This window comes from Panicum virgatum, chromosome 4N (assembly GCF_016808335.1).
Source record: "Panicum virgatum strain AP13 chromosome 4N, P.virgatum_v5, whole genome shotgun sequence".
Lineage (NCBI taxonomy): Eukaryota > Viridiplantae > Streptophyta > Magnoliopsida > Poales > Poaceae > Panicum > Panicum virgatum.
Window position 1 is genome coordinate 355,236 of NC_053148.1, and position 64,296 is coordinate 419,531.

General features: G+C 51.0%; 4 protein-coding genes across 6 annotated transcripts; 2 read left to right on the forward strand and 2 right to left on the reverse strand.

Annotated features, from left to right (window-relative positions):
- The first annotated feature begins 9,882 nt into the window (after positions 1 to 9,882).
- Positions 9,883 to 10,335, forward strand: LOC120670320. The gene has a single exon (XM_039950407.1). The coding sequence runs from the start codon at positions 9,883 to 9,885 to the stop codon at positions 10,333 to 10,335; it is 453 nt and encodes a 150-aa protein (XP_039806341.1).
- A 9,262-nt stretch (positions 10,336 to 19,597) lies between these two features.
- Positions 19,598 to 24,189, reverse strand: LOC120670397 (monocopper oxidase-like protein SKU5). The gene is made up of 9 exons (XM_039950482.1): positions 23,854 to 24,189; positions 23,158 to 23,267; positions 22,783 to 23,053; positions 22,541 to 22,679; positions 21,805 to 22,171; positions 20,750 to 21,115; positions 20,586 to 20,664; positions 20,182 to 20,384; positions 19,598 to 20,090 (listed from the first exon to the last, which is right to left on the reverse strand). Exons 1-9 carry the CDS (start codon positions 23,980 to 23,982, stop codon positions 19,985 to 19,987), a joined length of 1,770 nt encoding a protein of 589 aa, XP_039806416.1. The 5' UTR covers positions 23,983 to 24,189; the 3' UTR covers positions 19,598 to 19,984.
- A 6,022-nt stretch (positions 24,190 to 30,211) lies between these two features.
- LOC120669925 (rho GTPase-activating protein REN1-like) lies at positions 30,212 to 51,936 on the forward strand. 2 transcript variants are annotated; one of them, XR_005672884.1, is made up of 25 exons: positions 30,212 to 30,597; positions 30,949 to 31,075; positions 31,557 to 31,670; positions 32,076 to 32,112; positions 32,503 to 32,579; positions 33,464 to 33,534; positions 33,622 to 33,700; positions 33,976 to 34,123; positions 35,544 to 35,648; positions 35,771 to 35,848; positions 36,054 to 36,109; positions 36,208 to 36,277; positions 36,457 to 36,541; positions 36,760 to 37,003; positions 37,110 to 37,328; positions 43,213 to 43,240; positions 43,347 to 43,543; positions 43,613 to 43,662; positions 49,499 to 49,559; positions 49,651 to 49,734; positions 50,352 to 50,468; positions 50,549 to 50,700; positions 50,784 to 50,844; positions 50,912 to 51,186; positions 51,271 to 51,936. XR_005672884.1 is itself a non-coding variant. In XM_039949830.1 (25 exons), the coding sequence occupies exons 2-25, from the start codon at positions 31,040 to 31,042 to the stop codon at positions 51,475 to 51,477; spliced, it is 2,625 nt and encodes an 874-aa protein (XP_039805764.1). In that variant the 5' UTR covers positions 30,212 to 30,597; positions 30,949 to 31,039; the 3' UTR covers positions 51,478 to 51,936. The 2 variants fall into 2 exon arrangements, 1 of the variants encoding a protein (XP_039805764.1); XM_039949830.1 differs by having other exon boundaries at positions 50,938 to 51,186.
- LOC120669926 (BAG family molecular chaperone regulator 7-like) lies at positions 51,729 to 54,319 on the reverse strand. 2 transcript variants are annotated; one of them, XM_039949831.1, is made up of 4 exons: positions 54,121 to 54,319; positions 53,056 to 53,957; positions 52,463 to 52,738; positions 51,729 to 52,201 (listed from the first exon to the last, which is right to left on the reverse strand). In XM_039949831.1, the coding sequence occupies exons 2-4, from the start codon at positions 53,737 to 53,739 to the stop codon at positions 51,998 to 52,000; spliced, it is 1,164 nt and encodes a 387-aa protein (XP_039805765.1). In that variant the 5' UTR covers positions 53,740 to 53,957; positions 54,121 to 54,319; the 3' UTR covers positions 51,729 to 51,997. The 2 variants fall into 2 exon arrangements, with proteins under 2 accessions (XP_039805765.1, XP_039805766.1); XM_039949832.1 differs by having other exon boundaries at positions 51,739 to 52,201; positions 52,463 to 52,630.
- Positions 54,320 to 64,296: the final 9,977 nt, after the last annotated feature.

Consider the following 64,296-nt stretch of genomic DNA (forward strand, 5'->3'; position numbering starts at 1 on the left):
GATCGGCTACCGAGTTCTCTACTCCTTTCTTATCTCTTATTTCAATGTCAAACTCTTGGAGTAGAAGAATCCATCGGATGAGCCGAGGTTTAGCGTCTTTCTTAGTGAGGAGGTATTTGAGTGCAGCATGGTCTGTATAAACAATTACCTTTGCCCCACTAAGTAAGATCTAAACTTGTCTATTGCAAAGACCACTGCCAGCAACTCTTTCTCAGTTGTGGCGTAGTTCAGCTGTGCCCTGGTTAAAGTTTTGCTAGCGTAGGATATAGCATAATGCTTTTTATCCTTTGTTTGGCCCAAAACAGCCCCGACAGCAAAGTCGCTAGCATCGCACATGATTTCAAAGGGCAACTTCCAATCAGGCGGCTGGATGATTGGGGCTGTAATGAGTGCCTTTTTCAAGATTTGAAAGGCTTCGTGGCACTCATTGTTAAAGATGAAAGGTGCATCTTTAGCCAACAGGCTTGTCAAGGGTCTAGCAATTTGAGAAAAGTCTTTGATGAAACGCCTATAGAACCCTGCATGGCCTAAAAAGCTACGAATGCCTTTCACATTCGTGGGAGGTGGAAGTTGTTCAATGACCTCAATCTTTGCTTTGTCCACCTCTATCCCATGAGCGGACACCTTGTGTCCAAACACTATCCCTTCCTAAACCATGAAATGGCATTTCTCCCAATTCAGGACTAAGTGCTTTTATTTGCACTGTTGTAAGACTTTTTCTAAATTCTCCAGACAATCTGTGAAGGTTTTGCCATAGACGGTAAAATCGTCCATGAACACCTCCATGATTTTCTCGATCATGTCGGAGAAGATAGACATCATGCACCGTTGGAAGGAAGCTGGAGCATTGCATAATCCGAACAACATGCGTCGGTATGCGTACGTTCCATACGGGCTTGTAAATGTAGTCTTACTTTGGTCGTCGGGGTGGATCGGGATTTGATGATACCCGGAGTACCCATCAAGGAAACAAAAGAAGGAATGGTTCGCGAGGCATTCTAACATTTCGTCAATGAACGGCAATGGGAAATGATCCTTCTTAGTGGCCTTGTTGAGTTTCCAGTAATCTATACACATCCGCCACCCCGTGACAGTCCATTGAGGGATAAGTTCATTCTTTTCATTCTCAACGACTGTCATACCTCCTTTCTTTGGTACGACCTGGACCGGGCTGACCCACTCGCTATGCGGCACGGGATAGATAATCCCGGCGTGCAAGAGTTTCATGACCTCTTTCTTAACAACCTCGCGCATAGCGTTGTTAAGTCTTCTTTGTGGTTCCCTCGATGGTGAAGAATCAGGATCGATAGGGATTCTATGAGTGCAAAGAGTGGGACTAATCCCTTTGAGGTCTTGGAGCAAGTAGCCTATGGCCGCTTTGTGTCTTTCTAGGACGGCGACAAGTTTTTGGGTTTCTTCTTGGGAGAGTTTGTCGCTTATGATGACAGGGGTTTCACGGTTATCATCTAGAAAGACATATCTTGGCCGGAAGGAAGGGGTTTGAGCTCGATTGAGGGTTCTGATGGCACCTCGGTTTGATCTAGCTCAATGGGTTCTGCCAGCTCTTCTTCTTCTTCAATGAAGTTTTCAACGTCTAGAGCTGGTTCGGCCATGTTGTCTAGGTAATCCATCGTGACATTCTCCATGGGGTCTTGTTTGGGTTTAGGCTCCATTATCGCATTGTTTGAGCGTGAAAGTGGGACAGCGATAGGAGAACTTCCCAATTTCACATTCAAGAGACCTTGTTTTGGTCTTTCCTGAAAGAGTGTCCCTAAGGGTAAACCAATCAAGAGGGACATTTCCGAGATGTCATAGATATGAAAATCTAGACGATACTCAGAATCTCTTATGCGCAAAGGAATAGACCTTATGATCCCATAGCTTTCAAGAATAACTCCTGAAGGAATTTTTAAAAGCTTATGAGATGGGATCACAGACTCATTGGGGCAAAGCATTTCAGCTAGGATTTTTGGAATAATATTTATCCCAATGGTCGAACAGTAGTGAGCCTCTAAGATGGTTTCTTTAAGGACGCAAGGTAAAACATCTGATGGGGCAATGATTCAGGCTACCTCGGTGGATAACTCTGCTTCTGCCGACCATTCATGACTCATGATGGCCGAGAGTCCTTTGATATGTTCTAAAAGGAAGGGCTCATTGTGCGGACCATCATCCTAAGTCGGTGCATAGGGCACTAGAGGTCTCACTTGTACTGGTAAATTCGAGGCATTTCCAAAATCTTCAAAAAGATCTTCCTCGAATTCAAAGGGAAAAGAAGAGGGGTGAGGTTCATCATCCTCTTGAGTTTGGTGCATTCCTTTAATGGGAGGTTCATCAGCAACCGGTTCATGGGAAGGATTCAAAGGAATTTCAGAAATGGTTGCGAGCACCTCCTCTTCTTGGTCGGGACTTGACTCCACTATTTCTTTAGGGGACTCGTCATATATGTCAGTGTAAGGGGTATTTTCAAGGATTTTTTTAAGGATGGCCTTCCCCTCACTAATAGTCATGTTCTTGAACGAGCCTCTAGAAGAAATATCTAAGTAATCAGTAGCCTCTTTGCTTAGACCAAGATGGAAGTGATTCAAAAGGATGTGGTCAGGCAAAGAAAGGTTTGGGCCGGTATTTATAAGGTCTGTGAATCTAGCCCAAGCTGCTCCTAGAGTATCTTTATCTTTTTGTCGGAAGGTGATAATTTCTATACGAAGGGCACCAACTCGGGAATCGGGGAAGAAAGTGAGACAAAATTTATCTCGAAGTTCATCCCAATTTCCATTGACTCCACCAACGGTATGAGCATACCATTTCTTCGCTCTTCCCAAAAGGGAGAACGGAAACAACATCCATTTAATGGTCTCATGTTCCATACCCTCAATATGAAGGCTGGAACACAAATGCTCAAATTCCCGAAGATGGGTATAAGGATTTTCATCTTTGTGCCCAAAAAAGGATTGGTCCCGAACCATGGCTATAAAGCCAGGACGGAGTTCATAGCCAGGAGCTGTGATTGGCTTTGACGACTGTGGTGGCTCTAAGAACTCGCCCTTTGGTGCGGAGAACTGCTGAATAGGAGTGGAATCCATGTGGTGGGTGGTTGATGATTGTGGTGAAAATGGTGGTGATAAAATGGAAAAGGATACGCGGATGACTTGGTTCAATTCTAGAATAGCTACCGTCCCCCGGCAACGGCGCCAGAAAGCTTGTTGGTATTTGTTAACGCAAACAGATAAATTCGTAAGCACACGGATACCGTTGTAGCTTTCACCCAGAGTATTCCAAGCTATCGATTTCCACGGGGAACGAGAAGTGAACTAGAAAGGGGCCAAGGTCATCCAAAGATAAGGTAGAAAGAATGTTTTTGTAGGAAGAGAGGGTCTCCTAAGGTATTCCTAAGATTATCAGACGCTAAAGGGTTAGGCTCACTAAACTTCACTTACTTCGGAGCGGCGGTACCTTTCCGATCCTCGAAAAGACTGGGAAAAGGCGATCGGGGTCAGGCCGCCAACAGCCCTACGAAAACACCAACCCGAACGTGGTGGGATACAAAGGCCTAGTCGGAGCTGTCACCTCCGGGGCTTCCACAACTATCCGTGGGGTTGGACGCAAACTCAGGTAAACACTAGCCTAGACACCACGTCTATACTAGAAATTACTACTCTAACCCTGTACCTAGACTAGAGCACTCGGTCGAGCGGAGTTCCCGTAAGTGAAATAAAGCAATAACTGAATTTAGACAAATAATAATTTTAGAAATATCGAAAGATAACCTAGATGCAACTCGAGTTGAAGCAGATCCGTAGAGGTACAAAAGCTGAGGGGATTCCGACAAGCCCGGCTCCTCCTCCTCTCTTCTACGCTCACTCTCCTCCTCTTTTCTAATATACAACTAGGTGGAGAACACCTAGAGGGACACTAGTACAAGAATATGATGGAGAAATGAGGCTCAAGTGTAGGTGTGTATTGTGGTGGAGGTGTGGGTGTCCTTTTATAGCTCTTCCAAGGCAGTGCTGAAGCTAGCGAGTGCACTTCACGCAAGTAGGTCGGTTGCTTAGCTTCCATGCGAAAGATGGGCTCGAGGCATGACAAAGTGAGGCCGACCGGCCTCTCCAAGGCTGGCCGGCCTGGGATTTTCATCATTTGGCACCGACCTTTTTGTGGACGCTCCTGATCTTCTCTAGATGACGGTGGATGGTTGCGTCGGTTTGAAGTTGAAAATTGTAGGCCGGCCGACCTCTCCTAGGCCGGCCAGCCTTGGTTTGGCCCATCTCGGCCTCCCGTTTCACCGACATCTTGATCGAAGGGTGCATAAAGTCCATAGTGGTGCTTCGGGTCAAAAGATCTCGATAAGTGCTGCAAATGGGTCCTTTAATCCATGTGCTAGGCCTTTCGGTCATATCTTTGGCATTTGCTTGTATCTCCGGTGCATAGGGGTCCATTGGAGGGTCCCTAATGGTCTTGTGGCAAGGGATGATTGTAACACCCTAATTTAAATTTCAGTAATTAATAATAAATTTAATTGGCTTTATTTAATTTTCTAAGATTTAATTTGCTTAGCCTTGCATTTATAATTTATTTTTGCTTCATAAAGTAATTATAATTTTTCTTAGGACAACATGTTGTGCATTCATGCTGGTGCATAATTTTATTTGTTTGAGTGTGGTTTGAATTCAAATTCAAATTTGAATTCAAATGGGTTTAGTCTGGTTTGAATTAGAAATAGAAAAGCAAGGGAAATAGAAAAGAGAAAGGAAACCCAAACCCTCTAGCAATCCAGCCCAACCCAGAAACCAGCCCAGCCCTTACCTCTTTTCTTTCCGCGCACCCGGCCCGCACCAGCACCCAGCTTCGCGCCGGCCCAGTTCTCACCAGCCCCCGCATCGGCCCAGCCCAGCTTCCCTTTTTTCTTTTTCCCCGTATGGCCCAGCGCCCTTTCCCCGCGCACCGCGGTCCACGTCCAGCGCACGACCCACTCCCACGACTCAAGCCCCGCGCGTTGCCCGCTTCCTCTCTACCGTCCCGCTGCCACACCGGGCCCGCATGTCAGCGCCTCCCTCTGCAGCCGCGCGAGCCTCCGACCGAGTTTCCCCGGACCCACCTGCCAGCCTCTCACCGCGCTCGCCCAGCGCAGACCGCTCGCGCGTCGCCCGTTCCCCCTCTGCCTGACAGATCGACCCCACCCGTCAAGCCCTTCTTCCCCGCTTCCCCGGCCGCGCAGCAACGACCACCCGTGATTCTCGCCGTGACTCCGTCAGGCCCGCACGCCGAGATCCCCGGCATCCCTTCTTTAAATGGCGCCCCGCACCCCTGGAACCCTAATCCCCACCCTAGAGTGCCGCCCACTTGCCCCGCCTTGTCTCTGCTCGGAGAAGAGCACCCCGCCGCCGTGCTTTCACCACTCCGCTGCACCACAGCCACCACAAACCTCCACACGAGATCCGCCCGGGAACCAGGAGCATTGACGCCCCTTTTTCCCTACGCCTTGCACCACGCACGGACGGGAATTTCACCGGACCCGCCTCAGGTGGGCGCCGCCGCCCCCGTGATTCCCCGCCGTTGGCGTGTTTCTGGCCTCCCTAACCCTCTGTACGCCATCACAGAGTGACCCTGTGCTTGTCGCGGGAGTTGGACGCTCGGAGCTGCACCCCGGGCGACCCCTCCGTGATTGCCTCCGCCTCGGTGTCGCACGACCTCAACGCTGGCCTCTCTGCGCGGCATCACCAGTCAATTCCAGCCTCAGTAAGATACCTCTCGTGACCCTCCTCCTTTTGGGTGGGTTCTCGTAGCCGGTAGCCCGCTCCCGCAGTTAGAACGCCGACGTCGGCGCAGCTCCGTCGTGTCAAGGGTCAGAGGCCGTGTGCGGGTGTTTCCGCCGCGCTGTTGCCGCTTTGAACCCAGTTAGGCTCGTCGAGCATTGCTAGTGCATCCTGCCCAAGCTTAACCAGTGCTGTGTTTGGTAACGCGAGAACGTGCGCACGCCGGCGAGCACCAACGCCCAGAGCCGCCGCCGCAGCCGCTTTCGCGCCCCGAGCCCTGCCGTGCCTAGATGATGCGTCAGGTGGATCACGCATGGCGTGACGAACCTCCCTGACCCAAGCTCGGGTCGAATTAACCCCAGAGCGGTGGTCTTGGCCAAGTCCGGCGAGTTTTTCCCCACGCGCCGCCACGGGACCTCTGTCCCGGCGAGTCCCCGCCGCCGCCGGCTCCCACGAGAAACCCTGGCCGCCCGATCCGCATCCCACGCCCACAGTTAGATCGTGAAACATTTTGTTCTGAGCCACGGGATCGTGATCCAACGGATCAGATCCGCGCGTACCCCTTTGCCCTGTCGTATTTGCAAAGGAGACCCTGCGTTTCCTTGTAATCAACCCGCGGTCCAGTTAAGTTCAAACCTAATTCCAACTGTGCCCTGTTTTATTCAGTTAGACCCCTGATCTTTATAGAAATAGAATCCGTAGTCCAGAGCCGTCGATTTTGCACGTTAGCCCCTGGATCTATCCTTTAATTACATTTTAGTCCCTGGTTTTTGCAGAAAACCCCCAGAAACTCTGTTTTTCTTACAGTTAAGCCCCTGAACCTTGTTTTAGCTCTAGTTTTCACGTTCTAGCTCCGTTTTAGGTGTTCTTTATATCCACGCGATCGTTGTAACGCGTAGAATAGTTCTAGCTTAGTTTGGTTTGCTGTTTTCATGTATTGTTGTACTGTTTCTTAGTATTTTCTCTTGTTTGTATGTATGTATATGATTGTGGACTTGTTTTGGCGTTGTGAACGTGAGTAGACGTTGAGCTACCAGAGAAGCATCAGTACCAGTGCCAGGAGCCATCTTCAGAGTAGTTTGAGCAGTAGGAGAACTTTTGAGGAAGGCAAGTATAACATGAACAACACCTATCACTTTAAATACAATTTCATATTGCATTTTAATACTATATGCCTATAAGGATTTTCCTAGCCACTTTATATCCTTCATATATCCCTTGGGTTGCATTTTAGTTAGTTGTGCTAGGTGCCGCGCTATAACACACTTGGTCCTTTTTAATTAATTTGATTAATGGTATATGCAACTTAATTCTGGGAGTGGCCCGTTTGAGTGGCTCACTTCTCGTTATAAAATGGTTTTGTTAGAAACATGGTTTAGGGGGGGCCAGCACGGTGCTTACTGCTGGGTTGGCCACTCTCCATAAGGACCGGTTCATAGAGCAACAACCTGGGACAACAGTGCTACCACAAGACTAGAATGGGACGGTCTTTGCTTACTAATTAGGTCATTTTGGTTCGGGAGTAACTTACCGACGGGGCACGAGGGGGGTCGAGCTTCAATGGTCCCCAGGCTACGAGGCTTGGTCTGTGTACCCCCTCGAGGTGGGCACCATTGTTGCATTGCTTGAATCCTTAGCGGTTACCCCTTACCAACGTGGTCCTTTGTAACGGCCTCGTAGTGAGTTTGCTAGTCATCTCACCTAAGGAAGTGTGATGAACAACTAGCGTAGCTCACGACTTGTGGGTAAAGATGTGCAACCTCTGCAGAGTGTAAAACTGGTATACTAGCCATGCTCACGGTCATGAGCGGCCCAGATCCTCCTTTTGATTAGTGGGGTTATCTTCCTTTGGCGAGGCAGGTTTCCCCGGGTGGCTTGGTTTGGTTTGGTTCTCAGTAGTATCATAATTAATTTTGATTAATTACTATGTAACTGGGTTTTATGGTAATTCATCAACTTGTAGTAATTAGCTTTAATAAATTTTTGCCAAGATTAAAAGCTAATGCAGTTGAGTCAGCCAACCTTAGAGCCTCATAGTTTGTGTTCTACTTGTTGAGTACAAGTTGTGTACTCACACTTGCCTTCTCTACTCTTTTTCCTCTTGCCTTTTGGGGATACTCTACTGCTGCTCAGTTCCTGCCGACGCGAGAGAGTTCACCCGGAGCTACCAAGAGTACGAGGACTTCTAGGCGTTCGTCTCCCAGTCGACGTCCCTGTGGTGCCCAGCTTCCGAGAGGCTTCGTTTATGTTTTACGCTTCCGCATACTCTGTATCAGACATTTTGTCATTAATGTAATAAATAACTTTCGTACTCGCTTTATTATATCTTTTTACGTGATATGTGCTGTGATATACTGTTCATTCTGTTGTATATACGTGTGACTTGATCCTGGCACGTATATGATTGCTCGGTTTATGTCCTTTTATAAACCGGGTGTTACAATGATGTGCTTGGCAAAGTTGTCGGGCCGGCCGGGCGGCCTAGGTGAGGCTGGCCGGCCTGCAGCCTCTGCACAGCACTAGTCCAGAACTTGTAACTTGAATAACTTTTGCGTCCGGACTCCAAATTGGGTGAACCAAATGTCCAATTCGATCATCTCGACGAGCTCTTCAACATGGTAATGTCAAATTTGGGATTTGACAATGTTTATAATGGTGTCATCTTATATCTATGTTTCACTATCCTTGTAGATGCTCCATTTAGTGTTGATTCTTGCATATTCTGGGCATAATCCTGCAAAACATCTCAAACCACCAAAACTCGTGGAACTCATTAGATAATTAATATTTTTGTTATGATATGACATGGAATGTTGTCATTTTTGTTCACTTTGTGGTCAAATTTTATGCGATAATGACCATCAACAGCCTTCACCAAGACGATCCGCAAGGCGCCCTTCCCCCAACATTTCTGGCCACCGGCGAACGTTGTGAAGTACACCGGGGAGACAAACCCCGGCGTATGGTTGGAAGATTACCGGCTCGCATGCCAAGCCGGGTGAGCGAATGATGACCAGTTCGTCATCCAGTACCTTCCTATCTGCCTAGGAGAGAATGTCCGCGCCTGCTGGCTAGAGTTCTTGCCCGCCGACACCATCGGGAGCTGGGCGGACCTCCAGACAGTTTTCGTAGGAAACTTCCAAGACACGTACGTTCGACCAGGCAACTCATGGGACCTTAAGAGTTGCAAGTAGGAGCCCGACAAGTCCCTGCGGGACTATATCCGGCGGTTCTCCAAGCGATGCAACTCGCTCCCCGACGTCGTCGACGCTGACGTCATCAACGTGTTCCTCTGCGGAACGAGCTGCAAGTCCTTGGTTCACAAGCTGGGGTGCCAGAAGCCGCGTACCACTCACGAGCTTCTGGACATTGCCACCAACCATGCCTCCAGAGAGGAGGCAGTTGGGGCCGTCTTCGTGCGGGAGCGGCCCGCGATAAAGGCAAAGCGAGACGTCCCCGATGGGTCCTCCGCGGGCCGTGAGGGGAGGAAGAACAAGAAGAATCGCCGGCCATCTGCCGCCGGCGAAGTCGCGGCGGCCGAACACCAAGATAAGTGCCCCTCCCGCCCCTCCCCCCCCCCCCCAGGAACAGTCACTTCGACCAGCTCCTGGAGAAGCCGTGCACCAACCATGGCTATCTGGTAGGTCACAAATTGAAGGCTTGTGACGTGATGAAGCGTCTTCTCCGCAGGACCGCCAAGTCCGATGACGACAACCGCGACAAGCAGCCAGCCGGCGACCATGACAAGGAGAAGCCGGTGGAGGGATCGTTCCCTAACATGGACCAGTGCCTCGTCATCATCAGCGGTCTGGAGGACGACTACTCCAAGCGCCAGCAGAAGGTATGACTTTGTGAGGTCTGCGCTGCCGCAAGTGCCGTCCCCGGGAAGCTGAAGTGGGCATCCACGCCCATCATATTCGACCAGGACGACAACCCGATCAGCATCCCTCGACCAGGGAGCCACCCACTCGTCATCGACCCCGTCGTCAGCAACATGCGTCTGTCCAAGGTGTTGATGGACGGGGGCAACAACCTCAACATCCTGTACATCGACACTCTGGAGGCCATGGGGATCCCGCGAGCCTGCCTGCATGCCTCTCTCTACCCCTTCTAGGGCATCCTGCTGGGTATGAAGGCATACCCAGTCGGCAACCTCAACCTGCCGGTGACATTCGGCAGCAGGACCAACTACCGCACCGAGACACTCACGTTCGAGGTGGTAGATTGGAAGGGGCCATACCACGCCACCCTCGGGTGCCCCACGTACGCCAACTTCATGGTGGTGCCCAACTACACCTACCTCAAGCTCAAGTTGCCAAGTCCGAACAGAGTCATCACCATGAGTGGCTCCTTCAAGCAGGCCTACGCCAGCAGTCCAGAGCACTTCGACCTCGCCACCACGGCCGCGAACTCGGTGGAGCTCAGCCAGCTTCGCGCCACCACCGCCGAGTGTCGTCCTGACCCTGGCAAGCCGAGCCAGGCACCGACTTTCATCTCGATCGAGGAGACTAAGTCGGTCATGTTCGACGACGCCGACCTATCCAGGGCGGTGCGGGTCGGCTCCCAGCTGTCAGCCAAATAGGAACTCGCGCTCGTCGACTTCCTCCGCGCCAATAAGGATACTTTTGCCTAGAAGCCATCCGACATGCCGGGCATCCTCAGGGAGGTCGCCTAGCATGAGCTCCGCATTTTGCCGGGATCCAAGCCCGTCCAGCAACGACTACGCTGCTTCAACGATGAGAGGCGTAAGGCCATAGGAGAGGAAATAGCTAAACTGTTAGTTGCCGGCTTCATAAAAGAAGTCTACCACTCCGACTGGCTCTCTAACCCAGTCCTTGTAAAGAAGAAAACTGGTCAATGGAGGATGTGTGTTGATTACACCAGCCTGAACAAGGCGTGCCCCAAAGACCCTTTTCCTTTGCCTAGAATAGATCAGATAATCGATTCCACTTCCGGGTGCGAGATCTTATCTTTTCTAGACGCTTACTCGGGCTATCACCAGATAGCGATGAAGGAATCCGACCAGCTCGCGACATCCTTCACCACCCCATTCGGCTCGTACTTCTACGTCTCTATGCCATTCGGGCTTAAGAACGCGGGCGCAACATACCAGCGAAGCATGCAAGCCTGCTTCTCTGACCAGATTAATCCGCCGACCGACCCCAACCGAGAGGATCCACCTCGAGCAAAGGTTGCGGTCTACGTCGACGATATCGTCATCAAGACGCCGCGCGCAGATGACTTAGTTGCTACCTTGAGCACCACGTTCGCAAACCTCAAGAGGAGAAGTGCACGTTTAGGGTCCCAAGGGCAAACTCCTCGGGTACATGGTGTCAGAGCGTGGCATCGAAGCCAACCGTCACAAAATCGCGGCCATAGCCAACATGGGCCCCATCCGTGGCGTCAAGGGTGTTTAGAGGTTAACTGGATGTCTAGCAGCACTAAATCGGTTCATTGCCCGACTGGGCGAACGAGGCTTGCCGCTGTACAAACTTCTCAAGAAATTCGACACTTTCGTCTGGACAGAGAAGTACAGGCGACCCTCGACCTCCTCAAGACCCTCCTATACTCTGCTCTAGTGCTCGTCGCACCGGACCCATGCGAACCCCTTTTGCTTTACCTGGCGGCCACCAACCATGTGGTCAGCGCAGCTTTGGTGGTACAAAGGGAGGAGCCGGGACACGCCCTTAAAGTCCAACGACCCGTGTAGTTTGTCAGTGAGGTATTGACTGACACCAAGTCGCGATACCCGCAAACACAAAAACTCCTTTACGTCGTCGTCATGGCAACCAAGAAGTTGCAACACTACTTCACCGAGCATAAGGTGCCGGTCGTCACCTCATTCCCACTCGGCGAGGTGGTCCGCAACCGCGACGCCGTGGGGCGGATCTCCAAGTGGGCGGTCGAGCTGATGGGCTACGGCATCAAGTTCGTGCCACGCACGGCGATAAAGTCTCAGGCTCTGGCCGACTTCATTGCCGAGTGGACGGAAGTCCAAGGCCCGACCCCAGAAATCTCCCATGAGTACTGGACCCTCTACTTTGGTGGGTCGGTCATGGAACCAGGCGCAGGGGCCGGAGTCATCTTGATCACCCCGGAGGGAGGCAAGTTCCGATACGTAGTCCGCCTCCATTTCCCCGCGTCCAACAACATCGCCGAATACGAGGCACTGATCAGTGGCCTTCGTATAGCCATTGACATTGGGGCAACTCGCCTCTACGCCTACGGCGACTCAAAGCTAGTAGTCGACCGGGTCATGAAGAACTCTAACTATGAGAGTCCCCTCATGGACGCGTACTGCCAGGAAGTTAGTAAGCTGGAAGGGAAGTTCCGGGGCCTAGAGCTCCACCACATCCCGTGAAAACAAAACCCCGAAGCGGACACCCTTGCAAAGATGGCCACCGAATGCAATTCGGTGCCCAGCGGTGTTTTCGTCAACGACTTGAAAACGCCATCAGCGCGAGAGAAGCCGTCGGTCCCGGACAAGGCCCAAGCAGAGGAAACAGAGCGTGCGGAAAAAGCAGAGCACGCTCCCACCGACCCAGCCCCCAACCAAACACCCGGGGGCCCACAATGCCTGGCCCCGGTCAGCCCGACCAAGGCCAAGTAGACAACACGGACTGGAGAGCTGACCTACTGGCTTACCTCCTCCATGAAGTCCTACCTGAGGAACGAAACGCAGCTCGCCGGGTCACCCGACGAGCCAAAACATACACCGTGATCGACGGCGAACTCTACAAACGCAGTCCCTCAGAAATTGGCATTCTCATGAAATGCATCCCCATTGCCCAGGGCAAGGAACTTCTTCTTGAGATATACGCCGGGATCTGTGGACACCATGCTACACCACGCTCCCTGGTCGGCAAAGCCTTCCGACAAGGCTTCTATTGGCCAATGGCCCTGAGCAACGTGGAGGAAATTGTCCGCGCATGCAAGGGCTGCCAGTTCTATGCAAAACAAACCCACCTGCTAGCCCAAGCCCTTCAGATCATTCCCATAACATGGTCATTTGCCGTATGGGGCCTAGACATGGTCAGACCACTGCGAAAGGCACCAGGAGGTTTTACCCACCTACTTGTCGCAATCGACAAGTTCACCAAATGGATAGAGGCAAAACAGAACTACGATCGACTCCAAGGAGGCCGTCAAGTTCTTCCTGGACATCGTCTACAGGTTCGGCGTACCCAACTCCATCATCACCGACAATGGAACCAACTTCACAGGCCACTTCTTCCAAGATTTCGCGGAAGGATACGGGATCCGAATCGATTGGGCATCGGTCGGATACCCATGCACAAACGGGCAAGTAGAGAGAGCCAACGGCTTAATCCTCCAAGGACTCAAACCGAGAATTTTTGACATGCTCAAAAAATTTGCGAGCCGCTAGTTGGACGAACTGCCGGCAGTGCTCTAGAGCTCGCGAACCACGCTCAACTGTTCGACAGGGTTGACCCCCTTCTTCTTGACATATGGTTCCGAGGCCGTGCTCCCTTCCGACCTGGACTACGGCGCGCCGAGAGTCAAAGCGTTTGACTCAGAAACGGCAGCTGAAGCCCAAAGGGACGCCATGGAACTTCTAGAGGAAGCCCGGTTGCCAGCATTGAATAGATCGGCCCGTTACCAACAAACTTTGCACAGGTACCACGAGAGGAGGATACGGGAAAGGACACTGCAGGTTGGAGATATGGTCTTGCGATGAGTCATGTCGATGAAGGACAAGCACAAGCTCTCGCCGCCATGGGAAGGACCCTACAGCATCGCAGAGATCATATGCCTAGGCACCTACAGGCTAAAAGACTCTGACGGTAACACTTTGACCAACACTTGGAATATAGAGCAGTTACGCCGTTTCTTTCCGTAAGAGCACAACGGCTCACTTTAGCGCCCCGACCCAGCCACTCCCGGCTCGGAGCGTTGGGGGCTCAACACATGTCGATTTTTTCTCTCCGCACACCACACAGGCCTCTTCCGGCGCCCCGACCCGGTCACTCCCGGCTCGGAAGTGCTCGGGGGCCCGGCACCTGCATTCTACCTTTTTTCGCAACACACACACCTTCTGGTTTCCAGCACCCCGACCCAACTGCACTTGGCTCAGAGCGCTCGGGGGGCCAGACCATGGTCTTCAACCATCCTACTTTTTCATTGTTTTTCACCTCTATAGCCCCTCGACCTGAGCACTCTCAGGCCAAGGCGCTCGGGGGCCTCACTGGGACGGACTGTGCAGCGCACGTGCACCGTCTCCTCTTGTCACACGACGCATGCCTTTTTCTACTGCTTCGCGTTTTCCATCCCACTCAAACGTTTTTTTCCGAACTACCCGATCGATCGAATCCGTGTAACGGTCTACGGTGACTAGCAACTAACGCCTCTGGGCTAGCTCCCGGCTACACGTCGCAGCCTACGATCAGCACGCTGTTTCGAAAGAAAGGAATTCATAGGGCAAAAAGCGTTCACAACCAAGTCGAAAAGCGAACGGTGGAACTCGTTTGGAAAAACAAAATCACGCAAGATAGAAAACTAAGATCAGATAAAACCGAACGACGACAAAAAACGGGGCAAGAGCAGAAAAAGTGAATGAAACATTAACATAAACAGGGCGCCGTGCACATAGCGAGCACCCCGATTGTCCACCCAAGCCGCAGGAACGGCTTGGGGCCCAGCATTTACAACACTAATACTTAAACAAAATAAAAAAGACGGCCATCGATGGGCCTGTGCTCTGCCTCCACTCCGCCGGGCCGCTATGGCCAATCCAGACCCGGGTCTGCCCCATGCTGCAGGAGGTCATCGATGTCCATCTCCGCCGCGACAACTCTCCTGAACCTGGCGAAGTTCAGCATGGTCGCCCGACGAACCGCCTCACTAGAGGTTACCGGGAAGCCGGGGTCGATACCTCCGAGATGCATCCCGGTGTGAAACTGGACGGACGCCAACGCGGCGGAGGCACCGCGACGAATCCCCAGCCTCACCGCCGAACAAATGATGTCGGGGAGGACGTGGAGCTGGTCAACCCGCATAGGCGCCCGTGGCTCCACCATGTGGAAAACGGCGAGCGTGCTATCCTCTAGGGCCTCGCGCTGGTCCTCCACCTCACCGAGGCGGCGCTGCAAGTCCGTCACCTCACGGCAAATGGTGTCCAACTCCTCCTCCAGCACTACGAATAAAGATTGTGAAATACAGGAAAGACAGGAGATTGGAAACACGACCAAGAAAAGAACTCACCGAAGGCGCGGGCCTGGGCATCCGGGGCAGCATCCCTCGCAATGCGCGCCTCCTCCTCGACGGCGCCGCGGGCCACCTTGACCACCCGCAGGCTCTCCCGCAGATGATCGATCTCGACCGAGGCGGCCGAGAAGCGGCCGCGCGCCAAGTCGCACTCCCGCTGCAGAACCAGTTTGTCCGGATGGACCTCCGGAGAGCCAGACACCGAGGACGTGGCAGACGCCGCGGGCGAACCCGGCGCAACAGCAACTGCGATAGGCGGCGCCGCGACGAATGGCACCGGATGCGCGACGGAAGACGAAGCAGAGCCGCCGGCAGCAGCGGCGGACGCCCCGGCACCGTCCTGCGCCGGGGGCTCGCCGGATGACGAAGAAGAGCCAGGAGCGCCAGCAGCACCCGACGGTCCAATGCCACCTTGTCCCGCAATCCACGCGCTGGGACCCGACGACGCCACCCTACCACGACCGTCACACGGGAATCATCAAGATCACGGCAAGATCGAATGTGGACGCAGATGAAGGAAAGCGGCGTCAAAGAATACCTCCCCCAGAAGAGCTCGCGGCATACCTGCAGTAAACCGTGCGGCGAAGCACTGGACTCCTCGTCGCGAGGGCGCTTGCCATTGGCCATCGGAAAAGCACGACAGCAAGGAAGGCGATTAGCAATTTCCTCTTCTCTTTCCCCTCTCGCGCCTAGTACTCTCTCTCTCTCTCTCTCTCTCTCTCTCTCCTTCTACAATCTGGCAGGCAGTGGCGTCGACGAAGATGAGGTGGTAATAAGGAGGGGGTTAAATAGACGCGCATCATCACTCCACGGCGGTTCCCGAACGAAGCGACACCTCGAGACATGAGCCGGGACACGCGGACCTTTCTACGGCAACAGGCGCGACGCTTCGGCTTACGGGTGCGTTCTTCACAATTTCAATTAAATCTATCGCCATGTATTCTTTTCCAATTGCAGAGAAGGCGATGAACCGTTTCGATGCCTCAAACAAATCTTAACTGCACGATTCGATTTCAAGGTTCGAAGGCTAGTCCGCTAGGGGCTCCGCACCGCCTTGACTAAAAGAGCCAGGGAAGAAAAACCGAGACGAGCACTAAGCGGCCTAAGCCCGACCTGCCCCGGTAGCAAATGGGTCGTCTCAAATTTTCTTGTCCGATCCGGCCTCTAGCGTCCCATGGAATCCCCTCTAGCGGGAGGCCCCCGAGGGCCCCCCGAGCCGGCGGACGGCTCGGGCATCTGACTGGGATGCGGGCCGTTGAGCAGTGAAGTGCTCCCAATGGGGCTCCGTCGACCCTGTCATCCGCAACGGGGTCAGACTTCAATTGGATTGCCCTTAAATGGGCATACCCATTATTGAGCTCACCGAACCCGCCATTCGGGGGCCATCTAGGTCAAGTGGTAGGGTTTACCTCCTCCGATCACTATTGATCACAGTGGAGTTCAGTAACCGTTGAGGCACGAAAATGAAAGAAAAATGCGGTAAAATAAATGAATGAAATGAAAATGCCTCCGGGTAACTTTATTTCATTCCTCGTCTTCTCAAGACAATCGGCCAAAGGCTATTACAACAAACAAAAGCTAGCTGCCCCCAACTCCGGAGAGCAATTGGTACAATGGATCAAATCCATTTACCCCCACAAAGGGAGCAACAAAAGAGGGCTAAGGCAGCGGCTGCTACGCGTCAAGGCGGAGGACATGCCCAAAGAACGTCGCAAGACTTCTTGTAGCACCTCGCAAGCCTTCTCCTAGCATCAGCCGTGCCGAGAGACCCCTGGCGGAGGTAGAGGCAGACGACGTTGGGGAAGAGTCTTCGGAGCTGATGTTAGCCCGAACTCCTCGCCGTAGCCGCTTCTGGGTATCTTTCTCAGGCACTGGAAGACGGGCCATGATCTCCTTGACCCAGCCGCCTCGCCTTCCAGTCGCCACTCAGAAAACCGCCTGCCTCCGAACGGAGACGTGGAGACCCGTCCTGGATGCAAGACCACCCTGCCAACAGAGAGAGGAATCCATGACCATCCCCCGCTGCCACGAAGCGTAGTACTAAGATGTGCCGCCTTCCAGATGGAGCTAGAAGATGAGGCAGCGGGTCCGCAGCTCCGCGCCAACGGCACATGATGCACCCACCCGAAGTCTCGGGGGAGCGGCACCAGCAAGTGGGACGGGTAAGGGCAACCCCTGTGGTGAGATAGGTCCACCACCACCAGGTCACCAGGCCGACGCTGAGGAGAGTTCAAGGAGGCCACCAGCGAGGCTGGGAGCCCCCCACGCCGGTTGGCGAGGGAGCTGGCAGGCCAGTGGCCTGGCCTGCCGAACTCCGGCAGGAAGCCCTCGAACTCCTCGGCGCCGGTCCGCGGTAGGCGGGATGAACACGTTGATGTGTTCATGCCTGAGGAAAATCCTCTGCCGCTCGCAAGCATTTTTCTAGCACCAGAGACATAGGACATGCCCGTTCTCATCTGGAGGACAGGCGTGGGGTGTGAGGAAGAGAACTACCAGGAAGATCTCCATGATCCGTTTCTTGTATGGAACCAAGCATCCACAACACCCCTATTTATAGGCAAACGTGGGCACGAACGGACGCGGCACCCAATGAGCCAGTCAAAAGGTGGCGCACCGAAAATCCTCACCAAGCAGCGTACCCCTCTTCAATGCGTGGAGGCCGGGCCCAGCGCACCGAGTGACCGTCGTGCCACTCGGGGAACTGCCACCGTATGACCCACCAATGTGAAGTAACCCCCAGCAGGGGAGAAGCCGATGCGCCCGCAGCACGGTGACGGGACGCACCGTCAGGCCTCGAGATTCCGCGGTACCAGACCTCCAGATGGCCATTAAAACCGGCACGACTCCGTCACGCTAGCGCTGCCACCTGCCGAAAGCTGGGGGCATGAACAGGCGGATGGGACGCCCCGACCAGGGGTCGTTCGGCCGAGTCCAGTGGCTCCGCGATTACAAAAATCGCAAAGCCACTCGAGGGCATCTGACGGGGGTGTAAACCCGGGATCCCTGACGGGCCCGATTCCTATAAATAACAGGCCAACAAGCCCGCTGGGCTCGTTGCGGCGTGGCCTGCCAAACCAGCGCAGGCGACTGCCTTCCTTCAGAAGCCATCACGGCTTAAGGCCAGCTCTCAGGAGACACGTGGAGGCCTCCCGACCTAGTACCCCGGGTCAGCGCCATACCAGGCGACCCGGGCCGTGCGCTCCAAGACTGCCGCCCCACGAAACGGGCGTGCCGGTCAAACCAGGCCCCGTACAGGCTCCACGACGCTCGCTCCTCTCCTCCCGCTGCACGAACGTGGTCTACAGGGCCTCTGACAAGGGCACAGTGCCGGTCGCGCGGGCCCCGCGACACAACGGGAGAGGGCGTCAACGAACATCGCCTCCCGCGCCGTAATGATGGCCTCCCCTGCACCGCTACTCCATTACGCCAGCAGGTGTGACCGGACGGCTCCGCCTGGCCGCAGTAAGGCACCCCTCACCGGGCCTGCTGTCCTTCAGGCAGAGGCTATGCGGGTAGGATGTGCGGTAGCGCTACGGATAAGAGGCGTAGGTACAGACGGACAGGACGGTAGATGACCCCCGAGCGACCGTCCGAGTGGCGAGCGCCGTCCTGACTGACCAAGGACGGGACAGCACTTAGACAACCCGCTGCCTAAGAAAACTAGCCGAACTCAAGCCTCCCCACTCCCGACTGATCGAGTGGGCCCCGACGACTAACAAAGACAAAGGACTCCCCGGTGGAACCAAGACACAATGATAGATATATGTAAATGGGGGCTCCACCTTGAACTATAAAAGGGAAAGCCCCCCACGTAGGAAAGGATTGGACTCCTAGAGGTTCGACACTGCTTGAACAGTTTGTAAGCTCCCCTCTGAACTTTAAGCACCCGGGCTCGAGAGCAATAGAGCGAGAACACCACCCCTCATACTGGACGTAGGGCACATTCGGCCTGAATCAGTCTAAATCCTCGAGTCTTTGCGTGCTAGACCATATCCGATCAAACGCACAACAAACGAGCAATCGAGTAGTTTAGTAGTCGCCCATTCCCAGCAGCAACAGATGTTTTGCCCTCTTTGGAGTCGTAGTAGTGTGAGAATTTTGAAACTACCACGCACAATAAACTTTCATATGTTCATGCGGGAGCCGCCACACGAGTCAATAGAAAGCTAGATGTGCACCGAATCGCCCCATCTATCCTCTGCACAAAGTAGAACCAACCAACATAGTTTTGCTTATTTGAGTTCGTCAACCCTCAGCTACTAAAAAGGTTCTAAAAAATTCGACCTACAGAGCTATTGTTTGTCAGATGTCAAGCTTGCAGGTTTTCAATTCATCCGAACAGTTTCAACCTACCAACCGGTTGGTCCATTCAAATCCCTGCAAGCTTTCATACATTTATCCTGCTAATCATAGCGATCAAGCATGTTCCTATGACCACTCATCAGTCATCACTGCTTTAAGCGCTCCAGGCCGGTAAACAGCAAGAAAGCAAGTCAAGCTAAATCATGCCGCGTCGACTAACGGTCCACCACATGTACAGTTGTATCCTGTGGCAAAGTTGATCGACAAGGAAAAATTCTACCAATCCCAGTAGTAAAAAAGCACCAGTTTGAAGCCAATGAAACAAGACATGTGATGCGATGCCACTGGCTTAGGACAAGATCTTTTCAGTTCCACACACTGATCCTCAGATTCACATGGCACTAAAAATAACACACTTTGCCTGCAAAGTGGATGGCAATATCCAACACTCCACAAAGCAATTAAAACATCTCAGGCAACACAGCACTCCTTTCTTGCGGGTGCCGACTGCCGACAGGCTCAATGTAATGCAATGCAATTGTTTTGCTACTACTACACAACTCTCGTTGTTCAAGATGCACAATGCCGCCATTTCTGTTTCCACACAAATCATGAATGCAGCCTACAAATCGAGTCGAACCTACTTCAATTCTATCAAACTCAAAATCTGCAAACAGCAGCTGAGCACAAGCTGGCAATTTCTGTCAATGGCCCAATGCCAAGGCTAACAAAGGGACCAAAACCACGAGCAGATAGTTGTTCAGTTTCACTGCAGCTGCTGAACTCGATGAACCATGAGGCTTCTGAGCCCTGGGTACAAAGAAAAACAGTTAAGGCATTAGTTATACGAACAGGAATCTACTATCTACATTCTACAGTTGGGTGTGACCAAATAGCATACTTCTGCTTATCCCTGAGGAGGCCACAGTAGAGCATGTTATCTGGAGCCACCATCTCAGTAACATTATAGCCTCCATCTGGATCCACCACTCTGATGTAAGTCTCCTGACCCAGATACCATGTGTCCAGATTTTCTGTGCGCACATTCCAGAAACCTGGACTGTCAAGTGACAGCATCACAGCAGTCCATGCTCCAGGAAACACCTACAGTGCCAATGTGCGGTAGTAATATCAATAAACTGCTGCAAGCATCAACACCTTCAGCAATCATATCTACACAGGTGCATATGTCTCTTTATTGTAGTGTAGAAGTAACAGATTTTTATCCACAAGGGTATGAACATTACCACCCAGGAATACAATAGGACTCACAAAGACAAATCATACTTATCCTACAATCGTTACCTGAGTTGTGCAACGAGAAACACCATCCCACTTGTTGTAAGTCCCACGGCTATTCTCAGTCCACTCACCATAGTCCATTCTGTTGGCAATATGCAAATGACTCAGTATACAGGAGCCATGCAAATGTGTCAGCAAAGGAAATGAGTTCTGGAAGCTGTGCTCACCCTACAACCCAGAACGCATATCCATCGATATGGTAGGTCTGGACAATTGTGTCATTGTTCTGAAATACAATTTCCAAAAAGTTCTTGTATGTGGAGTTAATGACAGATGTTCTGATAACTGGTGGCCCATCAATTGGCATTGTAGGGAAGTCAAGTGTGTAGATTCCTTTCTTGTCATAGAGATCTGCCAATCTCAGAGGAGTATCAGGTGGGGAATAAGAGATACCACTCAGTGTAGTCCGTTTTTTCCCATTGATGATAACAGGTGGTTCATTCCTCAGCTTGTAAACCTGGCTCACATTGATAGAGCCATAGTGAAATGAACCCTGAGGATTCGGACGAGCAGCACCAGTGCTCACATTCATCCTGGAAGAAGAACGGTTTTTTTATAGACCAAGATATGGATGCACAGATCATCCAGAGCTATTGCATGTGCATAAAAGCTTGCGTAGACAGTGTATTGATTGGTAATGCTAGAGACAAAACTAATGGCAAAGAAGCTTAAGTCACTATTGCTATTGATAACAAACTGTGAAGTTACTAACAATGTAGCCTGCTAGAGCATGAGGACTAATATTTGTACAGAAAAATCCCCAGATGAGTACACTGCCAAAAGTTTTGAGTTGTGAAAAAAGGATGCATGCATTTTACTAAAAATGGTTTTGCCACAGAAACAGACAGTAAACCATATCTGGGCAAAATCTCTTGGAGACCAACAAACGACCAATAAATGTACTCAAGCTACATTGACAGGGGCCAAAAGGCCATCGAAAGGTGTGGAAGAGAAAAAAAAAGAGAGCACGGTTGTGTGCACTTTGCAGAGGCTGGAGATGCCTTCATTTTCTTAAAAACAAAACTATATTACTGTGCACTACATAAGGAAGTTAGATAGCAGTGGATATAGAAAAGACTTGCGAAGTAACAGCACATGATAGGTCAGATATTTCTATGGTCATCGCAAGTTAAAATAGAAACTAGGATTACGTGAGAGAAAATTAAGCCAGCGATCATTTGGACGGTCAGTAACCAAGAAGGATTGATTATTTTATACACACCTGATTGACCGTGCCTGGTTCATCGAGAAAGTTTTGTCATACTCATCATTTGGGGGATCAGGAAGAGGACCAGATGCTTTGCCCTTTGAATTTGAATATTGCAAAATTGCAACACCAGTAACTCTGGTCCAGAGGGATTCATTCACAAACCTAGCACTGGCCACAATGTAATAATCACTGCTTGCATTTTGATCCATTGTAACCAAGAAAGAGTAAGACTGGCCCACATGGATGTCAAGATTTGTGAAATTCTGCTTCATTGTGTATGAACCTTCTGTTTCAACAAGGGCCAGGTTGTGGTTCTGAATCCTGAAGTTCAAGCTTGTAGAGACACCCACATTATGGACACGGAATCGGTATGTTTTTCCTGTTGAGGAGTAGAAGAAGCTATCAAAATACAGCAATGTAACAATAGTTAACCAAGCAAACATTACTTGGCCTCGTCAGAGAGAGAGATAATGAACCATCACCTTCATTCATCGAATTTCCATGGAAAAACATGGTGTGCAATTTGGTGCTAATATTTAAAGACAGGTGATGCAACCATGGAGAGATGGCTTAGTCTTTAGGGATTCAAAAAACATGGGAAGCAAAAGCAGAGAGATAAACTTTTCGGGATTTTTTTTTCTGTTAACAATAACATGGAGCTCAGTAGAACACATAAGTGACAGAACTCATGCAGGTTTAATGCAACAACCTATTATGATGATTGATGAAAGGGGGAAAAAAGAATCACCTGGCTCAACTTTGATAGTCTCGTACTCAATGCCATCCGGGACGAGGGAGTCATTGTACCTATATGGCCCCTTGCCATTCATCAACACACCGTCTGGCATCCCCAACTCCTTTCCATCATCAAGCATCTTCCTCAGGTGCTATAGGAAAAATGGTAATGACCATGAATACCCATGATTACTGGAAAAAATAATCAAGTGATGAAGCCTGCACAGTAAAGCAAGCATGTGGTTTTCCACATACCGTGTGGTTCTTCTTGTACCAGTCCCCGATGAATAACGTGATGTCCCCATCTGGTGTGTCGAATGGGACCGAGATCACTGCACGGTTGTTGACGGTGATACCTCCGAAACCCCCAGCGGCACGCTGCATACCAAGGGATGGAAAGTAGAAGAAGCTCCCAATCTGATCCTTGACTTGGAAATTGTAGGTCCAGTTCCAACCTGGCGGTATGGGGCAGGTTGTGCCGAGAACCCCATCCTGCCAGCAATTCTTGCGGTGCTGGATCCCATCCCTGATTGAAATAAGAGAGCAATTAATATGGCACGCGTTTGGGAGTCAAGAAAATGAAACAGGCCCACAATAGGCGTAAAGATGAAAATGCACAAGGGTGGTCACCATGTGATGAGCAGTGGCTCATCCAAGCTGTTGAGCACATTGACGACGACATTGTAGTTGGTGGTGACATTCATGACAGGGCCAGGGAACTGCTTGTTGACTGCAATCACCTGAAACAAGATACGAACAGGGAGGTTTACAGGCAAGCGCTAGCGAGGAGGGAGCACATTACATCGGGAAGCATATGCGACGAGGAGGGTGGGGCACAGGAGATCTGAACGAATAAGTGCCTAAGGAAGCGTGAGTAGTTGCTAAAGAAAAATACAAATCGAAGCTATCGCCTATCGAGGTAGGAATTCGCTTGAACCGGCCCGCCAAAGGGGTTCAACCGAGAGACCGTCCATGTCTGAACTCTTCACAGATTTATTTTTTAAAAGAAAAACAAAAAAAATCCTGTTTGCGCCAGTACGTAGCAAAAGCAAGTGTTAATTCCTGACTGCAAGGAACGCATCCATGGAGGAGAAAGACGGCGTGGAAAATGGAATGCTGAAGGCAACTCTGAGGCAGGAGTCAGTGGAGATTCAGACATCCAAGAATGAATCTTTCCCCGTCCCTACAACCAGGGACGAGAATATACGAAATAAAACCGTAAGCTTTGTGCTGCCTGGGATGAGATGCGCCTCGTGCTTGTAGTACTAGGCAGGAGGGGAAAAACTGGAATGGGGGAGGGAGAGAGATGGGAAGCGAAGCGCCGACCTGCTGCGGGACGCCGAGCGGGGAGGCAGCCATGTAGGTGACGTCCCAGTCGAAGAAGGCGAAGGGGTCGGCGGCGTGCGCGGCGGCGGCCAGGAAGGCGACGGCGAGGAGCGGCGCCAGGGCCGCCATTGCTCTTGCAGCGTTGGCAATGGCTTGGGAGCTAGGGGGCGAAGAGGGAGACGGAGATCCCTCCCTCCTTTTTGGTCCCTGTGTGTACTCGGCTCCGGTGGGCTGGCTGGCTCTTAGCAGTGGGGCGGGGTGCTGCGTGCAGCGTGCTGGGGATGAAGGGAGAGGAGGGGAGGAGCAGGCGAGCAGCGCGTGCGTGACTAGTGTGAACAGGCAAGCAGGGGAGCGGGGAGGCCGGGAGGGTTTGGCTGTGTTTAGTTTCAAAAAAAAATGTGAAAAGTGTTTGTGAAAAGTATTATAGTATTTTTTATTTTTTGTTTGTAGGTGGTAAATATTGTCTTATCATAGGCTAACTAGGCTCAAAAGATTCGTCTCGCAACGTACATCAAAACAATGCAATTAGTTTTTTTATTTATCTACATTTAGTATTCTACGCATGGATCATTTGTTATATTTAATATTTCGATGTGATTTCGATGTGATAGAAAATTTGAAAAAGTTGGCCAACTAAACGCCTTTTCTTTCCTTTCCTTTCCTTTCCGTTGGGTGGCGGCTGTGCCTGAGCCTGAGGTGGGGACAGTTCACACCCAGCTGAGGGGCGGCGGGGGCCACAGACCGCACCACTAGGGGTAATATAGCTGTACTTGGGTTGTTGACTCGCTCAACTCGAGGGGAAACGGGGAAGGATAATTTTGCTCCAGGACACTCTACAATGTCGATTTTTGCCACAGGACATTACTCAATTTTGCTTTTGCTGCTGGACACGTTTTAAGCATGCATCTTTGCCACTGGACACCGCAGCGATTATAATATTCATTTTGAGAAGAATGGAGGGAGAAAAGTTTCTAAATACCCAAATTACCCCTTGTTCATAACCCTAACCTGTAGAAACCCGTGTGCCCCCCGGCGCTTTCCGCCCGCGGGACCTCAAGGGGCGCCGCCACCCGATCCCCAGGAGCGCCGCCACCGATCCCCCCCCCGCGCGCTCGGCGACGCGGCCAGCAGGCGCGCGCTCGGTGGCGCCGCGACACAATCCGCAGGGGGCTCCGCCACCGGTCCCCACCCCCCTCCCGCGCGCGCTCGGGCGACGTGGCCGTGCAGCGTCGTGACGCCGCCGCTGCCAGCAGCAGGACCCGGCCTCGCGCGCGCTCGGCGACGCAAACGCCAACGCCGCCACCCGTCCGCATCAGCCGACCCTAGCCCCATCCACACCAACAGGAGGTCCTCCCAGAAGCCTCCCGGCGCTCGATCTGCACCAACAGGACCCGGCCGCCCGGCGCTCGATCTGCACCAACAGGATCCGTCCGCCCGGCACTCAATCTGCACCATCAGGACCCGGCCACCTTCGTTCTCCCGCCATGAACTGAGCAAATCGTCATGGATTTACCCAAGAAACTCGACCTTTCATGGATTCCTGCAGGGTATGTCTTCAATCGACCAGTCATTTGCATTTTATGATTTAGGTTTAGGGATGAATGGTTATGGGTTAATTTAATTGTTTGTTTAATTTGCATTTACGAATGCGTAGGATGGATCGTAGCTCGGCTTGTCGAGTTGTGATTCAGGTTCCTGCGTATGTGAAGCAACCTGTTGAAGAGTACCATGTCACTAGCAAAAACAGTATTATTGTAGACAAGGACACTACAAATTGGATTGATTTCTCAGCTAAGCTAGATGCAATGGTCAAGCACGGTGAGCAGCAGGAGTTGCATGTATCATTCTTGGATAAAACTTGCAATGAATATGTGCGGATTACTTCTGATGCTGCACTGCTTGAGGCATTTTCTCAGTACTGGGACATAAGGAGGCTACCATTACAAGTGATAGTTCATGACGTCGAACATCTTGAAGAGGTTCTTCCTTCTACTAACCTAGAGCCATCTTCCGCTCCTACTCATAAAGAACTAGACCTAAACAAGCCAGCATCTTGGGGAGAGGAAGATGAAATTGAGTATGTTGGGGTGGATGATGAGAAGGAGAAGTATAAGAACTTGTATGGCTTATCATGTATGGCTTTTGAACCTTATTATGGCTGCTAGCATGTATGGACTTTTAGCCTTGCAATGCCTCCTAAATGTATCAATATTAGCCCTGTAATGGCTCTGAACATGTATGAATTATGAAACTATTAATGGCTATCAACGTTTAAGATTTGTTTCTTTTGTGAAATATGAATGTGAGCATTTTAGGCATGTTTAATCATTATTTTATTATGTCTTGTAGGAAAGATGCATACTTGAAAGAGTGTCCTGTGGAAAAGCCAACATTGTAGAGTGTCTAGGAGTAAAATTACCTTCGCTTGTGAGCAGCCTACCATTGCAGGGGTATTTTGGTCAGATTACTTATTTTCTCTATCCTCTCAACCAGGAAATGAATATTATAATGACTGTAGTGTCCAGTACCAAAGATACACACTTAAAGAGTGTCCAGCAGCAAAGGCAAGATTAAGTAATGTCATGTGCCAAAAATCAACATTGTAGAGTGTCCAGGAGCAAAATTACCTAACGGGGAATGGATTGGATGGAAATGGATTCGAGGTAGACGACGACAGGCCCAGCCCCAGCCCCAGCCCCAGCGAGCGATCACATGGCCATGGCTATCGACTTAGAGCAAGGGCAATAAAAGGAGCTTTAAGTCTCTTCTATGTCATCAAGAGACGTTTTTTAGAGACATATGCTACAATAATTTGTCTTTTAGATTGTCTCTTGTAGGATATAAGAATATTAAATTCATACATATAAAAACAATAAAAACTCATGAAATGCATGCACAAGAGACATGTTGGGCTCCAAAATTAACTCTTGTGCTTTGTTTCTCGTACTGGAGGCGTCTCTTAGGTAAGAGTCCATGACACTCTCTCACCTTATTTCTCTCTCATCCACGTAGGATTGTTGTTGACATGGACAGACTAATAAACTCTTATTGTACCTGCTCTCAATGCAATCTACTCCTATGAGTATGACCAATTGACCATGACTGTATGGCCATGGCTATTAAGTCTCAAGTCTAGAAAGTCTCAAGGGGGTCCTCGTCCTGTCGTCCAATGTCCATTGCGTTGCCTTTTTTTTTTCTGTTCACCAATCACCATGGCATGAGAAGGAAGAGATTTGATATGATGATGCTCTACCCAAGACGTACTACAGTTTTTATTAATTGGGCAGGGCAGCATTCCTTGCGTATACTCGGGGGGCGACCGGGACCGGGCAGGGCAGCAACCAACTCCGAATCGGCCGCCACATTTTTGGGTCCAATGTTTCTTGCTTTGCATTGCTCCGGATCTTCAGGGATGCAAACCAAACCCCCGGGGCCGCAATGCAAAGCCAATACTACTTACTGTATGTGCCTTTCTTCTCCTCTTATACTTCATCTAGATATGTGCCTTTCTTCTCCTCTTGTACGTCCTTTTAGAATTATAGTAAAGTACTCCCTTATACTTCCTCTAGATACGTGCCTTTCTTCTCCTCTCGTACGTGCTTTATAATTTTAGAATTATAGTAAAGTATAAGTACTCACTTTGTTTCAATTCAAATTGTAGATTATTTTAATAAATATATATAATTTTTTGCTACGTATCTATACATACTGTATCTCTAAATGCATAGTAAAAGTTCTAAAATAATCTATAATTTGAAATGGTCCAAGGTTCACCCCCTCGTGTACGTGTTATCCCCATGTGCACCACGACTCAATCCTAAGGGCCGCTCCTCATGCTGCAATGCAATTGCATTCAGTACGTGCAAATGCTACATTCACTCATTCACCAACAGCACTGCATTTGCATTGCATCCCAGCATGTGGATGGGTGAGGTACCATATATGATCATCCAACACCACGGATGATCTCGCTCACCGTACGCATCGATCAACAGGAATTCAGGATCGGATCGGATACTGTAGTATACTACTAACTAGTAGTACATGTCATTCACTCTTTTCGTTTGATTTGTCAGCCAACCAGACAGCGGTATTGTTCTATTAGACTAAATCAGCACCAGCCACTAGCTACCAGCCAGTCAGTAGTACTGTTCGCTCATAACAAATCAGCACCAGCCACCAGCCACAGCCAAACGAACACAGCGATTGTCATTGCCATCCAATACCTAGCTCCATCATATGCGTTCATGTGTCGTCTCAACTAATTTTCCTTTCCACATTATACTATATTACTCTCTATAGGAGTATACTTGTTACTTATATTATACAGGCAGACAAATTTATAGTACTTAGGCCAGTTTCAATAGTAGTTTCATATATTAAATTTTATACTATATCATCAATTTTTGCTAAGAAAAAAGTCTACATAACCCCCCTCACCTTTGGAGGGTTGTCTACTTCACCCCCTCACCTTCAAAACCGGTTATTTAACCCCCTCAACTTTGCAAAACCGGACAAATAACCCCCCCAAGTGGTTTTGAGCGGTGGTTTTGCTACAGTAACGCGGTTTTATCTTTTTCTTTTATTATTTATTTTCGCTGAATCTTTGAAAAATCATAGTAAATCGTAGAAAATCAAATGAGTATGAAAATTTTCAATCGTAGAAAAATTTCACTACAATTGGACCATAGAAGCTGCAGATATGAATTATTTCATTTAATTATAAAAAAGCATAGATCTAAATCTATGATAAAAATTTTATACTAAAGAATACCATATTATATGTTCATTATGTAGATCTAATCATGTGGAGTCCAACAAAATTGGATTTTCCATTTTTTGATTTTCTATGATTTTTCAAAGATTCAGCGAAAATAAATAATAAAAGAAAAAGATAAAACCGCGTTACTGTAGCAAAACCACCGTCCAAAACCACTTGGGGGGTTATTTGTCCGGTTTTGCAAAGTTGAGGGGGTTAAATAACCGGTTTTGAAGGTGAGGGGGTGAAGTAGACAACCCTCCAAAGATGAGGGGGTTATGTAGACTTTTTCCTTTTGCTAATATGACAGGACCATTATGATGAGAGAGAAAGGGGATTTCCATATTTGTGAAAGAAGTTTCGTCCCATAAAACACAATTAACACAATTATTTAGTTTTCAGCCTAGATAAATATAGAATGAAACCATACGGTAAGTATGGCTTTACAATGGCTGCCAATGCCGCAAGACAAGTAACATAACTTTGGAGACCTAGCTATCTACCTCGGGCCTATTCTATGCTTACCTCTGCTTGCTTTGTGTGCTTGCTGTGGTGGGCCTGAAGGAGGGTCCATGAACCCTGAACTTGGCCCAAACCAAACTACGGAATTCTAATTCCACACGCGAGCGTGAGGAAGCATACGAGCGCTCGATTTCCGGCCGGGTGACTCGTACTCCTGCGTGTGTCCCGACGATGATTTTTAGTATTTTTCATTCTTTTTTTTTTCACGAATCCACGTAACACTAACAGCGCTGCTATGCTGTGTGCCGTGCGGCAGCTGCGACCATGCGTCGCAACCACGACATCTTGGACGTGGGTGCCGGCGTATTCCGGGCAGCATGTTTCTATCTTTTTTATTTAAAATTTTCTATCTTAAAACTTTTGCTTGTAACATTTTATTATAATATCTTTACCCAAATATTTATGCACAATTTACTAATCTAAATTTTTTATCGTACAAATTATACATATAACTTTTGTGTCACATATTTTATGCACATAAGTTTTTGCTTTTTATACACAACTTATGAATTTAAATTATGTTGTTATACATATATATTGTATATCAGTTAGTATATAATTTTTGTTGTATAACTTTTTATAATATTTTAATTCATATATATTTTGCATATGGTTTATATTTATATAAGTTTGTGTTACATATAATTTTTTTATATTGAATGATGAAAGAGAATGAGGATGGCGGTGTTTACCCGTGGTCTCAGTGGACTGCGGGCGGAGGACTTCTTTGCGCTGCTGCACGAGGACTCCTTGCGCTGCAGCACGAGGAGCAGTGTGCGGAGGGGTGAAGGAGAAAAAAAAAGACTGGAAAAAGAAAGGTGGGAGTCGGACAGTGGGAGTGGCAGGGGCTGTCTGATCGATTGCTAGCAACCGAACTAGCGCGCGCTAATTAGAAAATCCCACCAAACTAGCTCAAATATCACCTGGCTCCCCACCTTTGCACAGCTAGCTGCCTGTTCATGGGCATGGCCCACAGATTTCTTAACCTTCCTTGCTCGAGGCTGGTGTGGTCTTGGTGTCCAGCAGCGCATTGCACCGTCCGTCCCATTGCCATTGGCACCATTGAGCAGAGCCGGGTCGTACAAGAGAAGGTCTTGGCCTGATCGATCTCCATTTGCCAAGAATAGGAAGGACTTTCGGATGGATCGAGGCGCGATGGAAGAGGAAGATGAGGGACACGGAGACGGAGAGGATCGAGTGAGGGACCTCAGCTCAACCGACCATCATCCATGTGGATCGGTAGCAAGACCGGCCGAGAGGGAAGAGCGGAGGAGACGCACTTGTTGGGGGCCGGGGGAATCCTAGCCTAGCCTAGCCTAGGATAGGACGGAGATTTTTTTTTTCTGATCGATCGATCTCGCCCCCTCTCCTGCCGCAGCATCTGAATCTATCGCCGGCCACTCGCGTCCTGTGCGACCATGACGCGCTGACGATCGACAACCTGCAGCTGTTCGATCCTTCAGGTAATTAAATTAATTAGCATCATCCGCATTATTGCCCTCCTCCCCACCACCCTCTAGCCGATTGCGATCTGGACGCAATCACAGTCACGTCTTGCTTGCAGATTAAAATTGTAACGCGCATCCAGCTATTTTGGAAAATCACCGCGTATGTAATTTGGTGTTTCAGATCACTTTTTGATAACATGCATGCATGGTTACCTGTCCCATTTAAATTTTGTACCTGGACCCTGGAGCACAAAATAAAGCTCATGCCTTTTTCTTTTTTTCTTTTTTTTGAAACCAACAGAAATTAAAGCTCATGGCTTTTATGGGCACTAACATTGTACACTGCATGCATGCATCTGTCAATAGGGAACAAGAACGGCGGCGGCACATACATTGTTGCCAGGGCACAAATTGTCCTGAGGTTCTTCGGAACCCAGAGATTTAGATCAGGCACACAATGTCAGCTTCTGAGTTCAGGATTCCGTACCAGCAGGTAAGCGGCTCGTATATATGTTTTAACAAGAATTTTCAGCTTTCGTGCTGGAGTTTGCTTATCACTGTATATATCTAAGAATCTCTCTGCTGTATTATTCAACTACTTACCTTTAGTGGAGTAAATGAGTAATAATGGGATATGACAGTTCTGAGTTTAGTAGCAATCCCATTACATATATATGCTCATCTCAGATAACATTTTAGTGAAGAATCATTCAGATTTAAGAGAGTAAATTTAGTTAAAGCGTTGAGAATGTGTTCCATGATGCATATCTAAATATGGAAGATATGCTGAAAGATCAAAAGCTCTTATCTCAATATATATGCCTTGAATTGTGGAAAAAAAACTGTCAATCTAAATGCATGCCCCTCTTCTCTCTCTTTTTACTAAAGCCAAGCTCACTAATAAATCACAGTTTAATCGTTCAACTGTGTCACTGTGCTACATGTTCACTCCACTTTGTTTCATTTTGTGATAGGTTTCTTCTTCACAGCCTGCTGAGACTGCAAATCAGTTCAAGACCTGCCGTTGTGGGGAGGGAGACACATCTGAAACTGGTGACAGCCCGCCAACTTCTTGTCCTAGTTGCCAGGTTTGTGAGATATCCTCATACCTAATTGACCTAAAGGCTTTGTGCTGCAGCAAATAAATAAAACAAAGAAAATAAACAACCTTTTCAATGCTGTAGTGTCTCCTAAAATTGGTACGCTGCTCGATACGTTGTTGGGTACTTAGCTTTATGGGCTGACTTTATACAATCCGTTGTTTCACAAGCTGCCATTGCTATGCAGAGCTGGCGCTGATGCTTATCTGCAACTTGGCTGTGCCTCAGCGTATGGTCAAAATGAAAGTTGTTTGAAACGCAATTTAGAGTTACAAACTATACTATTATTTAGGTCATGATAAATAGTAAACTTAAAAGAATGTGCCTTGTTATTTTGTCCATATCTTTGTAGGAGAATTTTCAAGGCCAATGACAATTACTATTTTAGTGCAGATCCTTAAGAGTGGGCATTTACTACTTTCATCAAAAGGTACGGTTTCCTTCAAATATGTATGATAAGGCATTGTAGGAAAGTAGGATGCGTATAATGCGGTCGATGTATTGCTTGAGCCCCTTGGGCTGATTATATAGGAGTACATGGCTTGGAGGGCAACTAGCCTCTCCTAGGGATAAGGAAAGTTATCCCGGGATTACAATCAATCCTAAACTAACCATATCCGGAGTTGCCTAATATACTCTAACAGGCATAATTTTGTGTTCTCCTTTCTCTCCTCTAATATCTTAAATAGCTTGCCATCACTTTTTTAGTGCCTAACGTTGACAGTTTGTTTAAGTTTTTCTGCCCTACTTAGTAACATTTTATATCTGATCACCTTTAATTTTGAGTTAAAATATTACATATTAAATCTGCTATATACAGGAATTGGATGGACATCATGGAAAAAGCGCTGGTTTGTTCTTACAAGGGCATCGTTAGTGTTCTTCAGAAGCGACCCTGTAAGATATATTGTGCCCATATATTGCACTATTTCCTTGGATGTTGTTCCTTTTTCTTTATGTTATACTGTTGGATACCTGTACCTTTTTGTGTTTATTTACATCATTATTCATACGTCTGCTCTCTGTGATATCCTATTCATATGTTTGAGGTAGAATCAATTTTCTTGCAATGAAAAACACTAAAGAAACTTTAGCAGTGCTAATTCGCTTCTCATGTGGAGATCCAAGTCTCCTAGTAGATACAGTCCCAAATCACTATAAAAATATAAACCTGCACTTTGTCAATGAGAATGTACTGCCTCAAGTCTTATTTATGTTACCTTGTTAGTCACTACTTATGATGACTGGAGTTGTTGTATCTGCTAGACCGACTGAGTTCTGTTTTTACTGGGTCCTCTGGATACAGTAATACCATGATCATCTATTAAAATCTACATGCAGAGCTACTTGTGATAATAGCATTTTATTGCTCAGATACCTCTATAAATATCAAATTAACATGACTCTGCTGTGTCTAGATCAGAATGCAATTAACATTCCCTACAAATTTTACGAGGGGAAACATTCTGGTGGGACTAGTGGTGAAGTGTGATAAATTTTTATCCTACTAGTCGTATACCAAAAGTTGCACGAAATAGTTTTCAAAAAAAGTTGCACGAAACAAAAGTTAAGGCTACTTTTGAATGTCACTGAGACAGTTTTCGGTTTTCCTAAAGCACAGACATGATTAAAGTATGATTGCTAAAGCTTGTATTTCTGTGATTATTTTTCAAGTTTGGTTTCTTAACATACAAAACAAAGCACATTTTAAGGAAAAAATTAAGCTGATCTGCTTAGGTGGGCACACCGTGGTTACTCCTAATAATGTGCTTTAATTTCAGAATGTGCCCCCTCCAAGAGGAGCTGAACCAATTGTCACACTTGGTGGAATCGACTTGAATAGCTCCGGAAGGTATGCATCGAAAGCCAAGACTTCAACAAAGGGTTGATGATTCTTCAACACTAACTGATAAGTTTATAATCTTGTGGAATGCTCAAGTGTTGTCGTCAAAGAAGAAAGGAAACTTCTGACAGTATTATTTCCTGATGGCCGTGATGGACGGACTTTCACTCTGAAGGTTAGTTGTCCACTTCATACAGTTTCCAGCATATCACTTTTGGTGTTCCATGTGGGGTTGGTTGTGTGTGCAGTTTGCACAACTGACTGTGGCTGGCAGTGATTGGTGAAGCAGTAGCAGTAATGGTTAGATTGAGGGGGCAGCCATGCTAGCTGCAGTTCGGTAGTCCCATAGGGGCTTGCAGGGTTCTGCCCTGTGTTTACAAAGTGGCCCATTTTTTATCCATTATGCAGGTATCATATTATGAATTGATGGTATGAATTTTCACCAAGCAGGCCGAAACCATAGAAGACCTTAATGAGTGGAGAAGTGCATTGGAAAATGCTCTAGCGCAAGCACCAAGTGTAGCAAATACAACAGGGCAAAATCCAATATTCAGCACTGATGTAGCGGCAGAACCTGCTGAAGCTCCAGCTGAACAGTGTAAGCCGTGTTGTCTATTATCATTCAATGAGCGTCTTGTATTTCATAGAAATTTGGGGTTATATAGTCCTTACGTAAGGGCCCGCCTATCCAACTTTCGGGCATTAAGATTATCATAAGAAATTCCCACCATTTGATATGTTAGAACTTTTTAATATGCCTTCATCTCTTACAAATTGTAGAATGGAACTCCTGCATTTTCTGAGACCTGATACTTTCAATTTCCTTCTTTTCATTCTTTTTGTCTCATTATTCAATGAAAGCCAGCTTGATTTCATAATATCATTCTTGTGATAAAAGGGAAAGGATTGAAAATGTCAAGATTTTCAATTATGAAATTATTAAAAGTACTTGAAAAGTGGCTCGAATACATGGCAGTGCGCCAGTGCGATGCTCTCCTTCATGCCGTTTGTCCTATGTGTATGATTTACAGTTCTATTTTTTTTTTTCTCGAACGCGCAGGAGAACTGTGCGTCGTTGTATTAATAGATAGAAAGAACGGTCCAGAATAGAATGCTGAATCCACGGCTTGGATTAGTTTTTCGTTACATTCACGCCTAAAGAGATGTAAACAACCACACACACTGTGCCTAGATTTACAGTTCTATTGAATGCTAACATAAACTTATATACGATTATACGAACTGGGCATAACTCGGTGGAAGGTGTGGGTGTACATGCCTACCACCCATATTTTAGTCTTCTTCAGCTCGAATTTGTGTGCCTATTTCTTATTTATGATGCAACCTAGTTCCTCCTAGGTTACGAGTTGTTTAATAACATAAACTCTATACTCATGCTTCAACATAGATGCACCTAGTAGAACTTAGTCTATTTAGGCCTTGTTTAGATCCCAAAATTTTACACCCAAAAACGTCATATCGAATGTTTGGACACATGCATGGAATACTAAATAAAATCTATTTGCAAAATTTTTTGTACGGATGGGTTGTAAATCGCGAGATGAATCTAATGAGCCTACTTAATTCATGATTTGCAACAGTGATGCTACAGTAACCATCCGCTAACTATGAATTAATCATGGATTAACTAGACTCATTAGATACGTCTCGCGATTTACAATCCATCTGTGCAAAAAGTTTTGTAAATAGACTTTATTTAGTGCTCCGAAATAATAAGATTCTCTTCCAAAAATTTACGCCAAAAAGATCTAAACACACCCTTATTTTGCGCATTTTGGCCGATACGCACAACATATATTTGCTTGCATATTAAATTTAGATATTTCATCCTATTTGCATCAGGAGCTTTTGTCACCCAATCTTTCTTCTTATCAGAGCTAATTTTCTTGAGTAAACAGTATCTTTCTTATCCAACTTTCTTCTCACTTGTTTTTGGGGGGAGGGATGGACTCCTTACATTTCATTATGCTAAGCAAGTTCAGTTGTTTGTCTTGCAGCGGAGGACAGTTCTGTTATTGGCAGACCTGCAGAATTTGCACTTGTCGATGCAGATGGCAGCCCGTCATTTCTGGAAAAGGCCCTGAAGTTCATTGAAGATCATGGTAATTATTTCTGCTTATTGAATTCAGTACACAATCTTGAAAAAAATTTGAATTATGGTGAGCACAAGCACGAATGCCTTGTTATCACACACACACACACACAAAAAAAACTTTATCTGTAGGGGTCAAGGTAGAAGGGATCCTACGCCAGTCTGCTGACGTTGAAGAAGTCAAACGCCGAGTTCGGGATTATGAAAAGGGTGATTTCTTTTTACTAAACCTCTTATTTTGTTATCTAGGATAACTATGTTTGGTGTGTGGCAGTGTATAGTTAAATTGATAAAATGATCTGTTTCTTTTCTCTATGTCTTCATAAAGATAGTTTATGTCGGTCGTAATAATGTGCAGGAGTTGTATTTTTGTCTGCTTTGACTTCTTTAACATATTCTTAACTTTATTTCTTAGGGAAAAACGAATTCTCCCCAGAAGAGGATTCACACGTTATTGGTGACTGTATTAAGGTATTTATTTGGAAAGTGTTGGTTATAATCTCATAGAACGCATTTTACTTTGATGGTATGCTTGTCACTAATATATGTTTGGTTGTCGTTTGATACAGTATGTTCTTCGAGAGATGCCATCATCTCCAGTTCCTGCATCATGTTGCACTGCCCTGGTTAAAGCATACCGTAAGATTAATTTGGAACTTTCTTTATGCATTCTGTCTTCTTGTATTTCTGAATTGAGGAAACCTATATATAACCTCTGCCATAAAGTAAGTACAAATAAATTAAATCAATATGTGCCCTTATCCGCAGCATTCTGATGTGTTAGAATCATATGATGATCAAGACTAGTGGTTGTACAGGAACTGACAAGACAAGAAGACTTGATGAGATAAGTAGAGTGATATATGAAGTTTTCCCAGAACCAAATCGACAGTTGCTGCAGAGGTATCTACCTTTTATTATATGCTTATATTATATTTTTCTTGTCAAAAGAACCTGGGTACTCAAAATATTAATGCTTGTGGTGTCGTATTCAGATTTTCATTCCTGGCAGAGGTTCTCACCCGCTGACATCATTATAGTATATTAACTTTGAGTTTATTATCCTTTACACCATAGCAACATCCAACGAATGGGCTCCACACTCATCAGGTTTCTTTCAGGATTCTTAAGATGATGCAAATTGTTGGGTCGCACAAAGCTGTGAATAGGATGTCTCAATCTGCTTTGGCGGCTTGCATGGCACCACTCCTTCTCCGACCTCTTCTTCTTGGTGAATGTGAAATCGACAATGACTTCAGTATGGGAGGGGATGGTTCATTCCAGCTACTTCAAGCTGCTGCAGCTGCAAATCATGCACAAGCTATTGTTATCATTATGATGGAGCAATTTGATCAGATATTTGATGTATCCTCTTTTTACTTCTCCTTTTCCTTTTGTTTAGTCAAGCTCCATTTGAAGTAATACCACACTCAGTTGTTCATGAGTTAATATTCAACTGATTATCATGCAGGACTTGGAAGAAGGTTCCTGTTCTTCAGACGCTTATACGGAGTCTGATGATGATGATGTTGATAAGGAGTATTCCACAGATAATGACATCCATGACGATGATGGTTCTTATGATTCTGGTGAAGATGACATTGAAGAAGACTTGGATGACAATAGTGAGCACTACTCTGATGGCAGTGCACATGATAGTAAAACCAACGCTAATGTCAAGGATGACAAGGTACTTCAATTGATCATTCATCATTGTATCGATTCCAAAACGTTGTAGATGAGGCATTCTCCATGCTGGTATCTGATGGTCCTTCAAGACAGATGTTACTTCTTTGTGGCCTTTCATAATATGCTTCAACTTTCACCATGCTATTTGTAGGAGGAAATGATGGCTTGTATTCCTCCAACCCTAGAAGGGTGGGTATATATAATACCTATACATGGGCATCTAGATGGGCCTCTATACACATGGGCTCAATATACTCCAACACCCCCCCCCCCTCCCCCGCAGTCTGAACTACCGGCGCAGCGGTGTTCAAGACTGGACAACAAGAAAGCTAGCACCCCCCGCAGTCTGAACTACCGACGCAGCGGTGTTCAAGACTGGACAAGAAGAGAGAACAAAGGGCAAATACCCCCCCCCCCCCCCCCCCCCGCAGCCACAACTAGCCACCGGCTACGTTGAGGCTGGATCGAAACTCCGAGAAGGTCGAGGAGGGCAGCCCCTTGGCGAAGATGTCAGCAAACTGGGAGGTAGTCGGTACATGGAGTACCCGAACATCGCCGATTGCGACTCTGTCGCGCACGAAGTGTAAGTTGATCTCCACGTGCTTCGTCCGCTGATGCTGGACGGGGTTGGTGGAGAGATACACGGCGCTGACGTTGTCGCAGTAGACGAGCGTGCTCTTGGTGAGCGGGCTGTGGAGCTCCGCCAAGAGCTGTCGTAGCCAGGAGGCCTCCGCTACGCCGTTAGCGACGGCACGGTACTCCGCATCGGCACTGGAGCGGGAGACAACCGGCTGTCGCTTGGACGACCAGGAGACCAGGTTGCCGCCCAGGAAGACGGCGTAGCCGGAGGTGGAGCGACGAGTGTCCGGGCAGCCAGCCCAGTCAGCGTCGGTGTAGACCACCAGCTCAGCAGAGGACGAGCGGTGAAGTACCAGGCCGAGGTCCATAGTGTCACGGACGTACTGGAGGAGACGCTTCAGCGCCGCAAGGTGTGACTCCCGGGGATCATGCATATGGAGACAGACCTGCTGAACAGCGTAGGTGAGATCCGGCCTGGTGAAGGTGAGGTACTGCAAAGCGCCGGCCAGACTCCGGTAGGCGGTAGGATCAGCCACCGGAGCACCCAGATCAGCAGACAGGTTCGCCTGAGTGTCGACTGGAGTGGAGCAGGGCTTGCAATCAGTCATTCCAGCCCGCTCCAGAATATCGAGGGCGTACTGCCGCTGGTGAAGGAGAAGACCAGACGGGCTAGGCTCAACAGTGACGCCCAAGAAGTGGTGGAGCTGACCGAGATCCTTCATAGCGAAGTCCTGCTGCAGAGAGGAGATGACACTCTGAAGCAACTGCGGACTGGAAGCTGTGAGCACAATGTCGTCGACATATAGCAGCAAATAGGCAGTCTCATCCCCACGGCGGTAGATGAAGAGAGACATGTCAGACTTGGCCTCGGTGAATCCCAGTGTCATCAAGAACGTGGCGAACCGAGAGTACCAAGCCCGAGGAGCCTGCTTCAGTCCATAGAGAGACTTGTTGAGCCGGCAGACCATATGTGGATGACTCGAGTCCACAAATCCCGCTGGCTGAGAGCAGTAGACAGTCTCTGTCAAAGTGCCGTGAAGAAACGCATTCTTCATGTCCAGCTGGTGCACAGGCCAAGAGCGCGAGAGCGCAAGCGAAAGGACCGTGCGCACCGTAGCGGGCTTCACGACTGGGCTGAAGGTCTCATAATAATCAACACCAGGCCGCTGAGTGAACCCCCGGAGAACCCAACGAGCCTTGTAGTGCTCCAGTGTGCCATCAGCCCGACGCTTATGCGTCCAGATCCACTTCCCAGTCACCACATTGCAACCAGACGGACGCGGCACGAGGTCCCACGTCTGGTTGGCAAGAAGAGCCGCGTACTCCTCTTCCATCGTGCGACGCCAGTGAGGATCCGCCAAGGCGTCGCGGACAGAGGAGGGTACCGGAGAGACCCGCGGCTCTCCCTCGGTGGCGGAGAGAGTCGCGGCCTGAGACGCCATCCGCCGAGTCACCATGGGATGGATATGCTGAGGATCCCGATAGACGACTGGCGGGTGGTACACCTCCGGCTCTGCTCGAGAGGGAGCCGGAGGAGGCGGCGACGGCTCCGTTGTCGGCGTCGCAGGAGCCAACGGAGCAGGAGGCGGCGCCGGAGTCGACGCGGAACGGCGCTGGTACACCTGCACCGGCTCAACGTACCGCCGCGGCGCCGAGGTCGGCGCCTTGCGACGCCGGTACACCTGCACCGGCTGAGCGTACCGCGCAGGGGCAGGGGAAGACACTGGGGCCGCGCGTGGCGCGACCGCGGGTACCGGGGCCGCGCTCGACGCAGTAGGGATCACCGGAAACGGTGCCGGTGCGCCGGGAAAACCTGCAAGAAAAGGACAGACAGGTAACGGTGGTGGAACCACCAGGTCAGTCGGAAACATAGACTCCAGCTCGGGGTCAGGAGAAGGTGTAGAGGAGGTAGAGTAGGGGAAATCCGACTCGTCGAAGACGACGTGTCGGGAGATCAAGACGCGGCGAGTGGTGAGGTCAAAGCATCGGTACCCCTTGTGGTCAGGGGAGTAACCGAGGAACACACAACGAGTCGAGCGGGGCGCCAGCTTGTGAGGAGCGGTGGCGGAGGTGTTAGGGTAACACGCACACCCGAAGACCCGAATGTGGTCGTAGCGAGGAGGGGTACCGAAAAGAGCGTGTTGTGGAGTGGGAGCAGGAGAAGCAGTGGACGGAAGACGGTTGAGCAAGTAGGTGGCGGTGTGGAGGCTCTCAGCCCAGAAGCGCACGACGTCGTTCGTCGTGCGAATCATCCACTCAGCCTTGCCGTTCTGAGGAGAGGTATACGGACAAGACATACGCAGCTGAACACCCCGAGACAGGAAGAAAGACCGGGAGGTGGAGTTATCGAACTCCCGCCTGTTGTCGCACTGGACGGCCTTAACGGTGAGGCCGAACTGAGTGGACACCCAGGCAAAGAAGTGGAGGAGGGTGGGGGAAGCTCTCAGACTTGGCACGCAAAGGAAACGTCCAAGAGTAGTGCGAGAAGTCATCGACCACCACCAGATAGTACTTGTAGCCAGAGAGGCTGAGTACAGGGGAGGTCCACAGGTCACAGTGAACAAGGTCGAATGCATGCGTCGCATGCGAGGAAGAAGAGGAAAAAGGGAGCCGAACATGACGACCGAGCTGGCACGCATGGCAGAGGGGCTGAGCAGAAGCCCTAGTACCAGGAACATCGGTACTACGACCGAGCTGAGCCAGAACGTCGCGTCCAGGGTGACCAAGACGACGGTGCCAAGTGGTGGAAGACGGCGTCGTGGCAAAAGCAGCAGACCAAGACGGCCAGGGTGAAGAAGAAGACGAGAGTGGTGCAGCGGAAGAAGAAAGGCAAAGGGTGTAAAGGGGCCCCGTGCTGTCACACCGGAGTAGCGGACGCCGGGAGGCCGAATCCTTTACAGTGAGGCCAGAAGAATCAAACTCGATGGAACAAGAATTGTCAGCTGTAAACTGACGAATGGAAAGAAGGTTATGAACCATCTGAGGAGCAACAAGGACATTGGGAAGACGAAAAGAGGAAGGAGCAGAACCCACGGCGGTGACAGGAAGACAAGACCCGTCACCAACCATGATGGAAGAAGGACAAGAGGGGTGTGGGGGTCGAACAGAAGAGAGGATACCGGCATGTGGGGTGGTGTGGAAGGAGGCACCCGAGTCGGCGATCCACTCGGTGCAGACCGGCGGCGTCCCCCCCATGGTGCTGAAGGACTGCGCCAGTGCGGCCTGGTCCCACCCCCAGGCCAGGTCGACTGCTGGCTGGGTGGAGCGGGCGGTGTCCAAAATGGCGTGAACAGGGGAGCAGCAGCGGCGAGCATGGCCGCCGGCTGGGGCTGAGGACGAGGGCCCCACCCCTGCGCGGTGGGCGCGACGGCCTGGGCCTGTGTGGCGGGCGCGGCAGCCTGCGCGGCAGCGATGGAGGCGGCGGCCCGCGTGGCCTGCGCGGCGGGCGCGACGGCTCGCACGGTGTGTGCGGCGTGCGCGACGGCCTGCGCGGCGGCGATGGAGGCGGCGGCCCGCGCGGCCTGCGCGGCGTGCGCGGCGGGCGCGGCAGGCGCGATGGCGGCCACAAAGGAGGCGGCGGCGGCCAGGTCTGCGGGCGCGACGACCTGAGCCTGCGCGGCGGCAGCGGCGCGGACGGCAGCGGCGGCGGCGGCGGGCGCAGTTGTAGCCGCGCCCACGGCCACGTCCATGGCAGCGGCAGCATACGGCGCGTCGCCGGGAGGCATACCGAAGGCTAGCCAGGACGGAGGAGGAGCAGCGGCGGCGCGCGCAGCGGTGCCCGCGGCGCGCGCGGCGTCGGCTGCTGCGGCGGCGGGCAGCTGGGCCGGCGCGGCCGGGGCCATATGGGCCGCAGGAGGGACTGGCGGCCCAGGACGGATGAGGACCAGCGGCGGCCCAAGAAGGGGCGGCACATCTGCCCCACCCGCAGAGGAGCGTCCGCCACGACCACGGCAGAGGAGCAGAGGAGCGTCCACCACGGCCTCCACAGGTGCTGGAGCCGCGGCGACCAGGAGCGCGGCCGGCGCCGGTGATGGGGCCGCAGCCCCCACATCGCACTCGCGCTTGGCGGCTAGGGCGGTGGCGCGCTCGCGCTCGGCGGCTAGGGCGGCGGCGGATCCGGGCTCCGCGCCCTGGGGCCACGCGGCGCGCTCGCGCTCAGCGGCTAGGGCGGCGGATCCGGGCTCCCCACCCTGGGGCCACCTGCGCAGAGCCGGGAAGGGTGCCCCGCCGGCACCAGAGGCCGCGCTCGCGCCCAGGACGGCAGCAGCGGCGTCCGGATCCAGAGAAGGAAGGGCGGACGCGCGCGGCACACGGTCCTGGGGCCACGCGTGCGGCGCAAGGGCACCGGCAGCGGCGCCGGCGGCTGCGCCAGCTGCACCCCTCGGGTCCCCGGCGTCATGGACGCTGGAGGCGGCGGATCCAGTGGATTCAGTAGCAGAGGAGGGAAGGAGAGGGTAAGAGGAAGGGGGAGGAGGTGCCAGCGGCTGGCGGCCAGCCATGGCGCCGGCGGCGGCGCCGGCGGCGGCGCCGGCGGCAGCACCCAGGGCAGAGGAGCCCGCGCCCAGAGCAGGGGAGGAGCTCGCGCCCAGGACAGGGAAGCTCGCGCCCAGAGCAGAGGGAAAGGAAGAGAAGGGGAGGGGAGGAGGAGAGGGAAGGGAGGGGCGGCGCCGGCGGCCAGCCGGCCATGGAGGCGGCGGCGGCGGCAACCATGAGAGCTAGGCTGATAGCAGAGGTAAACCTAGCCTGATACCATGTAGGAGGAAATGATGGCTTGTATTCCTCCAACCCTAGAAGTGTGGGTATATATAATACCTATACATGGGCCTCTAGATGGTCCTCTATACACATGGGCTCAATATACTCCAACACTATTATATATTTATTTCAATTTTCTGACTTCGCTAGATTATAGGCTAGCCAGTTCTTCTTCCTTTTAGCAAACATAGATTGGCTCCCTGGTTTATATGCTTTATTATCCATTAATATAGGTGCCTAAGTTATGTGTGTGGTCAAAATTTTCCGTATTTAAACAGTGGTATTTAAGATGGTTATATTTATAACTGCTTGTCTTTTATGGAGATTTTTAAGTGCTGCATACACCCAAACTGCTTTTGGGCCTTGCAACTATATTCTTACATGAGAAAACCTTGGTTACACTATGTTCTTGGATTATTGAAGAATAGTTTAGGTCATTGCTTCAAAGCACATATGAAGATGCAAATAATTAATCAACTCATATGGTGCAAATACAATTTTTTAAGAAATGCAGCTCTTATGCCTCTGACTTCAATTTTCTTGATTTATAGGTTAAAAACAAAATTTCAGAAGCTGCAGGTAATGACAATAACCAGTCTGTTCAAAAACAAAAATAGAAAATGGTGCATCAAGGGAAGATACTGATAAAAATTCTTCTACTGAATTAATTCATTTTCCACAAAAGTTGCGCAACCGGATGATACCTCTCAAATGAAGATCAATAGTCGATCACACCCGAAACAAGAAACATGTGGATCAAATGAATCTAAAGATCACATGGTAAAATCAAATTCTCGTTCATCATCTTCCAAAGAAAAATCTATGGAGAAATCAAGCAGCTCAGGACACAAGGGCAAAAGAACCCTATGGGGCCGTACTTCGGTAAGAGAAATTATTTTTGGTTTTTAATGTGGATAATCTTACAGGATTACTGGAATACTTGGTGTATAGGCAAGAAAAGACCTGTCAACGGAGGATATTGAATACTGCGGTGATGATGAGTAAGTAACCCTGCCCCTGATAGGCTGCTAGATGCGCTTGTATGTAACCTTGGCCTTTGGGCATATCCTATTTATTGATAGAGTTGCAAACATATATCCCTTGGAAGCACCAGAATGTTTTTTTTTTTTTTGCATTCCATAATAGACAAACTTGCCATTTGCCATTCATTGGTTCAGATTTTTGTGAAGCTCCAGTTTACATGTTGTTAGAGAGTTGTATAGGCTGGCCCATGGGCCTTTGGTTGTGCCGGCCATATTGGCCTTTAGGGTTGGGGCGCCCGCACTGTCCAGGTGCGCCCCCACTAGGATTAGATCCGGTGATTAGGATAGGCAAGGATCCCCTGATAGGATATTTCCATATACCTAGGCATCCTTACCTATATGTACTTGTACTCGTGATTTGCACCCTAATCAATCCAATCCGATTCAGCCATACCTTCCTTCATGGTATCAAGAGACCGGGTCACCCCCGACCTCGCTTCCGCTAACCCTAGCGCGCGCTGACCTGCAGCCGCCCCCCTGCTTCGGTGTTCCCCGCCGCAGCAGCCACCCCATGGCTAGATCCCACTCCGAGCCTTCCTCCCCCAAGAAGGAGGAGGAACGCAGGGCTGCCCGCGCCAAGGCTAGGGCTGATGCCCTAGCGCACGCCACCGAGGCCGAGAAGCTCGTCGACGCTGCAGCCAAGGAGCATGACGCCGCCGCCGAGCGCCTTCGCGAGGCGCTCCTCCTTGCTGCCAAGGAGCGCGCAGCGGCCGATGCCGCCGATCCACCCCCTGCCCCGCCGGCGCACGAGGACGACGACAAGTCTGTCCACGACGTCTACAGCGCCATGCTGCTTCACGAAGCGGCCACCGTTCTGAATCTGCACGCCTAGGCTGTTGCGGTTCAGAACATCCGGAGCCTCGTCCCCGTCGTCCTCGACGTCGCCGCCAGCAACTACACCAGGTGGCGTGAGCAGTTCCTGCTCATCCTCGTCAAGTTCTTGCAGGACCACGTCCTCCTCGACGACCCCCCGGCCACCTATCCTGACTGGGCGCGCATGGATTGCGTCGTCCGGCCATGGATCTATGGGACGATCTCCAACGACCTCGTCGAGACCGTCATGACGCCCGACGCCTCTGCCCACATCGTCTGGGCTGCCGTCGAGTCTCAGTTCCTCGACAACCAGGAGACGCGCGCCCTCCTCCTTGACGCCCAGTTCCGCGGCTTCAAGCAAGGTGATCTGTCTATTTCAGATTACTGCAGGCGCCTCAAGACCATGGCCGACCAGCTCGGCAACCTGGGCGAGCCCGTCTCCGACCGGACCCTCGTCTTCAACCTCGTACGTGGCCTCAACGCCAAGTACACCGCCATTGGCCGCCACATCCGTCGAGGGCGCCACTTCCCCACTTTCTTGGAGGCCAAGAACGACCTCCTACTCGAGAAGATCACCGTGGGCGCCTCCCTCCACCGCCTTCCTCGCCGCAGCCGCCGGCCAGCCCTCTGGCCCGCCCCACAGTAGCGTTCTGGCAGTTCCAGGGGCGGCAGCGGCCCCGGGGGCGGGTCTGGTGGCGCCACCTCCAAGACCAGGCGCTCCGGCAAGCGCAGCAACCGCCAGCCGAAGTCTGACGGCTCCAGCAGCGGCACCGCCACGCAGGCCGCCCCCACCGTGCCCTGGCCCACCTTCCACAATCCGTGGATCGGGGCCATCCAGATGTGGCCCGGCCCACGTCCACAGCAGGCTGCGCCTCCCCCGCAGGCCCTGCTCGCTCAGCAGGCCCAGCTCCAGCAACTACAGGCCTGGCAGGCGGCCCAGGCGCAGGCTTTCCAGGCAGCCCAGGCAGCACAGGCGCAGGCCCTCCAGGCCTTCCAGCCCGCGCCTGCTCCCGCTTCTCAGCCCGCCAGCCAGTGGGCTGGCGCTCCGGGGTCCTACAACCCCATCACCGGGTTGCCGTCGTGGGATCAGCAGTCCCTCGCCTCCACCTTCAGCACCATGACATTGAATCAGCAGCCGCAGCAAAACAAGTGGTACTTCGACTCAGGTGCTACCTCTCACATGACCTCCGACTCTCGCACCCTTTCACATATTTTTCCCCAGCGGTACCCTTTTCCTTCAGCTATTGTTGTCGGTAATGGTTCTTTGCTCCCCGTCACCTCCACTGGCACAGCACATTTGTCAGGTCCTCTGCATCTTAATAATGTTCTCATTTCCACGAAACTTATTAAGAATCTTATATCTGTGCACCAATTTACTTCTGATAACAATTGCTCAGTGGAATTTGACCCCTCTGGTTGCTCTGTGAAGGATCTCAGGACTCGGAACGTGATCGTCAGGTGCAATAGCTCCGGGCCTCTGTACCCTCTGCACCTCCTTGCTGCTGCCACTGCCTTAGCTGCCGGCTCCACTTTCCACCTTATGGCACCGCCGCCTTGGTCATCCTGGTCATGAGGCTCTAACCAAATTAGCTTCCATGCTGCCGTCATGTAATAAAGATATTAGCTCATCTCTTTGTCATGCGTGTCAACTCGGCCGCCACACCCGTCTTCCCTTTCGGGTGTCGTCGTCCCGAGCGTCAAACAAGTTTGATCTTATTCATTGTGACCTATGGACATCTCCTATTGTTAGTATTTCTGGTTACAAATATTATTTGGTTATTCTTGATGACTGCTCTCACTACTTATGGACGTTTCCCCTACGTCTCAAGTCCGACACGTATGACACTCTCGCTAATTTCTTCTCCTATGTGACTACACAGTTCGGTGCCACTGTCAAAGCTGTGCAGTGCGACAACGGGCGCGAGTTTGATAACTCCAACGCCCGGACCTTCTTCCTCACCCGCGGCACACACCTGCGCATGTCATGCCCCTACACTTCGCCTCAGAACGATCGAGCTGAGCGGATCATTCGTTCCACCAACAACATCCTCCGCTCGCTCCTGTTCCAAGCAAGTCTGCCACCCTCTTACTGGGTCGAGGCCCTGCACACCGCCACCCATCTCCTAAACCTCCTACCAACCAAGACGCTGAGCATGGCCACGCCCCACATGGCCCTGTACGGCTCGCCACCGTCCTATGCTCATCTCCGCGTCTTTGGTTGCCAGTGCTACCCCAACATGACTGCCACTGCCAGTCATAAGCTAGCACCTCGTTCTCTCCGATGTGTCTTCCTTGGATATTCAGCTCATCATAAAAGGATACCGCTGTCTTGACACCTCGTCCAACCGTGTCATCATATCTAGGCACATTGTGTTCGACGAGTCCGTTTTCCCTTTCGCTGAGCTGTCGTCCCCCCCCCCCCCTTGGCATATGATTTTTTGGAGGATTCTACTGACATTGTGCCGGCTCCAATAGGACCGTCACAAACCCTTTTCCCTACAGGACCTCCACCTCCGACGCCTACCCCCCTGGCGCCAGGATCCGTCGAGACGCCGTCCTCCGCACTGCCATGTGCGGCCCCGGGAGCACCCACCTCCACACTGCCACGTGCGGCCCCCGGAGCGCCCACCCCCGCATGGCCACGTGCGGCACCCGGAGCGCCCATCCCCGCATGGCCACGTGCGGCACCCGGAGCGCCCGCCCCCGCACAGCCACGTGCGGCCCCCGGAGTGCCCTCTCTCGCACTACCACATGCGGCCCCGACGGTCCCGCCAGGCTTTGCTCCGCTGAGCCCGGCCACCCCAGCTTGTGCTTCACCTGCACCGGGCTTGGACCCTGCCTCTCGCCAGGCAGCGTGTCCTCTCCCGACGGTGCAGCCCTACGACCGTGTCTACACGCGACGTAGCCAGGCTGCGCCGCCTCCCCCTCCAATCACCGGCACACCTCCTCTGCCGAAGGGAGCCGTGCCGGTGGTCCCCGTCGTCAACGAGCATCGCATGGTCACCCGTGCGAAGCTCGGCTTCAGGCAGCCTGCTCTCTTCACCGTGGCGCCACTGTCCCCGGTCCCGAAGACCTTCCGTAGCGCCCTCGCCGACCCCAATTGGCGGGCGGCTATTGAAGAAGAGCATGCTGCCCTCCTGAGGAATCACACCTGGGATCTGGTTCCTCGCCCGCCATGTGCCAATGTGGTCACCGGGAAGTGGATCTTCAAGCACAAGCTCAAGGCTGATGGTTCTCTGGAACGGTACAAGGCTCGCTGGGTCCTGCGCGGGTTCACTCAGCGACCAGGTGTGGACTTTGATGAGGCATTCAGCCCTGTGGTGAAGCCTGCGACCGTTTGCACCGTCCTCTCCCTGGTGCTCTCTCGACAGTGGCCCATCCACCAGCTCGATGTGAAGAATGCCTTCCTCCATGGCACGCTCTCGGAGACGGTCTACTGTGCTCAGCTAGCTGGTTTCGAGGACCCCTCACCCTGATTTTGTCTGTCGGCTCAACAGATCTCTTTATGGGTTGAAGCAGGCTCCTCGTGCATGGTACAGTCGCTTCGCAGCATACCTGATCAATCTGGGTTTCGTCGAGGCCAAGTCAGACACCTCCCTGTTTGTCTACCGCGGCGGCACAGACACCATCTACTTGCTACTGTATGTTGATGACATCGTTCTCACAGCTTCCTCGTCAGCTATTCTTCAGCGCACCATTCAGGCTTTGCAGCAGGAGTTCAGCATGACCGATCTGGGTGAGCTTCACCACTTCTTGGGGATGCACGTCCAACGCTGTGGTCCGGGCCTTCTTCTTTCTCAGCGGCAGTATATGGTTGACATTCTGGATCGTGCTGGTATGGCTGAGTGCAAGCCGTGCTCTACTCCTGTGGACACCAACCCCAAGTTGGCGGCTGATGGTCCACCGGTTCAGGATGCCTCTGAGTTCCGGAGTCTTGCAGGTGCCTTGCAGTACCTCACCTTCACCAGGCCGGATATCGCTTACGCTGTTCAACAGGTTTGCTTGCATATGCACGATCCGCGCGAGCCTCACCTTGCTACATTGAAGCGTATCCTGCGCTATATCAGAGGGACACTTCACCTGGGGCTTCTCCTTCGACCGCCTTTACAGAGCGAGCTGACTGTGTACTCCGATGCCGACTGGGCAGGCTGTCCGGATACTCGCAAATCCACATCGGGTTATGCAGTTTTTCTCGGGGACAACCTGGTTTCCTGGTCGTCGAAGCGGCAGAATACAGTCTCCAGGTCTAGTGCTGAAGCTGAGTATCGCGCAGTGGCTAATGGTGTTGCAGAAGCCACTTGGCTGCGTCAGCTTCTCATTGAGCTTCATGCACCTCCTCGGCGCGCTTCGTTGGTCTACTGCGACAACATCAGCGCCGTCTACATGTCCTCCAACCCGATTCAGCATCAACGCACCAAGCACATTGAGATCGATCTTCACTTCGTGCGGGAGCGTGTTGCTGTTGGTGATGTTCGCGTCGTGCATGTTCCGACATCGTCTCAGTACACCGACATCTTCACCAAGGGACTTCCGTCATCGGTGTTCTCGGAGTTCAGGTCCAGTCTGAACGTTCGTGCTACCGACGGTCAGACTGCGGGGGCATGTTGGAGAGTTGTATAGGCTGGCCCATGGGCCTTTGGTTGTGCCGGCCATATTGGCCTTTAGGGTTGGGGCGCCCGCACTGTCTAGGTGCGCCCCCCCTAGGATTAGATCCGGTGATTAGGATAGGCAAGGATACCCTGATAGGATATTTCCATATACCTAGGCATCCTTGCCTATATGTACTTGTACTCGTGCTTTGCACCCTAATCAATCCAATCCGATTCAGCCATACCTTCCTTCACATGTTAACTTCAACTAGTAGAAATATCACAAACAAAAGTTAACAGCAGTTTGGAACTAAAACACATATAAATTCAAGGAAGGTTTTACAGTTTATGGTTGACATATGAGTTGTATTATGTTTTGGATTCTGAACTAGGACCCTTATTGATAAACTTGAGAGCACCAAGACTGATCTCCAATCGAAAATTGCAAAGGAGGTACAACCTTTTCCCTTAGGATCACATGAATTGGGTTAAGTGGCATCCTACTCCTCCCTTTGACATGATATTGTTCCTTTTCTTCTTGTAGGCCAAGGAAAATGCAATCCTTCAGGCAAGTCTAGAAAGGCGGAAAGAAGAACTACGTGAGCGCCGTTTAGCACTTGAAAAAGAAGTAAGAACTGAAGGCTGAACTTCTTTTTTCAATTCTGGATCAGGAAGACCCTCGTAGTAATAGCTTTTACAATTGGATCAATTTGTCTCGATAAGAGATCAGTTAACCATCACGAAGAAATAAAACATACAGTAACTATATGAAAACACTAGGTGATACCCCGCGCGTTGCTGCGGGATTTCTTAAATAAAATTTTAACATGAAATTTGAAAGTAGAAAAGTTAAGATGATTGCATAGCAACATTCACAAAAAAATCGATGAAAAACAAAAACGGCCCTAGTGGATGTTGATGTGGCATTTGATATAATGGGTTCCTATATGATGCGGATAACTTGCATGCTAAGAGAAATAGAGTTAATGACTTTAGTGGGTGTCATCTATATAGGCTATATAGATTATATGAATTTTACTTGCTTTTTTTCCAGTATTGGGTAGGAATCGATAAACTAACAGAAGTAACATTAACAGAATATTTGATCACATTATAAAAGAATAGGTGCTCAAAGAAATAGAGTATGTATATGGGTCTTTACGTTAATAGATTAAAGATTAAAAGTATTTGAGAGTCTGCTGTGCATTTTCTCTGTTTGACAATAAAATTTTGTTCATTCAATAGGTTGAAAATTTGAGAGACCAGCTACAGAAGGAGAGAAATTTGAGGACATCCTTGGAGTCTGGGGTAATGGATTTGCGAAGAGGGCAGGTGTCCTTGCCATCAACAGTAGATAGCAAGGTAGTTTTCTGTCACTGAGTTTAAGCATGGCTTCTTCTTGTTTTTCTTAATAATCTGAAAAGTTGTCCTGTTAATGAAAGACTAAGGCTGATCTTGAAGAAGTTGCGACTGCTGAATCTGATATTATGAACTTGAAGCAAAAGGTCTCTGATCTTCGTGGGCAAGCCGGCAGCCAGCAGCTGTGCTGTGAATCATGCAACAAACGGCTCCTAAGTACAGACAGGATTTGCGGGTTAGATCATGAAATGGCATTTTCTTACAGTTTGGCAACATTTCAGTTGTAATGTAGTACTAAATTGGGGTCCCTCTCTTCAGAACTGAAAGCTCCTCAGTGGAAGCATCATCAGCTGTCGGGAATGATTATGCATCTGACGTGGTAAGAGTGCCGAATGCCCTTCATTCTGCTTTCAGTATAAGCAGGAGGAAACTCTGTATTTTTTCAGAGTAAAGAAAGCGCAAAGCATTTCAGGGTGATATTGAGCAATCAAGGAAGCAGACTGCGCAGCATTCACCTTCTTCAACAGACAAGCAAGGTCAGGAGGTGGTCGGGAGCATCAGCCAGAGGGCTCCTCAAAGGATGCACTCGGTTGCCAGGGAGGGCCAAGACGGGTCGTCATCCGGGTCCAAGTGGAATTTTGCGCAGAAACAATATTCAAACAGTCCACTGATATGGGGACTTCACGGATCCAGTAGTGCTCATTCGAGTGGCAGGCTAGAGGTTCGTTCGAATGATGCTTTTTTTCCCTTCCTTTTTGCTGTCGACTGATGAACTAGTGCTGATGAACATGTTGTTGTTGATCAGGAATCTGGTGGAAGCGCACCCGCAACGTCGTTTGCGTTAGCCAAGCTGACAAACCGGCTCAACTTCCTCAAGGAACGGAGGGCGCTGCTGGCAAGCGAGATGCAGAACCTGGATTTGGGTCGGCCGCCAGCTGCTGCCACCGCCACCGCCGGCGCTCCATCAGCCAAGTCCCCAAGCCCAAAAGAGCCTGAGAAGAGGAAAGCTTGAGGAGAGTTGATGTTGATCTGTCCCTTTGTGGTGTGCTGAATATAGACCATGCCAAGCTAGTCTATATCTGAACTGGTAGTGTAATTTGCGTGCAGGTCTATCCGTCCATCCATAGTGTTGTCTGTACAATACATGTTTCAGCAGATTTTGTTGCTACAAACTTGCAGGTGCATGTAGATATGCATTGAACGCGTCTGCAGCTAGGCAGGCTGTTCTGTTGGATTCATGAGAATTGGAAACAATGCCAGACAGGATGGCACATATTCTGAAGCTCAAATTGATTGTCTAGCAGCATATTATAGGTTCACAGTAACACATAAATAACATTACAGGTACAAGAAAGTGCAGAGATAGATCCTCTAGGATAATGGAAAGTCTGGACAAAGCGCAGAGTTCCCTCAGGTCTCAAGTTCTCCTAGCTAGATGATGGTAGATGAATAGATGTATATATATGCTGCTTCTACAAGCTTTCACCAGGATTAAGGCATGATATCTAACCACTAACAAGGTGGTGGCTGCATCACTTGCCCTCCTGGATGATCCTGACGGCCTTGTTCACACCAGCCACCTTCTCATCGGAGACTGCTCCACCTTCCGGGAGATCAAACTTCCTGCGGCTCAGCGACCTCTGCTTTCCAGGTGGCTGAGGGTCCACAACCTCCAGCATTGCTTCAAGCTCCTCTAGCATAGATTTCTTGGCAACCCTGACCATGTAGTCAGGTCCCTGGATTGAGGCAAAGCAACCAATATGGTTAGAGCATGTGGTCAGGTCTCACTTGAGCTAGCTGGTTACATGGTACTAAGAAAGACGCAACAGAAGGAAGCTGGGGACGAAGCAGTTCATCTGATTGAAATGTATTCAAGGAAGGAAACAGAGACTAACGTGATTGTGTTTGCATAATTTCAACTCAACAATGCAACAGCTCAACTTGCAACCTAATACTGTAGCTAAGGAAACGGCAATATACAGCAGGCAGCTTATTACCTCAAGAGCATCCACAGTGATGAGCAGTACAATGATCTTCTCAGAGAACCTTTGGCGCTCTTTGTGGTCATTTGCCATGCGGCGCCTGTAAGAGATGTTGTAGAAGAGGGACCTCATCTCCTTGAGCTTGGCTTTGGCCACAGCCAGATCACGCAGGCAGCGAAGCACCTGGGAGCGGTGAGCAAGGTGAACCCGGTAGGTCATCTGGATAAGCAATGCAGCATCCTGCGGGGGCAGCTCCTTCCTCTTTCCCTTCCCATTGCCCTTAGCAAAAGCCTTCAGAGAGGAAAATGCAAAATGCAGAGGGGTAAGTCAGTAGAGCAACAGCAAGCCAGGAATGCAGATCTAGAACGTACAGCCAGCATCCCCAATCTCGCCTGGTTCGTCTAATATAAACCCACATCATTTGTCTAGCAGAATTTGTATACGGCGGTCCTGCTAAAAATCTAATCTTTTCTTCAGATCACAACAAACGCCAAGGCAAACGAAGCATTAGAAGCTGGCATCTAAAACCCCGATTAAACCATCCAACCCAGTGTGGGTGTGGGCGTGTGGCCATGTGCCCATGTGGAAGAAGAGAATGTCAGTCATACCTTTCTGATCGCGACGCATCCGGCATCGTTGTCGTCGGAGATCTCCTCGATCTTGACGGTGGCGACGGGGCATTTCTTCTCCTTGCTGACGGCCTTGTCTTCATTATTCTTCTTGTGCTTCTTCTTCTTGTCGGCGACCTTGGTCTTGTTGTTGTCGGCCTTCTTCTCCTCCTCCTCGTCGTCGTCGGTGTCGCTGGCGGTGAAATCCTCCTCCCGTGTGTAGACCTGCGACCAAGGCTCGAGGGAGCCCTTGCCCTTGACGGCGGCGCCCCACTTGAGCTTCCTCGGCGCGGCGGAGGAGGCGCCCTTGGCCTCCCACTTCCACTTGCGGTCGAACCCGTCGTCGTCGGGGGACTTGACCTCGGCCTCCCACCTGAGCGTGCGGTCCCCCGCGCGCGGCCTCTCGATGGATGTCCACTTGACCTTGCGGCCGCCGGCCTCCGTGACGTAGGTGCACTTCCTGGTGGTGGGCTCGGGGCGGCGCGCGGCGACGGCGAGCTCGAGGGCGGCGACGCGGTCGGTGAGGTCGCGGAGGAGGAAGGGGTAGGGGGAGGGGTCGCTGGGGGGCAGGAAGAGGTCGAGGCTGTCAAAGTCGAGGAATGGGCAGGAGGAGGTTTGCGGCGGCGGCGGGAACGGGAAGAAGGGGTCGTCGAGGAAGCGGGGGGTGTGGCGGTGGGATCCCATGGCGACGGCGACGGCAGATCAGACCTGGCCCTGCGTTCACTGATGAAGTGATGAGTCAGTCAGTCGGGATTGGACGGTGATCTCCGATCTCCGACGGTGGTGTGGTGTGGTTTGTGCGCTGCACGTGACGCCGCAGGGACCATCCCGGGGACGGCGGCGAGTCGGCGACAATCTGACGTGACGACTGACTAACCGGTGCACGTGACGACTGACTGACGGGTTTCAAAAACCGGACGGGAACCGCCGGTTTCCGGTCCGGGACGGTAAACGTGATCCGGTTTTTTATATTTTATGTTTTTAAATCTAAAAATAGAAAAGTCATTTTTTGTGCTACTGTTCCGGTTTTGAACAGTAGCACCGGTTTTTGAAAACCTGCTGACGAGTGCGCGCTCCAGCACACCGCACGCTGCTATCCCTCGCTGTCCCTGCGGACCCTATTTAGACTGCCTGCACCGGGTACGCCAAGCCGTTCGGTACGCCATTTCCCAGTACCGCTTTAGCGGATTTTTCTCCGCAGAAAAAAAACCATCGCGGACGAGCAGCCGTCCGGGATATTCAGGGGAGACGCGAGGCGTCCGGTACCGCCCAGGGTTTCAAAAACCGGACGGGAACCGCCGGTTTCCGGATTTTTTTCCCGTTTCCAGTCTGGTCCGGGACGGTAAACCGGGTCCGGTTTTTTATATTTTATGTTTCTAAATCCAAAAATAGAATAGTCATTTTTTTGTGCTACTGTTCCGGTTTTAAACAGTAGCACCGGTTTTTGAAACCCTGGTACCGCCTCCCGAGGCCGCCAGCACCAACCACCCCAGCTATGGCTGGGCAAAATACCCGATACCCGAAACCCGAGCCCGAAAAACCCGAACCCGAACCCGAAAAACCCGAGCCCGAAAAACCCGAACCCTAATCCGGGTTTCAAGCCACGGTACCCGAAATTATTACGGGTAATTCGGGTATTGGGCCACGGTACCCGAAATACCCGAACAAACCCGAACAAAAGACCAGCCCAAAATTATTATTCATTCGGCCCACTCATATTTTGAGCCCAGCCCACCAAACCCTTCCACTTGGACTAACCCTAACCCTGTCAATCCCCTCAGTGGCTCAGTCCCTCGCGCCTCCAGTCCAACCCCTCATGCCGCCGCCGTCCGTCCACGCCTCCACGGACTCCACGCCCAGCGCCCACCCGCACCCCAGCTGCCGCGCGACCGTCTTGCCACCACCCCGCCCACCGCCGCAGCGCCCAACCCCCGCCCACACCCCGACCGCCGCCGCCGCGCCGATCCCCAGCCCCCACCCCGGCCGTCGCCGACTCGCCGCCGCGTCCGCCCCCAGCACCCACCCCGGCCGCCGCCGCCGCGTCCACCCCCAGCACCCACCCGGCCGCCGCCGCCGCGTCCACCCCCAGCACCCACCCCGGCCGCCGCCGCCGCGTCCACCCCCACCTCCACCCCGGCTGCCGCCGCCGCGTCCCCCTCCAGCCCCCACCCCGGCCGCCGCCGCCGCGTCCACCCCAGCCCCCACCTCGGCCATCGCGGCACCCCAGCCCCCCACCCCGGCCGCCGCCGCCGCGTCCACCCCCAGCTCCCACCCCGGCCGCCGCCGCGCGCCCACTCCGAGCAGTCAGCGGCTCAGCGCCGACGCAGGTGCCGCCCCCGCCCCCACCGGCCGCCGGTCTCCTCGCGTCTCGACGCACGCCTGCGCCATGGAGACGCTCTCGGCGTAGGCACTGCTCCAGCCGCGGGGCGTGACCGAGCCGCCGCCGCCGCCCCCGCTGCCGCCGGTCATCACCACCTCGCCTCCGACGCTCGCCATGGAGACATACAAATTTCGGGTAGTTCGGGGTAACCCGAACCCGAACCCGAATTTTCGGGTACCCGAAATGTCGGGTTTTCATTATTTCGGACAAATTTCGGGTTACAGATTTCAAAACCCGAAATTCTCAAAACCCGAAATACCCGACCCGAATTTTTCGGGTTACCCGAATGCCCACCCATAACCCCAGCTCTCCCGCCATGCTTGGAACGACCTCCGACGACACCGTGGCTCGAACGCCGCCTCCGCCTCCGCCTCCGCCCGGAGCTCGAGCAGCAGCAAGGATGTCGCCGCAGCCCGCAGGAGGAGCCGCCGGAGCTGCTGCTGCCGCGCGCGCGCCACGGCCCGCACGCCCCACCTCGGCCAGATCCGCCGGAGCTCGGCGCGGTGGAGCTCGAGGTCGGCGAGCTTGACGCCGCCGAACTCCGGGCCGAGGCAGAGGCGTGCACTAGCAGAGAGGAGAGGGAGATGGTGGAGACGGAGCCGCACGCCGCGCGCATGCCACCACTGCGCCGGTCCTCCCCCGCGTCGGCGGCGAGGCAGCCCGCCCGCGGCGCCGTCCCACCCACGGGAGCCAAGGGCCGGCGCGCGGGCCAGCTCCATGTGGGGAGGTGGAGCTCCGGCGGCCGCGGGCCTCCCTGCTTCGCCACCGAGGCCGGCGCGCGAGGGAGCGGAGGGGCGAGGAGCAGAGCATGGGCGAGGAGGTGCGCGAGGGAGCGCCGGCGCCCTGCAGAGGAGCTCGCGGCATGGGGAGACGGAAGAAGGAGGAGAGAGAGGGGGGTGGAGGGGCGACGGGGTGGCCGCGCTTGCTGTTCCGCCGCCTGCCCGCGCGGCCGGAGGGAGAAGGATGCGCGGCGAGGATGCCCACCGACGAGGGGGCGCGGCGAGGATTTGCGGCGGGATCAGAGGGCACCGCTTGGAGGTCGCCGCGCCGCGAGCGAGGTGGAGCACCACGGCGGCGAGCGAGGTGGGAGGGGGCGGCGTGGTGGTGCCGGGAGGAGGGGAGGAGAAGGATGGAGCCGCGCGGCCAAGCAGGGGTAGGGCCGGCGAGCTGCGCTGTGCTCGCCGGACTCCGCTCACTGGTGCGCGCAGGCCAACCGCGTCCGCTCACCGAGGCCGGCCCACCGCGCACGCTCGCTCCGCGGTGGTGGCGACGCCGTTCGGGGAGGCGGAGCTGGGAACGGAGTGTGGCGCCGGAATGGAGGCGGCCGGAGCTTTCGAGGTTGGAGAGAGAGAGAACGAGAGGAATGGGACGGTGGGGTGGGATGAAAAGATAAAATAAATCTGACATATTGTGACATCTCAGAGTTTTAAAATGCTAAGCAAGAAATATTAAATGTGGTTTCAAGCTTAATAAACAAGAGAAAGTCAAATTATGCATTTCATTTTGGAAGATAACATATGTGCATGTGTGTGTGTGTGTATGTGCTTGTACTTGGGTGTGATACATCTGGTATAGGGTAGTAGTGTATTTTTTTTCCTACTTACCTTGAAATGCAAATTAAAATGTATCAATATCCTTGATAGGTGATGTTAGAATTTTGGCATGAAAAATTAAAATTCTAATTGAATAAGGTCACATGAAATGTTGAATAAATTCAAATTTTACCAAACGTGATTTTGAAAATAATTTTTGAACCAAAGCTCAAACGAAATTTTGCCCAAACATCAAACTTGTAGCATTTTCAATGTGAAACAACTTTTATGTTCAAATATTTTCGAGTTTCCATATAAAAGTTGAAGAAAATTTGAATTCAAACTCGAATCGATTAATAACGTACTTTCGTCGGGATTTCAAATTAATTTCTGATTTGAGTCTCAAACGAACTGGTGCCTGAAACAAAAAGTGTAGAATTCGAAATTCTCTACAACTTTCATATTCAAAGTTTTCCATGTTTCAAAAGAAAATTTTTGAGAAAAATTTGAATTTGAATCAAACCTCTAATTCTCTCTCTCTCTTCTCTCTTCTCTCTGCTCTCTCCCCTCCCCTGTTCAGCGCTGGCCGAGCGCGAGGCCGCCGGCCACGCGCCGCCTCCCCGGCCAGACCGCCCCCCGCCACTGGGTTCTCCCAAACCGGCTCCCTCCAAGCCGCCCGGCCTCGCCACGTGGCACCGCCCCTTGCGCGCACGCCGAGAATGGACGCCGAGGCGCCACGGCGACGCCGTGCCGAGCCGGCCGACCGCTCCTCGCCCCTTCTCGCGCCCTTGACTCGCCTAGAGTCTTCCCTCGAAGCTCAGAGGCGTCCCCAACCCTTCCATCTCCCCTTCTGAGCATGAGAGCCACGCTCAGCGCGCCCCTTTCGCCTGGAACGGCCGCCGCCACCACCATGGCCGCCGCCGCCCCCTAGGCCGCTGCGGAACCCCCTCCTCCACCCTTCCTTGCGCCAAACGGACCCCGTAGCAAGCTCCATTGACCTCCGCTGGTGCTCCCCGACCCGCTCGCCGTCGCCCAGGCCCGCCGGACCGCCGCCGCCGCCGCTCACCGCCACCGCCGGCCGCTGCTCTCCGCGGCGCCGCCCGCTCCAGCCACCCCAACCCCAACAGAGCCCACCCCTGTGTTCCTCTCGACGCCGTGGAGCTTCTCCCCCACTTCTTCCCCGCCTCCGGTGAGCCCCCACGCCGGAATCCGGCCGCCCGCCGCCTCCCCTGTCTCCAAGTCCGGCCAGGGGCTTATCTGTGAGGAAAACACTTCTTCCAGGGGCCTCTGCGCAAAAAGATCATTTTTCCTTTTTGTTTTTCCAAAGCAGTGAACTTGTAAATTTGATATAAATTTGTAGAAAAATCGGAAAAATGCAAACTTAATTGATCTGAGTTCCTTGTTACTAGATCTACAACTTTCATTACATGAACATGTTTATTTTCTGTCTATATTTTAATCTAGGAAAAAGATTAGATTTCATAGACCATAATTATTTTGGGAGTTCTACTTGGCATCTATAGGTGATTTTTGGCTGGTAGCTAATCCATGCCATGCTTAGTGTTATGTAAAAATTTGAGCACTAGTTAACGCTTGTAACTAGATGAAACCCTAGTCTTGGCTAGATCTAGTAGAATAACTTATCTTTTTATTTCTGGATGTTCTGTTATAGATGTGTGTATGAAACTTTTTCTGTGTACTTACAATACTAGATTAACACCAATATCCAAGTTTCGTTATTTTTAGATTTGTGTAGCTAGCTCTGTGAATTAATCCTTAAAAATAGTGCTATTTTGTTATAAATAGTTGTTGCATCTGGAAAAATCTAAAAATTTTAATGTGGCTTAGTCTTCAGAAGTTAAGCTAGCATACAAATTTTGAGTCCCAATAAAACCTTGTAACTCTCTGTACTAATTAGTCTTGTTGTATGTGAGTGAAATTTGTCAATTTTATTACTCATGTTATATGTCTAGGAAAATTCGGATAAATTTAAAGTGTGTTTAGAATTGTATGTAGACTCCTCTGTAAAATTTTGAGACTCAAAATCTAAGTATAACCAGTTTTGGTTAAAGCATGTTATCGTTAGTGTTGTTAAAAGGAAACAACTTTTGGGTGTTTTGGTCTACGATGAAAACCCCACCTTGACTATATGAACTAACTAATATTGTTTTCCTACTCTATAAACGATTGCCCAATGAAAAGAAAATGATAGTGTTTTATTTTCTAATTTGAGTCTTGTTGTATTACACTTTTATTGTGAACTTACTCATAAATTATTACCATCACAATGACTCACCAATGTGCATTGCATCTCATATAGATACTACTACTCTCGCTGACGGAACATACGAGCTGGTGCCCGAGTCCAAGAGTGAGCAGCGTGAAGCTCAAGTGAATCTAACTGAAGCTACTGAAGACCCGAACCCGATCTCGGAAGAGCCCAGAACTAGTTACGCCCAGGAAGGCAAGCCCCGGAGCATGTCCTATTATTTTAAATTTATGCAACTTATTATTGTTACTATCTACTTGTGCATTTAAGTTACAGGAGTTGATTGGAACCTTAGATGTATGATCCTAGATACCTATGCTTGAACACTAGTATGAGTAGGTCGCTAGTTGGCTATGCTAATGTTTCGGTAGAAGTCGAGTGATTTCCTGTCACTCGCGAGAATTATAGGAGTTGGATGTTTACTACCTGCTACAACTATAAGGCCTACGGGCGGGACTATGGTAATTATGATGCCCCGTCTGTTTAGTGAAATTGATAAGGCCGCAGTGTGTGGTAATAGTGGTTAAGCGTTTGAACGTACTAAACACATGTCGAGAATATGGTAATCGGTAAGCTTAAGTACATGATTGGCCCGGCAAGTGGACTTTACTTTCACCTTCTTTGAACATCGTTTCTCATGCGCACATGCGGGTGCAGAGTCGTCGTACTCTGTAGTCAAGGACGGTGACCCTGATCCACAACCCGGAAAGAAAGGGGAAATGTTGCACGTGTGACTCTGGGAGTAACCACGTGACGTGTGTTTAGGTCTGCCTTGCAAGGTTAACAAATTCGATTCGAATCGTCCGCCTCTCACGGATAATGGGACTGCTTAACTCTTCTGCCACATAGAGTAAGAAGTGGAAGATGATGATGATGATGAATTTGGTTGGTTGGATGGTAAAAGATAACTGTTTTCACAATGTATGTTTTTGGATAGATGCCCACTTAGAATGGTTAATTGAACTAGAACCTAAAAACTGTAACCTGCAATTAAGGATCTACTCTTTACTGCTTTTCGGCAAAACAAACCCCTCAAGCCAAAAGCCTTGCATGTCTAGATAAAGGGCTAAGTATACCCTCAGTCGGGTAAGCCTTGCTGAGTATTAGTGTACTCAGTCTTGCTTGTGGCTATAATTTGTTTCAGATGAAACCTTTGAGGATATAATTGCCAGTTTGACCTGGCCTTGCACTCTCCCGCCTGGTTGGTCCATGGAATGGGATACGTACCCGGCCACCGATGACAAGAACGAGTGATGTCATGAAATGGGCTTCATCGTGACACCCCTTTCGTCATTAGTTCTCGTGTTTACTTTCCGCTAAAATAAAGGACTCTGGTGAACTTCTTATATGTTGGCTTTGAAAAGTACTTTGTTAAATTTGGAACTTGGTTTGTAATTCTACTATTATGTTAAACTCTGTGGTGTAATATATTGTGAGGTGTTGTAATCTCTGGACTCGCCTTCGCGTGAGTTATGCTGCTTTGTTCGATCCAGGTTTAAGTGGTTTTATCGGGAATTTACCCGACGGATCTCGATGTGCTCCGTCTGCTGTGCGAGTTAAATCTAATTGCCTTTTGTAATGATGGTTAGCGCACTCAAGCCGGTTTACGTCGGGCGGTTCTGCCACACATATGGGATCCGCAGTTGGTAGTTGATGTAGAGGATGAATATAGAGTATGAACGGGTGCGGGAAAATTAGATGTAGAGTATAGAATATCGATGACTAGGACAGAATATTTCTTTTAGAGGATGAATTTAGAATATGATGAGTGCAGACAGCCTTAGGCCCCGTTTGGCACTGCTTCGGATGCTGCGGCTTCAGTCACTGTAGAACTACTGTAGCGCTACTGTAGCGAGGTGAAGCTGAAGCTGATGAAGCCGGTTTCCTAGCTTCTCCGGCTTCACCGCTGTACTAGGTCATTTTGCTCCCTCGGCCCCCGTTCCGGCTTCGTGCTACAGTGCCGCACAGTACCAAACACACTGTAGCACAAAGCTGAAGCTCCTGCGGAAGAAGCGGTGCCAAAGGGGGCCTTAGAATGTGTCTTTTAAATTCCACATAAAATACTAATAAAATATTTTCAGAGATGAGTATAATTTTTCGTGATGAAACTGATGACGATAATTAATTGATGATTGTCTACATTGATGCTACAGTGACCATCCTCTAATCACGCAATCAAAGGTCTCATTAGATTCTTCAGGGTTCCTAGCGCAGGGGTTGTGGAGTTGATTTTGTAAATTGTGTTTATTTAATACCCCTAATTAGCGGTCAAAGTGTGTTCTAAACTCTTCTGGAACAAACCAAACAGGGTCATTTTCAGAACTTCTTCTTAGTTTATATCACATTAATAAGAATCTTATCATTTAAAAATATCAAATAAAATCTGTTTATAAAATTATGCACATATAGGTGCTTATTCGTGAAACGAATTTAATGAGCTAAATTAGTCCATAATTTGCTACAGTAATACTATCTGCACTCTTTATACTCTAAATTTATTCTATAAAAGGAATATTTCATCTTAATCATTGATATTCTCTCCTCTATACCCAGTTCTTCCGCACCTATTCATATTTCATATCTCATCCTCTATATCAACTACCACCTGTGAGACCCGCATGTCGTGCTCTATTTCACTCTTTCTCCCTCACCATTCTCTCTCTCCTTCCACACCGGGCCTCCCTCCCCTTTCCTCTCCTCTCTTGGTGGTCGAGCGGGACTCAGATTGGGTGACATGCCTTAGGTCCTGTTTGGGACCGCAGTCCAAAAAAGCGCGGCGCGTATAAGCCTTAAGCGGCTCAAACCTTGCTTCTCGTGATTTTGGGACTCCACGTTCTAACTGCCGCTTATTCCGTTGCCGGCAGCCAGGCAACGCGGGTCGAACGCGAAGAGTTTGGCGGGATTAATCTGATTATTTGGCTCATAATCGAAGCAACCGCGGAAACAAACAAGGCCTTAGTCATGTCACGGCTTGACATTTCGTCCATCACTGCCGCTCGAAACGAATCCAACGGCTTCCGGTTGTGCGCCCGCACAGGCGCCGTTTTCCCTGTTTTCACCGGCTAACAGGGCTGACGGCGTCCAATCCCACACTAGCGCTCGCCATCCCGCGCGTCTGGGCGTCTTCCCTGCCGCCGCACTCGCCGAATCCCGCGCAGGAGAGGCGAGGGTGCTCCGTCGGCCGGCCGTCGCACGAGCTGGGAGGCAAGATCATCGCCGCGAGTGGGGAGGCGGGCGGCCGCCGCACGCGTGGAGGCAGGCTCGCCGCCCCTCCCGCTGGGCCGCCGTGATCGGAGAGGACACGACGAGCGTCGGGACGGTGCCGAGGCGGAGGAGCATGAGGCCGTCGCTGCCGTGCCTGACGGCGAGGTCGCGGAGGGAGACGTGTGGGAGGGAGCCGACGAGGATGATGGGGAGCCTGCTGGGAGGCGAAGGCAGCTTGCTCAGCAGCTGTTCTCTACTGATGGCTCTTCTTCTTGCGGTGGCCGCCGTCGTCCATGGGCGGCGCACGATCTCGATCAGGAGGGCGAGAAGAAGAGGATAGACGGTGATGATGAGCAGGATGGAGACTAGTGCTGCTGCTAATGCTTGTGGCAGAAGCTGGCGCACCTGCCGCAACACTTGAGCCATGACTTGTTGCATTGCAACAACTAGCTACTACTTGCTGGCTATCTAACTACTAATTTTGCTTTGTGTCTTGCTGCATATATAATGATGGTAAGTTGAAGTGAATAAATGATCATGGGCATTGCAATCTTTGCTAATCGTTGAGTTTTGGCGCTAAGTTCAGAGACAGGTTTGGTTTCAGTATGCACTTGCTGAATATCAGATATTCAGTATACATGAAGTGATTGGTAGTTCTAAAGTTATGCATAAAGATGTGCAGCTTTTGTCAATTGTTTGAGCTTGATTGAAATAGTGGTTTCTTTGGATGCACAAAGTTCATTAATAAAGATGAGAAATATGCATACGGTGAATTAACAGAATTAAGGCGCAAATCAGAGCCCAAGTAACAAGAAATTTGATGAAGATGACAGGAGCACCCAAATGTTCGAATAACTGAAAGACAGTCCAGGAGCCCCGCCACGGCGTTGTTCTGCACGGCCGTGTCCGCGGAGGAGAGCAAGTGGAGCAGCCACGACACGGCGCCGGCGTCCATGAGGCACGCCCGGTAGAAGAGGTTGCGCTTCGAGAGCATGCGCGCCTCGTGCGTCGCCTTTCCTCCGCTCCTTCGGGGTGGCCCAGGATAGCCTCGCGATGAGGAACGCCGTGACGAGCAGAACGCTGGCCGCCGGGCCAAAGGGCGCGTCGGTCCGGTTGACCGCGCACCGGTGCTTGCTGCCGCTGAGCTCGTGGCGCATCGGCCACCTCCACCTCGTTGGCTCCCTCCCGCACATCTCCCTCCGCGACCTCGCCGCCAGGCATGGCCGCGATGACCTCATGCTCCTCCGCCTCGGCGCTGTCCCGACTCTCGTCGTGTCCTCACCACTCATGGCGGCCCGGCGAGAGGGGCGGCGAGCCTGCCTCCACGCATGCGGCGGCCGCCCGCCTCCCCACTCGCGACGACGAGCCCGCCTCCCAGCTCTGGCCGGCGGAGCGCCCTGGCCTCTCCTGTGCGGGATTCGGCGACGCGCAGCGGCAGGGCGACGCCCAGACGCGCGGGATGGCGAGCGCTAGTGTGGGATTCGACGCCGTCAGGCCTGTTAGCCTGTGAAAACGGAGAAAACGGCGCCTATGCGGGCGGACAACGGGGAGCCGTTGGATTCGTTTCGAACGGCTGTGATGGACGAAATGTCAAGCTAAGGCATGTCACCCAATCTCAGTCCGGTCGAGCTATGGTCGACGTGCGAGCGGGATGGTGGGTGCGCGCCGGGCGCAAGGGACGGCAATGCGCGCTCGCAGCGGGCACGCACCGAATCTAGCATCCTTTTTCTCCCTCCTCCCTCACCAGCCGTCGCCGCCACGTCCTCATCTCTCTCTCCCATCTCCTACACGCACAGCGCTGCCCCCTCTTCCCTCGCCGCGTGGTGCCGCCCCCTCCTCCTCCATCCCTCCTCGCG

What these genes read in the sequence shown, in the direction of transcription:
- LOC120670320 (XM_039950407.1), top strand. Translation starts at nt 9,883, where the DNA reads ATGAAGGCATACCCAGTCGGCAACCTCAACCTGCCGGTGACATTCGGC.
- LOC120669926 (XM_039949831.1), bottom strand. Translation starts at nt 53,739, where the DNA reads ATGGGATCCCACCGCCACACCCCCCGCTTCCTCGACGACCCCTTCTTC. An exon ending in GATGCGTCGCGATCAGAAAG is followed by an intron (nt 52,739 to 53,055) that starts GTATGACTGACA and finishes TCCTCTCTGAAG; the next exon opens with GCTTTTGCTAAGGGCAATGG. An exon ending in TCACTGTGGATGCTCTTGAG is followed by an intron (nt 52,202 to 52,462) that starts GTAATAAGCTGC and finishes GCCTCAATCCAG; the next exon opens with GGACCTGACTACATGGTCAG.
- LOC120670397 (XM_039950482.1), bottom strand. Translation starts at nt 23,982, where the DNA reads ATGGCGGCCCTGGCGCCGCTCCTCGCCGTCGCCTTCCTGGCCGCCGCC. An exon ending in GACTATCAAAGTTGAGCCAG is followed by an intron (nt 22,172 to 22,540) that starts GTGATTCTTTTT and finishes ACTCCTCAACAG; the next exon opens with GAAAAACATACCGATTCCGT. An exon ending in TATGCGTTCTGGGTTGTAGG is followed by an intron (nt 20,665 to 20,749) that starts GTGAGCACAGCT and finishes TATTGCCAACAG; the next exon opens with AATGGACTATGGTGAGTGGA.
- LOC120669925 (XM_039949830.1), top strand. Translation starts at nt 31,040, where the DNA reads ATGTCAGCTTCTGAGTTCAGGATTCCGTACCAGCAG. An exon ending in AATTTGATCAGATATTTGAT is followed by an intron (nt 37,004 to 37,109) that starts GTATCCTCTTTT and finishes ATTATCATGCAG; the next exon opens with GACTTGGAAGAAGGTTCCTG. An exon ending in AGTACAGACAGGATTTGCGG is followed by an intron (nt 50,701 to 50,783) that starts GTTAGATCATGA and finishes CCCTCTCTTCAG; the next exon opens with AACTGAAAGCTCCTCAGTGG.